This window comes from Sceloporus occidentalis, unplaced genomic scaffold (assembly GCF_023333645.1).
Source record: "Sceloporus occidentalis isolate IW3139 unplaced genomic scaffold, rSceOcc1.0.p SCAF_54, whole genome shotgun sequence".
NCBI lineage: Eukaryota > Metazoa > Chordata > Lepidosauria > Squamata > Phrynosomatidae > Sceloporus > Sceloporus occidentalis.
Window position 1 is genome coordinate 1,248,807 of NW_028317034.1, and position 60,948 is coordinate 1,309,754.

The 60,948-nt window shown below is 39.6% G+C and overlaps 1 protein-coding gene across 1 annotated transcript; it reads left to right on the forward strand.

Moving 5' to 3' along the window:
• Window positions 1–15,312: 15,312 nt before the first annotated feature.
• Window positions 15,313–60,219, forward strand: LOC149288013 (sorting nexin-9-like). Its single transcript, XM_089492154.1, has 18 exons — window positions 15,313–15,483; window positions 27,019–27,105; window positions 33,606–33,680; window positions 35,203–35,313; window positions 43,486–43,642; window positions 44,254–44,395; window positions 45,230–45,314; window positions 47,001–47,126; window positions 48,411–48,528; window positions 53,931–54,061; window positions 54,284–54,387; window positions 55,814–55,917; window positions 57,239–57,316; window positions 57,545–57,621; window positions 58,278–58,367; window positions 59,107–59,221; window positions 59,324–59,415; window positions 60,172–60,219. The coding sequence occupies exons 1-18, from the start codon at window positions 15,313–15,315 to the stop codon at window positions 60,217–60,219; spliced, it is 1,911 nt and encodes a 636-aa protein (XP_089348280.1).
• Window positions 60,220–60,948: the final 729 nt, after the last annotated feature.

The following is a 60,948-nucleotide window of genomic DNA, read 5'->3' on the forward strand; positions in this document are numbered from 1 at the left end:
CTTTTTAGTATTAAATGTTGACTATATCTTCTATCCCATGAATGAAGTGAATGACTAGTTTTTTTTCAACTCAGGAACAGTCCCTAATGCATGCCATCTTGCCATTAGTATATTGAACTCCGGAGGATTACTGTAACAAGTGTGCACACAATCAACATCAACATGCGTTCTCCTTGAAAAGCAACACTATGCAAATTGAAATAGTAAACAAATGTGTTAGTATATTGAACTCCGGAGGATTACTGTAACAAGTGTGCACACAATCAACATCAACATGCGTTCTCCTTGAAAAGCAACACTATGCAAATTGAAATAGTAAACAAATGTGTTTTACCCTAAATAAACTATGGTTTTCAGTGGTCTTGTTGCAACATCTTTAACATTGCCAATAACTGGGCATAGAACGTGATAAAGCATTTCTCATTCCAACTGGGATGTACTGCCATCTGCTGCATAACTCCGGAACTGCACATCTAAAAGTCTATATCAGGCATGTCCAAACTTTTTTCGAAGAGTGCCAGATTTGATGAAGTGAACATGTGCGAGGGCCGACCATTTTGCCTGACATTCTTTGAATCATCAAAATTAAATGCAAATTAACTATTTTATGCAAAGTTTATTGAAAACGGCATACTTTTCATTTTGTGACTTTTATGACAAATCTAAACAGGTGTTAAATCACTCTGCCTTTAATATCAAAAAACCAGATCCATATTTGGGCAACTTATCTGGGGGGCCTTATCAGTCCGGAATGCGGGCCGCAATTGGCCCTCAAGACGGACTTTGGACATGCCTGGTCTATATAAACAGAACTACTTTTTGAATGTCAGCCAACTATAGTAAAAACTTAAATGATATGTTGTGAAGCACTATAAGAGATATAAATGTGTCAGTGTTATTGTAATTCTCAAAACTACTTGAAAATATAGTGACTGCAAAAGTCTCTCTCATTGGTCTAACTTGTATACCATGTCTTCATGGCGGCAGAATAATGCTCTTCCATATGCATGACTGTACATGAGGACAGATTAAGGAGATTTGGGCCCTGGAGCAATTATACAGGGAGGGACCCTTCTCTGGATTCCCTGCCCTGAGCAAACCATTTCCCCTTATTTCTCTTATAGTTTTCTGCCTGTTGCATTTTTCCCTTCTGTTCTATTCTTTCATCCCTCTTTGTCACTTTCTTTTGCCCTATCTCTATTTTGCACTTCAATTGCTGACATATTTTCTTCACTTTTTTTCTATCTGCTTTCCCTTTTTTCTTTTATCTTGCTTGTCTGCCTTTTACATTTGTCATCTTCTTTTCATAATGGCACACACACAAACACACACACACACACACACACATATATATCTATACATATACATACATACATACATACATTTCACACCAAACTTGCACACCACTCATCCAACCATGTCTTTATGTAATGGTTAGGTGTCCCAAAACTTTTGTCCATACAGTGTTTATACATATGCACACACACTCACACACACTCACACACACACACACACACATGTATACAAATACAAATATATATACACACACACTTACACACAGTATTTACTCCAGCCTCCATTTGCTCCTGTATATTTCTTGTGGCATACGGCTCCCTCGCTGAGTACCGAACCGATCGAGTCCCGCAATGTGTGGCGATCATCCTTTTTCACTGACACTGTGCAATATATATATATATTAATATATATATATATTAAAGTGGTTTACAGAGTAACTTTCCTAATGCTAGAGGCAATAAATTTCCACACAATGAATAATTGATTAGTCGTAAATTATGTCAAATGTCCTTACATAAGTCAAATATTGTCTCAAAAATAGTACTTGCAAAAAATACTCTGTCTCCGTGTAGGGAGCTTGTGGTATCAGCTCAGGCTAGTGCCTGAATTTCACCAAACTGTAGTTAACAGCTGATGTACTGCTTGCAATTCGCACTGGGAAAAACAGGAACTTAGGAAAGGTATGGTGCTTCTTTTGTCCTGCATCTCCATATCTTTCCCATTTGTCCTCTGTATTCCCTGATAACATCCACAATCTTGAGGGTTTCGACCCCTGAGACGTTACTGTCAAGGTGAGTGTATGGGAGATGCTGGGCATCCACTCAGATTCTGTTACTGTCCTAGGTGGTGGTTTGGAATGTCTACAAGAAGTAACAGATCTCACTTCTTCCACCAGTGTAACAGGAATCTGGGTGACTAGTTAGACGCACCTGGCCGTCTGTGCCACCTTCCTCGTAGGGAAAGCCAGCTCCAAGATGGGTAGCCTCTCTGGTTTTACCCATCTGTTTGTAAGTATAACTACTCCCTATTTCATTTATCATCCATTTATTTTATGTATTGCACTATTGTGTATTACTTATTGTTGTTTCAGGTTGTTTTGGTGTCCCTGCACTTTTGGTTTTGTTTTCTCAGAATAAAGCTGCTCCTTTTTTTTCTCAAAGAACCGTACCACCAGACACGACACACCAGTCAGGATGCAAGAGAACATTTTATCGGGACTGGGTCTAGTTTACATAACTATTTTAGCAGGGTAAAGGTAGTTGATTTAGACAGGAAACAGGAAGGGATTAACATAATTAAAACATAATAGCAAGGGATTACACAGACAACATCTGCACAAGACTAATCACCTCACGCATTAAACAATAGCAAATACACGTAGGCTAGAAAGGGCCGGCCCTACATATAGATCTATAGAGCAGTCAGTCTGGGAAGCGCCTCCTCTGCGGTGGGCTAACACGCTGACTGCTGGAGAAGCAAAGTTGAGGAGATCATTGATCTCCCTCTAACCAGCAGCACTCCAGAAGTAGGGCTGGTCCTTACATGGATCCCAGCGGGTCCACCCCAAAGTCATTGGCAGATGTGGTAGAGATAAAGACGTAAGTCCCAACATCGGACTTACCTCTTTATCGCATTAATTTTCTGGATTAGGTGGTGTTCAGCGGGTTCACACACCGGCATTGCGTGACCTCACAAGAGCTGTAGTAAGTGCTTGCTGAGGCATCACTGTGAGAGAAGTGTGTGAGTTGCTTGAGTGCATGAATTGTTATGTTTGTGTGTCGGTATGTTAGAGTCTGGGTATGTTAATGTTTGAGTGAGTATGTTAGTGTGCCTGGGGTATGTTAGTGTCTGAGTGGGTATGTTAGTGTCTGAGTGGGTATGTGTCTTTGTCTGGGTATGTATGTGTGTGTGTGTGTCAGTATGTTATTGTATGTGAGCATTTTAATGAACATGTGCTTTTGGGTATGTTAGTGCATGAACATGTTTCTTTGGGTATGTTTGTGCATGTGTAAACATGTATGTTAGTGTGTATCAGGGTATGTTAGTGAAAGTGTGTGTGGGTACGTTAGTGTCTGAGTATTTTAGTTAAAGTGTGTGTCTTGGTATGTTAGTGCGTGAACATAGGTCTTTGGATAGGTTAGCGTGAGTTGCACAATCACTGGTTATTCTATTGGATCTCTCTGCAGCCTTTGACACTGTTGACCACCCCCTCCTCCCACAAACCCTCCATGCTTATGTCATCCAAATCAACAAAAACGAGGGCAATCTCCAAGGAAACCAACAAAAAGAATTACAAAAGTGAGGGAAATTTGTTTGGACTCCTTGTCACATGTAGCTGCCATTGTAAGCCATTTTGGCACCATTACAAGCTGTTTTGGCACTGCTTGATGAGGTAAAGTGGGAGGGACTGGGTGTAGAAGGGTACATATCAATAGCTGTTTGTTAGGAGTAGCCAAAAAAAACGGGGGTGGTCTCATTGTTTGTTATGGCTGTGATTGATGGGTCAAACTACCTGTGGGAGTTTTTCCTTATTTTTTTTCACTCTGGCCAATCAGCATTTACAAGCGGAAGGGGCAAGCATTTGATATATAAGTGTGCTGACACCAGTAGCAGCAGTTATAGACTGATGGGAGTTGGAGTGTGAGACAGTGACAGCTTAGCACAGACTGAGATGCTCATTACTCATATACAATACTGCAAGTTAATTATTAGTTTATTTCAGCACAACCCACTGTTGTAGGGTGGATTGGAGAAGCTGTAGAGACTACTGTAGTGTATTACATGGACTGCAGCAGACATTTTTATTTTTCCCCTGTCCCTGAGTGGAGTTTAGTTGATTAATACAGTTGGCCATTTATATTACTACCCAAACCTGCAATTTGTGGACAAGTCATTTTTTATTATCTTTATATCATATCATCTATTATTCTTCATTGATAAATAAATATTGGTGACAATATAATAATAATAAATAATATCAGGAAAATTCAGTCCTGCTTCACGAGCTACACGGGCCTATCATCTGCCAGTGTCTGTCTGCCCAGGCCCAGTGCTCTACTACTACTACTGCTGCTGCTGCAGCACCTCTTTGACTGTCCTAACTCTGGGGGAACCTTTTTTTTAAATAAAAAAAAATTGGTATAATATTGGGGAAATCCAGTCCTGCTTCACGAGGCTTCATGTGCCTATGCTGTGCCTGTGTCTGCCTGTCAGTACGCTACTACAGCTGTTGTTGCACATCTTTGACCATCGTAATTTAGGGGGAAATTTTTTTCCAAACCGATTTTGCTCACCGTGCACATGTCTAGTGAGAAGTAGCCTCTTGTTTTAGCTGCAAGGAGGTCATTAGTAATTTTGATTGTGAAGCGTCAAGCTTAAGTTAGTCGTTCCAGCAGTTTGAAACTGGATGGTAGTTCTAGGGGATATAGGACTGAGGAAAGGTTTCTTTAGGATTGAAGAAAAGAAGGCATATCTGAATGAGGATGGGAATACACCAAAGAAAAAGGAGAGATTGAAGATATTGGTTAGGGTTGGGGTAAGGATAGAATGGTGGGAAATGTGAAGGTGTGGGGTCAAGGGGACAGGTGGTGAGGTGGGAGGACGGTTAGGAACCACAAACCAGAATGAGCCTATGTGTGCAGTTAAATCACTTTTATTATAAAAACAAACAAAATAACAAAACAATAACATAAGCCAGAAGCATGGTCTAATACAATGCCAGGGGTCATAAGCCAGAACAGGTAGTCATACAAGTCAGGATCAGGATACCAGATGTCACTGTAGTCGGGAACGTAATTAAGATTAGGAACTGGAGAAGGGAAGTCAGCCAGGCCAGGGTCATACACAGAGAAACAGCAGTCTAATGGAGAAGGCACAAAGACTACGCAAGGGCAGAAAGGAACTGAGCCTTAGCAGCTAAACAGCCAAAGCTAGGGGGCTGGCTGATCAACAAGCAACAGTGGAGACAGCTCGTTAGTCATCAGCTGAGGTGTACCTGTACTGAGCAGAGAAGCAAGTAGTAAAGTGAGGGAAGGGTGAGAACCCTGATAACTTGTGACTGGACTAAAGCAGGCAAGGGTGAGTTGGGGGAGGATGTCATCCTTGATGGTATCAATTTTGTTTTTAATGTAGGTGGCAAGCTCCTGGGCTGGAGAGGCTGGAGGGCAAGGGAGATGCTGGGGGACAGAGAAGGAAGTTAAAGGTGGAAAATCGATATTAATAAAATAAAATAGGTTTGTTGAGAGAGATGGAGGGCCAATGTATATGAAGGGAGCATGAGTTTGTAAAGAGTGAAGTCATTAGGTGAATGAGACGTCCTCCACAGGCGCTTGAAGGAGACAGGTCTGTGTGGAATGCCACGCCTGAGGTGGACGATGTTACAGTAGCAACCATATCTAGGGCTGAGGTTAGTGTATGGTTACACTGAGCTGTGGCTGCGTCAGGACAGGAGGAGATACTTGAGAGAAGTGGCTGGAGTGTATCTGTAAGCTGTCGAGTGTTGAGGTCACAGACGTTTCTGTAGGTTTGTGGGTAGAGGAGCAGGGAGAGGCATATCAAGGTTAAATGTTAGCAGCCTGTGGTCAGAGAGACAGAAGAGATAGTTGGAGAAGTGAGATGTAAAACAAAGGTATGAGAATGCTAGGTTGATTTCATGACCGCCACGTGTATGGGGAAGGTAGTCCATTGTGAGAGTCCGAGAGGAGGTGAGCAAAAGTAGTTTGGAATCAGGAGGGGAAGATGGGTCATCAATAGATATATGGAAGTCCCCTAGGATTAATGTAGGGATGGTGGAAGAAAGAAAGTGTATATAGAAAAAGATCTAAAGATAATATTTTTTTATCCACAAAAAAAGTTTTGGCGGGTAGTGTAAATGTGCAACTGTTTTTTACTACTCAGGAACAGGTTGCAAATTTTAAACAATTAAAACAGTCACACTGTGTGTAAGCCCAGCAAAATACATGGTTTTGTCATCATTATTTTTCAAAGAAGAATAATATATCATAAGATAAAAAGATAAAATATATATTGTGTTTACTCAGGAACAGTATATATTTAAGAAAAAACAAACACACTGCGTGCAAGCACAGTCAAATTCCTCAATTTTGTCGTAACTATTTGTTGACAAAAAACTAGAGTTTTGCCTCTTATTAATTTTCAAAGAGAAAAAAATTCCTAAAACAAATGTCTGCTGCAGTTGCTGCGTAGGTGTATAAAACTGATATAAACCACAACTTCTCCAATCTACCCCACATGTAAATGTTCTGCATTAAAATAAACTATTATTAACTTGCAGTAATGGGCATTAATCTCAGCCTCTGCTAAGCCAAATCTAACTTTCTCACTCCAACCCTCACCAGTCTGTAGATCTTACTACTGACAAGCTAAAATGGTGTCAGCACACTTATATATCTAATGCTTGTCCCTTCCCCTTATAAATGCTGATGGGCCAGTGTGAAAAAAAGTAAGGAAAACATCCCACAGGTTGTTAGACCCATCAATCACAGCCATAGCCATCAATGAGACCACTCCTGATTTTTTTAAAATGTTATTTTGGCTACTTCTCCCTATCAGCATACCTGGAGACTCTCTGGGCTTAACCCGGGGATTGCCGGGTGAGCGCTGCTCCTCAGGTTCTCCAGTTCAAGACCCGAATCCTCCGGGTCGCGGGGTCTTGACACGCCCACTCCCCACCCATTTTTCCTTTAAATGGGGGTGTTTCCTCCACAGTCAGCGGGACCGCCCGCTGACGCCAGTGTGCAGTCTTGGCCGCGTCCCGCAAGTGAAGGCTCCAGGTAGCCGGAGCCCAGAAGTTCCCAAGTATGCCTATTAGTCATTGAAATGTACGCTCCTACACACAGTCCTTTCCACTTCATCAAGGAGCGCCAAAACGGTTTGCAATGGCACCAAAGTGTCTTCTTTTAGCAGCGGCTACACGTGGCAAAGGAATGACTAATCTTACTGAAATCCTTCTGCACTTTTTAGATTTTTTTTTCGTACAAACGCACATAACAAGCAATTTTCGTTAAAAGTTTGTCCGAATCCGAATGCACAAGTGTAGTCAACCCAAAGGGTTCATATATGGAGCGTTTAGTGAAATGTCTCCCACAGAAGCAGTTATTGACTGCCTTTAAGCTAGAGGTAGTTTCATGCAAGAATAAAGTCTTATTTAGTTAGGTAAGAGTGTCAGTCATATAATGATCCATAACACATGTGACTGAGAATATTTTCAGTGAACACTCTCTAATCATCCATCTCACTTTAGAAAAATTCCATAGAAATAGCAGTAAAATTACATGGTTCGGGTATAAATGCAGAACCGACTCACCAGCCCCACCAATATTCTAACCCCCAGACCAAAATTCCTGAAAGGGTACGCACATTGGATTTTTTAAGGTGCAAGACTTAAAAAATAAAATAAAAGTATACACAAAATCCACTTTAATTGCGTTATTTATTAAGTAATCATTTGTTTTATATTATTTGTACATACAATATTTATGTATTTATACCCACATTTATTTTTAAATATATTTTTAACTGTATTTAAACTGTTTTATAAAAAAAAAATACATATATAATAAATATATAGATTAATTATTGCTGGCTTTACTGACATTATTGCTTGTTTTTTGACAATGAGATGAGAATTATGCAGGGTCGGCTCAGCCCTCCAAGAGAAACTCACTGGAGTGGGCCCTTCATAGCACATATAGAAAATATCCCGAAACAATAGGCCAAAAAACCTTTGACCTAGGCCTAAGGGGTGCAGATTCTGGACATGAATTCGCAGGAGGAAGGAGAGGATAATCTGCATGTGATCAAGGGTGGTGTTGAGATATTTACACTGATGGAACAGATATTTACATCAACATGGGCAGGAGGACATTGACATGGTGGCATCTGCCACAAAGCTGAGTTGTATCCTAATCAAGGAACTGATCTGCTCCCCCACACAGCTGTATTCAGCATATTGTAAGGAAATGATGTCATGGCAAAAGTACCACGCACACTGTGTCTCTCAATGTTTCAAATGGCCAAGAGACACTTTTTTGTAACCTGGTGTGGACAGAGCTGTAGCTAGGATGCAGGGCGTAGCTTGACCTTGCGATATATTGATGTATAGATTGTGATCTATTCATGTTATTGAGTAATAGCGTCCAAAGGATAATGTATTTTATTTGCATACACTGATTGACAAACACATTTTCTGCTCTTTATTTGTTCATACAGTTAGGACTGTAAATCTCTCTCTGTCTATTGACACATTTGGCAAATCCCAAAACTCAATTTTACTACTGTCCAACTTTTTACCATAACTTTTATTGATCTATATCAATAAAATACAGCTTACTCTCATCAGACTCAAGACGTACACTTTTGACAGATAATAGAAAAGCCCGACCATGAACCCTGAAGAATAAATAATACTTAGGAGGGCCACCATAGGGACATTTCTGATTAAAATAGTCATGCCAAGGAAAAGCTGTCAGCCTCATCAAATGTGAGTATAACCCTGCTTGAACATTGAAGATTCAAAGGGTATAGACTTTACCCAGGTTACACAGTATTACAATGCTAGTCTTTTCACCCAGCGTGGGCAGGTGGTGAATTTTGAATTAATTTTCATTTGTTATATGTTAGCCAGCCAAATATTGGGGTTTACATGTTAGGAGGGAAGCTTGTGAGTTAGGACTTGAGTTGGTTGAGGAAATAGGGGCTACTGTATAGCATGTATTTTCTCCCTATATATCCTATTCAAACTTAATTACCGTACTGTATTGCTATTTTGTTAGTAACCCACAGGGTTAAAGAACTTAAAGAGATTATTACCTTTAGGCTTACTTTAGGCTGTGGCCTTTCCCTTTCACCAAATAATCTTTATCTGTCCAAGTTATGACTTCTACTAGAAGATCAAAATAAAATCCTAACAGATAAGCTATAGGTATAGGTTTTGCAATCTTCTATGGTGGTTGACACCAGAGATCCATAAAGTGTCCATTCAAGGACACCAGTGTCCATGGCAATGTTTATGAAGGTCCATTAAACATCATTAAACTTTCCACCGCAGACCCCAGTAAATGTCCACCATGGACAATGATTTTTTACTGTTTTCATAATTATTTTTTTCTGCACGGTATTAAACAGCAATTGTAATAAATAATAGGCACACATGTATTGGTAAAAGTACAGGAGCGCTGCTGCAGTTCTATGGTGTCTGCTGTATCGGGACCGAAGGGGTTATAGAGTTTCCTGCGCCGCTGACAAGGGCTGGCAATGCCGCGGTGCGTCGCTAGGGGGAGTCAGCGGGATTGCTGTCTGTGTACACAGCATACACACACAGGCTGGGACAGGAAGAGGTGGTGGTGTGTTAGCTTTAGTGTGTGTGTGTGACTCTCGGGAGTAGAAGTGATCAGCAGGGTCACAGCATGGCAGCCAAGGTAAGAGCTCCTGGGGTGTGATCAGTCGGAATCTTGGGTGGGTTGTTGGGGATTCCAGATCTCTTTATATGGTGTAGTTCCTGGGCCAGGAATGGGCCACACAGGGGAAGGAGGGAGAGGGTAGTCTGCGTGGGATCAAGGGGGGTGTGGATATAGTTAGGGAAAGAGCTAGACAGACCCGGTGCTGGTCACAGAAAACGAAAACTAGGTAGAAAAGGCACATCGTTAGGGTTAGGTTTATTCTGAGATGTGTATTTTAAGAAAGGGGAAGTGGCCACTCAAGACAAGTGATGTGTGAGTGATGTTGAGAGGTGGGGTATAAGAAAACAGAGAGAGTGACTTTCTTCATAGTGACAGTCCAAGCACAAATGGGATGTTAAAGGTACTGACTGATCTATGATCAGTAGTGCTGGCTTTGAGTGACAAGCCCAGAGAAGTCTATATAGGGAACACATGCGAGGGTGACAGGGTCTATATGAGACTGTCAGATCCTGAAGGAGCAAATTAGAGAACTAGAAGTTGTATGAGAAGAGGGTAGCCCTGTACCCTGTAAGGAAAATGAATGGGTATAGGGACTTGCAAGTCCCCCCAGTCTCTCCCTCAGCACTCATAGCCTTATTGCACTCTGCATGTACCCCACTAGGGCTATTGGGCTGGTTCTCCAGCAAGCCAGGCCCAGGGTCACACGGCTGTCAGCGAGCACAACAAGTGGGTGGGACTAGCTATAGGGGCAAAGATCACATGAGCTTTTACTTGTACAAAGAAATTGATGTTAGTCATCTGTAATGCCTCAGCTGCAGCAGGAATCTACCTACCAAAATGTGTAGCCATTGTGTCACATTTTAGGATGCCACAAACAGTGGTATAGCAACATTTTTAAGATCGCGTCATCATATAACATTTTTTTATTTTTACTGTACTAAGCAATTTCCTAATATCACAGACATCTGTCACATCTCATGTCACAATATTTCTGATATATGTACTTTTGACACATGAATACACGTCATCTATTAGCCATTGTTTATTCCTGATAAATTCTTTATCGGTGGTTTCAGGAAGAGAGGAATACAAAGCAATATAATTTCAGACGTTAGCTGCTCAGCCTTCCGGCTTGCTCTTATAGGAAACAGTCTCATAATTTACTGAAAAATATCTTCTGGAGCCAGTACTACTGCATGGAAAGAATGTCACAGTTTCCTACTTTGGTCTATGAAACGAGTTTTTATGCAGTATGCTGTGTGTTGTCCTACTTGTGGTGGCAAGTCACCCGCTGAATATGTATGTATTATTTTTTGTTGTTGTTGTTGTTATTATTTTACATCACCTGAAGGGTGTGGTGGTTGAGCTGGAGGTGGATCTCACTGTTCTATTAGGATAATAATGAGGTGGAGTTTTTGGGAGCAGGTAAGGAACAAGCTAAGAAAGGGTTTGGTTTTATCCAGCTACACATGTGACACTTACAAGGACATTTAAAGGTGCAGCTTATTTGTACACAGAGTTTAAACCTATCATCATTTTGATGATTTACTATTCACATACCTGAACTGTAGACAGGTTTTTTTTTTCCTGGACCTATATGACTGCTAAAACCATTATTCATTCTAGAATTTATATAATCAAGAATATGTTATGTTTACAAATTGCAAGATATTATTCAAGTTATTAAAGTATGGAGTAAACTAACTTGTCTAAAAAGTGCTGGCATTCCAAGTGAGGGTTAAAATATATTTAATGTTTTGCCTTGCTGTCCACAATTTTGTTTACATTGAAGTTTATTTTAGAAATACATTAGATTTTTAAAATATCCCGGGAAGACTTTGGCTTTTGTCTCTAAAGTAGAGAGAAACAGAGACCTTGTAGGAAGATGTAAAGGCAGAAAGGCAAGGTCATGGGACACTATACATACATATATGTGTGTATATATATATATATTACAATAAAAGATTGATGGAAATGTTTCCATTATTGGTTAGAGGAGTATGTAAATAGAGAACAGGATGGCTAACGATAAAGGCTAAGAAAACTCCATCCTGCAGAATTGAGGAGAAATGGTGGATATTGGTAAGTGTGAGGGTAGCAAATAGGAAGAGTTTAATTGGGGCAGTGAAAATAGCCAGAGATGTATGTAGACCTAAGATGAGGCAAAGGAATGTCAGTAGATACCGAACTGATACTTTTTCAGGCTCCAAGGCCTGCTCCACGAAGCTCCCTACCTACTGTTCCTCCTGCAGCCTCTGCCGCACGCCACGAGGCCACTCCATCGCGGGGTAGGCCTCATCCCCGGCCTCCAGTTCCTCCTGCCTCTTACTTTTAACATAAATCACTTGTCTTATAAACAATTTTCTTGATAGATGTCTTAGTAAATAGTTTCTCCGTATTTGAATGCTGGGCTTACTAGCTGCCTTTGCTCTGCTCAGACCCTATTCCTTCTGGGATTATCCTACGCTATTTGACTTCCTGGCACCCGACTTTGACATTGTTTACTGAACTTTGTGTCTATCCTGACACGGCTCATGTCCTGTTGTTGTACCTTGCCGGCTGTCCTGATCCTGGTACGCCTCCCGGACTTCTCTTTAGCTTTTGGCCTTTAACCTTTGGACCACAAATACCTTGGCCTCCTACTTCTCCACCACTTCTCCCAGCATGTCCCGACACACTTATATTAATAAGAAAATTTCTGGAACTCTTGTCCGGATAACCTGTGTGAGGAACAGATACGGCTCCCTTAAAACAGAAATGCCCTGTGTTAGGTCAGGCCTAATGTTGTGTAGCAATTTATGCAGCGTAGTAAGTTTAAGGGTACTGAACAGGTTGAACGACTGAGAAGGATGCAGCATGATGTATTCAAAACATAATTTCATTCACAAGAGGAAAACAAAACATTTTAGTGTACGTCATGGAGAACCAGCCAGGCCCTTCTCCAAGGGGAACTGGTATAATCCCTCCATAACATGTTTAGGTCAGAGAGGCAAATTTTATGAAAATAAATTGCGAAATTATTCTAAAAGTCATCAATAGCTCCCATAAGTGCTATTGCCAAAATAAGTCTCCCGACTAAGGTAATTTTCAAGCGTGTATTTTCATGTTAATAGCTGTAGTTTAGTTTCTCAACTTTTACAACCCAGATATGTCTGTAGACTATCATGTCGTGTAATGTTTCTTCCTAGACTCAGCTGTGTGCGCGTAAACATGGCCTGTTGTTGGGACAGCAATACTTTGAAAGAAAGAATCACTGCACAGTGTTTAGTCATTTTTTGTCTTGCCTTTTTTTAATTGTCACATAAACGTTGTGTGATGGAGCGTCTGTTCATCTGCAGTTCACCTGTTGGGCAAGCTAATAGCCCTTGTTTGCACTTTAAACTTATACTGTGCTGAATATTTTGAACTGAAATGTATAATTGATGCTAACCTCTTGGTGTGATGTATTAATTTATTGTATATGCCTGGAAGTTTTTTTTTCCCCACTATCATGTTGGCGCTCCATCCTTTGCTCCTTTTTGTTTGATGAGTGCTCCCAACATAAGCAACAAAAGCAAGTACACCAGTAAAAAAAATTGTAATGACAGAGAGCTGTACTGAATAGCCTTTCCAGGCCATTCTGTGCATATGGACGTTCCTTGCACTCCAAAAAGCATCGTGTTGGGGATTGCGGTAATTGTAGAGGTACAAGATGCCTAAACGTGTACGGCAATGGGAGCTGAGATGGCATCTGTTAAAAAATAGGATGTGCTAGCACAGGAATTAGAGGAGATGAAGGAAACCACATCCCGTGTGGCCAAAATGGCCATATTGGGAAAACAGCCGTATCGATCTTAAAACAATATAATCCCACTTTTACTAAGACTGAGACTGTAAAGTTCATGCACCGTAAAGTTGAAACCTTAGACTCGTGGTCTAGACTAAAACATGTTTGCCTGCAGGGTGCCTGTAGACCCAGATGGTCTGATCAGTTATATAGATGGACTGCTTTGCTACTTGAAGCCACAGACTTAAGATTGTTTGTTGCCTATGAAAGAGGCATGTATGGCTGAAGAATAATAGACACAAGTGAGCAATTTGATCCCAAGACTAAAAGCTACAGAATTTTAAGGGAGTCAACCTTCCTTTGTATAAAGATCCTGTCTTCTGGCATTTTGTAAAGATCAAATGCAGAGCTTGAGGATTTGGATATAGGTGAGGGGTCAATAATGGTCTTATAGTACACAAAGCAAGTACCGTATTTCCCCATGTATAAGACGCTCCCACGTATAAAACGCACCTTAATTACACTTCTATCATGCTCAGGTTCCAGGATGAGTGTGATGTTAGCTGTGCTGGAATCTGGGTATGCCTGGGCATGATAGGAGTGTTATTGCTAAGGAAGCTCACACACACACTCGCTCTCTCTCTCTCCCCTTTGCAGGTTTCAAGTTTGTAGTGTTGCTTGAGTGTAACATAACTTCTAAAATATGTAACAAACCGTGTGTGTTTTTAAGAACATACTTATTAATGTATACATGCATGCTTTGTGTCTAGGTTAACTTTAGACTATTACCTCGACTTTCTAAAGAGGAACTGCTTTGCTTGAGATAAAAATATTAACCGAGTCCAGCAATAAAGTCAATATTTAAAATGTTGACTTTTCTTGACTTCTTGCCTTTATGTAAATGCTCGCACAATTGCCTCATCCCTCAGTGGAGATTGCATTTTGAGTCCTACTGTCAGTCTCAGTAGGAAGATGTTTAGCATATTCCATATACACCTTAATATAGTAAATAAATAGAAAAAAAAGTATGTTTTAAAATAAGTTAAAGGATTTTAGAGGTACATTACAGCCCATTAATGAGTGTTAGTTTAAAATTAATGCTTTTCTTTTAAATTCAAACTCCCTGTATGTTTGTTCTGTCTCCCTGCTCTTTGCCTTTCAGCAGAGTTCAACTGAACACATCTCCTGCTTAGCAGTGCGCACCCGTGACTACACATTGCCAGTCAGCTCTAACGCTGGCTCTCTCTTGAATCACTGGAACAGCGTGACAATTCTCTCACGTAAACAAGAGAACAATAACTGGGAGACTTAAAGAAAAAAATCACATATAGTTATGAATTGTACATTTCTTCTTTAAGACATAATGGAGAACTACCTACAAATTTTGTTATCCTTGGACTAGTAAATAATTAATCTAGATTTCTTGTTTTGCTTGTAAAGGCTTTACATTGCTTGAGAGTTTCTTTTGGGTTAAATGCAAATCAGGCCCAACTGATTAAGCTCAGATTTAGTGAATCTGTTAAAATGTTTCAAAGTGGATTTAAGGTCTAAAGTATCCAATTACCAGTATTGTTCCTTTGGTTGCTATGGTATTAGGATGACTTTGAAATTTTGCACCAAAATTGCAAATTGTACATAACTCCCACCAGCTCCATTTTGCAACTCTTTATATATGTATTATTGTTTTTACCTATACATTTTATGTATACATATATATAATCAAAGGCTAAATGGAGGGGGTTGGAATTACTAAACCACTGAATAACAAAATATCACTTGAAGCCACAGGCTCAGATGAGCTGGGAAATCAAAGTAGAGGACTGCATCGGGATGCGGGTCCCACGGGACCCGTCAAAAACCCTGCGGGCCCGGGCCGTCTTTCGGGTGTTGTGGGAGAGGGAGGTCAGACAATGTACCTGCGGGTCCCAGTTATCCCACATACTCCCGGAAGGCTGCCTTCACGTTGCTCGGACACAGCATCTCTTCTCTTGTTCCGCCCAGGTAAGGGGGTTTGGCGGGATTGGACACATATGCTTGCAGGAGCAGGTGGGATTGGACACATATGTTGCGGGAATGGACACATATGTTGTGAGAGTAGAACACACACACGTTGCGGGAGCGGGCGGTAATGGTCAGAAATTCAGCGGGAGCAAGATTAAAAAAACAGTCCCGCACTCTAAATCAAAGCATTATTCTAAGTGTGCATAAACCAGGGCTCAATTTAAAAACATTTCTTGGTGCCTGGGCTTTGCAGGGTTGCCATCCCTTTTCTTTTCTGCAGGGGCGCTGTCTGGGCAGACCAGCACAGCCACCCCGAGCCTTTGATCACTCCCACGTAGTGATTCTGTAGGCTGAAAACGTGATTGCCGGCAAACCAGCAATTGCTGCCACAGACAGCTTCAGGGAAGGGGGTTGTGTGTTGATTGGGTGCCCACACAAGTGTGGGGACCTGACACAACATCCCCCTGCTGCCTTATCGCTCCATGAAGGCGACAGCGCAGCGTTAACCCCTTCAATGCCGCGATTGCGGCATTTTAGGGGTTAATACCTGTTTTGTACGGGGCTCTGCTGCTGTGGTCCGCAGACCAGCAACAGCAAAAATGAGCCCCCCCAAAAATGAGACTCCTCCCACCAGACGCCGGTCTACTGTCTGTGTCCCAGCTGCCAGAGGGTTCTTCGGTCTCCACATGAGCGACAGTGGAGCGTTAACCCCTTCAATGCCAAAATTGAGTTTGACACATCTGTGGCATTGCAGGGGTTAACATTTGTCCCTCAAAAAAAATATACCCCCCCCCCCCCAAAAAACAGCACTGACCTGAAAGTCCAGGGTGCTTCCAGGTCGAATGCTGTGCGTTTAGTAAATGGGCTGATAATGATCAGATCACTCCTGGCGAACTGTTAGTTTAAAAAAAATCCTGGCTCCTAACTTTTTTAGCTGTAGCCTTGATTCACAACGAATTTGTCAAGCTCTGCATTAGCATGAGTGTGTATGTCAGCATATATGGTGTGTGTGTGGTGTTAGCATGTGTATGCATGAATGTAGAAAATGATTGTGTGTGTTACTGTAAGGTGTTAGTGAGCATAAGATGTTAGTTTTCATGTGTCTGTTACTGTATGGTGTTAAAGGAGGGGTTGACCCTGGGCACCAGGAAAATAAAAACATGATTGGGGAATAAAAAAAAAAGCTGTCCCCTAACTTTTTTGGCTTCTAGATCCAAACCAAACTTATCGACCCCTGGCCCACTTTGTAATAGCTCTGATAGCACTAAAAAGAGGAAGTAATTCACCTCCTTCTCATTGAATAGATTCACACGGACATTGTATATTAGAAAGTTACATTTACGAAGCATCTGTATTCTCTCTTTCTATGCTGTAGCTTTACATAGAAACATGGAAAGGGACGGCAGATAAGAACCACTTGGCTCATCTAGTCTGTCCAACTTTAACTTGTATCCAGGCCTAGACTGGTCTGCTGGCTGAGAGCACTTAATGCTACCTAGTGATAATGCTCGACAGTACCCTGCCTGAGTGTGAATGTAACATGTGGCCGCTGACCTTAAAGTGCCAGGCCCTGCCACAAAGTTTGGAGCCACAATCAAACAGGTAAAGTATTTTATGATTGGATTGAGTGGACAGATTTTCCATGTATAAAACATCCTCATGGGGTTGAGGTGTAGACTGAAGCAACCTTTAGCCCCTCGAATCAAATTTGTTTTCTTATAAAGTACTGCTCGATTATTAGACAAGGTTTTTTCCAGAGCAAATGCTCTGAAAAATACCCCTCGTCTTATAATCAGATCCTCCTGCCTGGTAACCTCAGCTGCTGCCGGCACTTCCATCAGGGCTTCTATCACCGAGTGCCGGCGAAAGCGCGGGCAGCAGTGGAGGTTGTCTACGCACATCGCGCAGACCTTCCCCCAGCTGCCAGAGAGGAGAATTCCCCACAGCGCTGCAGGGAATTCTCTGGCAGTCGGCGAATGTCTGCGTGATGGATGCAGACAACCCCCGCCACTGCTGGCACTTCTGCCATGGCTTCTGTGACGAAGCACCTGCGTCACATGACCTTCTGGTGCTCAGTCATAGAAGCCCTGACGGAACTAACGCCGGCCTCCACCCGCTGCCCCCACTAGACACCAGGGAGTCAGAAGCATTGGTAAGTCATGGGTGGGGGGGATAAGGCTTTTCTGGAGGAAATGCCTTTCAACTCCCTATATGCCACTATGTCCCATTATATACCTCTTAACCCCTCCAGAGTGGCAAATAGGATGTAGGTTAACTTTTTGCCTATGTTACGAGGGACTGTAGATTTCTGTACACAGATTCCTCATGGATGCATATTATCCCCAGTATTTGAGGTGCATGCTTATGCAGCAGTGTCCTAAATGTGGCCAATGTTAGGTTCTGTAGTATATTAAAAAGTATCTGGTTACATTTAAAAAATAATATGCATTATTCTATAGTAACTATAGGCTACCTGGGACCCTAAACTGTGCCTTTAACATCTATTTTACTTACTAGTTATATACGGTATACTAGAATAGTCGGTAAACCAAAAATACATTTTATAAAGTACTTGTTGGATTGTGAAGGGTATGTGGTTCTAAAATAGAACAATAATTTTAATGTTGTAACTTCTAATGCATTCAGATCAACCAGTGTATAAAAGTGAAACAGAATAATCGTGTTTATTACTTTAAATTGTGCCATTTTCAAAATCATTTATATAATGTACCACATTTGTGTTGCTTACATGCTGAGACCCAGACATTGTGACCCAATAATTGTTACTTCCACTGTCTGCAGTTGTATAAGCCCCTACATTCTTGTTCTAGCGTTATTTCAGCATTATCCCATTTGAATTAGAAAAATCTGGAATTATATTTGCTCAGTAGTTTCTTTTCTGTAGTACACAAACTATTGTGTAACTCAGCACATGACTATATCTATGCTCATAAAAAAAATCTGTCTTATGAAATACCTTTTAATAAATTTTTGAAGAAAAACAGCAGGATAGTGCTGTTATCCCTCATTAACCCTTTCAGTAAAGAGCACATATTTTTTTTTCCCATCGAAGGGTTGGGTCAGTATTTTGTAGTTTTGCTATTGTTAGACATAGGCAGAGGATGACTGGCAGCTTTGGGCCCAGGGGCTCCTTACTCACTTGACACTGGCACACACATGTACACACACTTACGCACTCTTGCTAACACACATACACATGCTTACACATACTTCCACTAACATTTACTCATGCTCACTAACACACACTGACACACTCATGCCAACACGCTCCCTCTTACACATACACATTCATGCTAACGCACATACACATCAATTTACCACCCCCTTACCCACTCGCGCTTCTTGCACATTGTGTGAACAGCCAGACTTTTACCATGGGGTCATGTAACCCTGCCTTACATGACCCTTCTGCATTCCTGACTTCCAGTGCTGGTCCAAACTTGTTCACAAAGGGCCAGTTTGACCTTGACCGGTCTGTCCCTGGATTTAGGAGACACATTTATAAACATCTTAATTTCTACATAAGGAAACTTATATTTAAGTTAACCTATTCATAGTTACCTTGTTATCGTTGGAGTCCTTTAAGGACCAATGCTGTTTATTTTTTCTGGACAAAACCATGTTAAGAACTTTTTCTGTCTTCTTTTAAGGAAGATTTCCTTCTCACAAGAAGTACATATTATTTTGTTTTTTCAGGACAGGGCTTTCGTTAGAAACATGTATAGATTGTTACAAATGTTTTGGAGGGCCAGAAAACTACCTACACTATTTTTAGGTTGTGAGTAACAAAGTTTTCTTATATATCCACTAGGAAAGGTTAGGGATGAAAAGGCCTGGGAAACTGGAGCGTGGAATATTTTATTTTACAATAATATATTATAAGTTTATGATATGATATTCAGGCTATGTAACATTGACCTTCATGAAAGATTCCTGAGACTTTATGTAAAGCAAATCCTGGAATACAATCAAATACTGCAATTCTCAAATAAGAGCAATACGCAGGGAAAAAGGTTTCAGTTTCGTTTGGTTGTGGGCGGGCTCCATCTTGTTGGTATACAGAAGTTGATTGTTTCTGTCCTTTCAGTTAGACCTTAATTGAGCTTAAAAGAGCTTAAAAAATTATCTTTAAAACCTAAATTATTCATATTAATGTTCTCCCTTATCACAGTGTAATGTTCACCTATAGTCTGAGTTTGGCTGGTAAATTAGTTCTTGTTTTCTTCCTCTCGCTAAAATGGTGAGACCCACAACCTGTTCTCATATATACTTGAAATGACTTTAACATATAGAGGCCTTGTCCCATTTTTAACAAAACATAAAGTTTTAAAAACAAATTTAGTTTATTATTCACTGAATAAGCTGTACTTTTATCTACACTGCATTCCACGTTCCCAGTGTAACAAAGTGATTTTGAATTTGTAAAACTATTCCACTCAGCTGTTTTCTAAATTTCCAAAAATGTCCTTTTTTCTGGGGGTAGAAGATCTTGAGACACCTACTTTTTAGTTTTTGTTTTTTTTTAAGATTTATTAATGATTTTGTTTTTCAATAGCAAGGATGTCATACACTAACCAGAGTTTCCCACAGAGTAGACAACACGGGGAAACAAGCATCCTAACTTCTAGCTCTATCTGACAGAGGGGTGAAAATGCTGCCTGACAAGCAATCAGACAGCCCGTTCTCCTGTGGATCACACTCACTGCACAAGCGGGCAGGGTGGTGACATTCTCTCTTACTTGTGATACCGATCGCAACCTGCAAACCAACATGATCAAACGTGGCCTTAAATAATAGTCCATTATGTCCATTAATAGTCCATAATATGTCCATTCTTACGGAAACAGTTGAATGCAATCGATGGTGTTTACAGAGCGGAAGTGTGAGTCATGCAGAATTTACTAATCCTTGGCGAAATAAGACTTTTGTAATTTAGTGCACCTCTTGTGGTTTTGGCTATTTTTGGTCAGACATGTATATACATTATATATGGAGTTAAATTCTTTGTTAAAATATTGTCTGATAAACCAGGATGTAGTGAAAGCAAACTCAGAACAGGGGACAATAGATATAATATATAATACAATTCACATGGTTATCCTTGAAAATACACTTACTTTTCTTTTTTTCTGTCTCTACTTAAGATATTGTTTTGTTTTTTTAAAAATCTGCTGTTTTGAACATAGATTGTCGTTCATTGTAAGGTATACGATGACTAAAGTTTAGCTTTAAAAAATCACTGGTACACTTGAAATAAATCTACATGTGATGTTGGCAATTTTTTTTTAGTTTTTAATATATTTGGAATAATGAATTTTCCATCTGTAGAATGTGTGTGCCTTATGCTTACTTCTCTTTCGTCCCTATTATAACAGGATTTACCATTTTATTCATGTGGAGGATTTGTTTTCTACCTCATATAACAAAATAAAAGATGAACAGACTAGCTTAAAGTAAAAGGCAAAATAGACTCCAATATATGTTAAATATAATTTTGGCCACTATAATCTGTGCTGAAATATAGCCTTGATAATTGAGCCCCATAACGCTACAAAACATGTTAGTGTTACTGTACCCTTCGCACTTGCAGATTTCAAAAGAGAAGGCCTTGTGGTAAACCTCATGTCCTCAGTAAGTCCAGCAGTAAACTTCCATTAAAACAGGTTAAAACAGGTAATGTTTCTAAGCAAAGCATCATCGAAAGTAGCAAAAATTGCTGGCCCTTTAAAATTTATTTCAGGTAACAGTTCCTCTGGGGCCATTGCCATTATTTAAAATAGACATGATTACATTGGTAGGTTCCACCAAACATCTAAGTAGTAGTATATATGTTCAGAATTAAGGTTCTTGTGCTGTAATACATAATAAACAAGTTCCCCGTGACCACAAGATGCTGGATCCTGTTGGTTTTGTAGGAAGCCGCATGAGGCATTGCTTATCCCTAGATGGGATATTGCACGGTATCTTACTCTCTGTCTGTGCATTTTATGTTGGGATTTACAATGTTCTTTAGCTAGGTAATAGCTGAAATTGTTGATTACTTGAATAATCATTCTGTTAATCATACAATGACAAAGTAAAGCATTTCCTGTATCCTTTTGTTGACACTGCTTTTAGCATAGGTGCAATTAAAACTACCTACAGCTTGTCCTTTCTTTATATTCAGTGTAGTTATTTTGGAGAGAGATAGTTTATAGTTTCACCTGATAGTATCTGAGGTCAGAGATCAGCATTATTTGAATGATTTATTGTCATGAAGATCTCCGCCTTCTCCTCACCCTCTCCAGGTTGGGAGGCAGACAGAAGATAATAGAGAAAAAGGAAGTTAAGACACATGGGGTTGTTTTTTTTAATAATTTTAATGTGTAAAGATTAATACACAGGTTTCTTTAGTGTATAAAACTGTGACATTTGGGGGGGAGGACTAGCAGATCCACTTTAGGGGTTGTTGTGGATTTTGGTTGTATAACCTGTTCAAAAGAATCGTCTCTGATAATGAGCTAAGGTTTTCTACTGAATCCAAGCAGTTTTTCCTGAGCAGCATTGTAATTTTTAAGAATGTCTGTTGGGATTGCCAGGTATCTGTACACGTGCATGTAAAACTCCTGGCAGTGCATATACGTCAGCACTAAATGCTTTTCCACACTTCCTGAGACGAGCAGTGCTCTGGCCTGCATATTGCTTACTTTGGTAAAATGTCTACAGACATTGAACTATGCACTACGCAAAGCCATTTCTCCCTTCATGCAAGAGCAATTCACCATGTGTAGACATTTTATTTCAATTTTGAGGCTTTGTAAATTGTAGACCATTTTCTTGACAATTTTCTTAATATTCTGTAGCTAGTTAGTGTGATAATTACACAGAAGGGCAATGATTCAATAGCCACTGTGTTCACGATTATACTGGCATCTGCTGGGAAACCTGGTTTGTTTTGGTGACATATATAGTGCTTAATTGATGCCCCTTAACCCCTTCATTCTCCTATAGACGTACCGGGACGTCCAAAAAACGCCTATTAAGAATCCCCTATGGACGTCCCGCCCTTCGTCCAGCCTGGACTCCCCACTGACAGCAGAAGCCAGCATTGCCGGCTTTCTGCTGTCCGATCTCCTGTAACAGCTTCCGGCATGAAAGCCGGTAAGCTGTTACACTATAAACTGTCCGATCGCGCAGTTTCAAACGCGCGATCGGGCATTCCCTTCCGGGTTGCGTCACTGCTGACGTAACCCGGAAGGTCATCGGAGGAGCTCCGATGAGGCACAGAGACGCTGCGATCTCAGTGTCACAGTGCGATCGGTGCAGGGGGATCGGGGGAGGGGAGTGAGAAACCATGTCTCTCACTCACCTCCCGTCCTGAAAGAGAAAAGCTGAAGAAAAAAAAGTGAATTCATTAAAAAAATAATATTAAATAAATCATTAAAATAATAATATAAATAATACGGAAAAAAATTATAATGTGAGCTGCGATGTCATTGTGACATCACTGGTATGTTCAGGAGGTCCCTAAGAGGACCTCTAACCATTTCTGTGTTAAAAAAATATATAAAAAATACAAAAAAAATGTAAAAAAAATTAAAATAAAAAAAATGTTTTTTTTAAGAATATATTAAAAAACCTTACTTCCCAATGCCCTGGCAAAACATCTAGCCAGTATAACCCTCCTGCCCCCGTTCAAAACCCCCAAACCCATTAAGCCATAGGCATAAAAAGTATACAAAATTGTACACCTTATAGTATGCTCCCCCTGGTGCTGGGAAAGTCTGGAAAATCTATATAAATTAGGTATTTCTGAAATCAGGACACCTGAATTGATAAACTTGGAGGGGATTTTCCATCACTTTACCTAATTTTGTGAGGATTCAGGATAGTTTTTTTTTTCTAATCTTCGCTAGTTACTAAATTTCTCATTCTAAATTTTCAGCTAATCATCCAACTATGATATGAAACGAAAGCTCAATCTCTCCTTGAAAAAACAATATATAGTTTACATGGGTACACTATTCACAGGAAAGGAGAATAATCGCTAAACCGACATACCCCAAAAATGGCAAAATTGCTCCGGGCTTTGAGGTACCAAAAACCCCTGGGATTGAAGAGGTTAAGTCATGTTGGTATTGCTTTGTTTTTAAATAATGCTACTTGATAAAATAAATGAAAAGCAAGAAACAGTATTGTATGTGTGTATGTTATTGTACATAATATATGCTGGTCGAGAGAAGGATCATATTTTTATTTTAACGCATAATGTTTTTTATGTACTAGGGATTGATCAATATAAAGTTACTTCCCGCGAATCTACATTAAAGGGACAGTCATTTCATTCATTCAGAGGTTAGTGACACAAACTAAGTTTGCTTCACTGCCCTTGTCCCTCTGTATCCTATGGAGCTTACATGCCATTCAACGTACATGTCCCCTTGCATCAGGGTCCAACACAGTTCCTGTTGCTGATATGAAAGTCTTAGTGTGGGCAAGTGAAGGGCCACATCAGCACCATGCTGGCCGTAGAGGGCTTGGAGAGCAGCGGTTTCACATAAATGCATCTAGGTAAAGAAATGGGACAGGTTTCTGACAGTTCTTGTATGGCCAGAATATGAACATTAAAACAGAAAAACAAAGGTTACTCACACAGTGCAGTTTCTGAGCTGCACTAAGATGGGCACTAAGTACCAAAATATATTATGAGCGGAAATGTTTCAAGTGGATCATTGTTGAAGACACTAAATTTCTAAATTTCACACATCAGAGATGGAAACAACCATCCCAAAACTGATATCAAAGTCTGGTTGAGTGTATGGTTCTGGTAAGAGAGGAGTGCCAGCTTTCTGGTAGACAACATGGTGGTCTGTTTGGTATTTAAGGTAGTTGCAGGAGGCGTGTAATACCATTAATATAACAGATGCTATGTTGTGTTTCTTTCTTTTTCTTCTTGTAATATTAATTATCACGATTAATATACTTTTTTAATAAAAAGAAAACATGAGTGATTAAGTGTACAGATAAATGTGCAGTTTTAACTGTTTTCCTAGATTAATACACAGCCACTAAAATTCAATTAAAGTTGATTGTAATGTAAAAACAAGGTTTTAATGCTGATTAAAGAGATTTTCTTTTTACAGACTCTTACTAGGAATTTGTATCTAGGCTGATTAACAATGTAGATTATAAAATGTTGTTTGTACACATTAAATTAAGATAAGCATGAGAACATTTTCTGCATTTCATTTGCATCACATGAACTTTTCTTTTGAAAGGACATGACATGGTGCCAAACCATTACCCCAAATGAGTGGGGTATTAGTGGGGTATAACTTTTTTATAATAAATGTTTATTATAATGTTTCTGATAGTATAGTAACATCTTTGCTTTAACGCAGTACTGAGCTACACTGGTCCCGTAATGCAGCATGTTTCGGTTTTGAGCTCAAATGGCATAACTCCCAGCTAGGTTTACATGGTCATCATACACAGTAAAGGGATGCACAAAGATTTCGGGGATGGAATCAGGAATTTTTGGATGTAACAAGAGCCAGAGACAAACTTGACATAATTCACAGAATAAAATGTATATATTTACCAGCAACACATTAATTGTACTGTACGACACTTGGTGTATCCATATTACCATGGATGCTGCATATTGCCATCCATTATGCAGATTATGATTTTAGCCACAACTGCCAGAAGAATTGTTCAGGAAACAAAGAAAAAACCTACAGGTAACCTCAGGAGAAATACAGGCTTCTCTGGTAAAAAGACAGTGTGGTTGTTTCAAGGATCACAATATGATGATACTTGAACAAAAATGAGCTTCATGGTCGAGTTGCCAGAAAGAAGCCTTTACTGCTACAATGCCACAAAAAAGCCCTGTTACAATATGCAGGACAACACCTTGACATGCCTCACAGCTTCTGCCACACTGCAATTTTGAGTGACGAGACCAAAATAGAGCTTTATGGTCATTCAATTGCAAAACAAACTGAAATCTTTGAGGGGGAAAAAACACCTATGCAACCAGGTTATTGTGAGTTGGGTTTTTTTTCCCCTCAAAGATTTCAGTTTGTTTTGCAATTGAATTGTTCACATTAAAGGTGGAAAAAGTTCTGCCATGATTTATCTTTGTCTCATTCTTTAACATCAAAAGAACCTGGAATTTTAACAGGGGTGTGTAGACTTTTTATATCCACTGTATGTTTGGAGAGGGGTCAACAAGGCGTATAGCGAAAAGATTACCATCACCAGTTTGAAGCATGGTGGTAGCTCACTGATGTTTTGGGAATGTGTGAATCTTGGAAATGGGAATCTAAAGGAAATGGGAATCTTGAGAAAATTCATGACAAGATGAATGCAGCATGTTATAAGAAAATACTGGAAGACAATTTGCATTCTTCCGCAGAAAAGCTGCGTTTGGGACGCTTTTGGACTTTCCAGCATGACAATGACCCTAAGCACAAGGCCAAGTTGACCCTCCAGAGGTGACAGCAGAAAAAGGTGAAGGTTCTAGAGGGGCCAGCACAGTCTCCTGACCATAATATCATTGAGTCACTCTGGTGAGATCTCAAATATGTGGTTCATGCAAGCCGACCAAAAAGTTTACATGACCTAGATGCATTTTGCCATGATGAATGGGCAGCTATACCACCTGGCAAGAATTTGGGCTCATAGACAACTAGTACATTAGACTGCATGCTGTCATTGATGCTAAAGGGGCAATACACAGTATTAAGAACTAAGGGTATGCAGACTTTTCTTTGTTGCCATGTCTTGTTTTATGATTGTGCCATTCTGTTTAGAACTTAGAGAAATCAGTTTTGCCAGCTCACTCATGTTTTCTTTAAAAAAAGTACATAACTAACCAATTCTTCAAGGGTATGCAAACTTTTGAGGACAGCTCTTCCGCTCCCTTGCTCTCCTCACACGCTGCTTCCATCTGAGTGCTGGGAAATTACATCATACAGCTCAGACCCAGCATTCTGGAAATGAGACAGCATGGTATGCCCGGTCTGGGGGGTTGTCAGCGGTGTTGGCGTTAAGAGCTCCTTTGCCAAACCCTAGGAGCAAGGAAGCAATTTCTTGTTGCCATGCTTATTCTATTAAGTCTTTTTAAATGTGAGATACTGACTGTGTAATTAGAATTTTGAAGAGTGTAACTTGTGTTGTATTGTTTATTTTCTTTATTTTCTTTGTTATTTACAAACTAAAAACTATATAGCATTTTTTACTTTATCTTCAAAATATGGTTAGTTTTTACTTAGTCTTTTGCAAGATTTCACAAGAATAAAGCATTTCAATATTAATATAGGTTTACCAAGACTTTAGTTTAAAAGGAAGGTAAATTATTTAGCTTACACTGTTTTGTATGTTACTACATATGATACAGTGAGAAGTTTTCAAGTACGTGGACTGCTTTGATGGTGTGGGTTAATTGTTTTGAGTCAAGCTTTTTCAACATGGCTGATGTTAATAATTCATTGTGTGCCTAACGTGCTTTTATCTCTTTCTTACTTTTAGGCTAGAGTTTTGTATGATTTTGTTGCTGAACCAGGAAATAATGAGCTGACAGTCAAAGAAGGGGACATTTTAACAATAACCAACAAGGTGGGCAAATGGCTATAGGAACAGGCCTTGTTGATTTATATGCATGCTAATATATATAATCTCTTTATGCCTATGGAAAAGTTTACTCGACAGGGCAGAAAACCAATATGTTCCTTTGAATGGAATGCAAGACGTTTAGGGTTATGAGACGGAAGAGATAAGGGAAGTGAAGTAGGTTTCTTTAGGAAGAGTGAAAACAGAGTAGTAGGAATGTACATCAATTTATAGCCCGAGAAGTGACACTTAGAATGAGACTTCCACCAACTACATCCAGCAGTGCAGGAACAACTTAAAAAGTGGGCAGGTTATTGTCAAGTGCCAGGGTATATATATGGGCAATATTAGATATATTTAAATACTTATGTGTTGTTAGGCCTCATGCCCTGTTTCCAGTTCACCTATTCTGCAAAAGGGAATGTAAACATTTTTGGTGAAAAAAAATAATTAAGATAAGTAAATTGCAATCCAGGTAAATCAGCCAATTAAAAAGTTCATCATAAGTGACTTACTGGCATGTGTATATATATATAAAAAAAAAAAAAGGCTAAATTTCTACATAAAGCACAATGGTAGCTTGTAAATAAACCTGTGTAATACACTATATGGACAACAGTATTGGGACACACTTATTATTGAATTCAGGTGTTCAACCAATTGCCACAGGTGTATAAAATCAAGCACCCAGCCATGCAGTCTGCATTTACAAACATTTGTGAAAAAAATGGGCCGTTCTGAAGAGCTCAGTAAATTCAAGTGTAGTACTGGGAATGGATTCTACCTTTGCAATAAGTCAGTTCATGAAACTTCATTCCTGCTAGATATTCCTCAGTCAACTGTAAGTGGTATTATTGGAAAATTGAAGCATTAAGAAGCGGCAGCAGCAACTCGGCTACAAAGCAGTAGACCGCGTAAAGTCACAGAGGCGCATGTGCGTAAAAGTCACCAACGCTCCGCTGATTCCATAGGTGAAGAGTTCCCAACATCCACTGGCGCAAAAACTGTGCAGCAGGAGCTTTATGGAATGGTTTCCATGGCTGGGCAGCTGAATGCAAGCCTCACATCACCAAGTAGAATGCCAAGCGTCGGATCCAGTGGTGTATAGCACTCCTCCGCTGGACTTTGGAGCAGTGTAAACTTGTCATGTGGAGTGACGAATCACGCTTCTCTGTTTGGCAGTCTGATGGGAGAGTCTGGGTTTGACAGATGCCAGGAGAACATTACCTGCCTGACTGCATTGTGCCAACTGTAAAGTTTGGTAGATGAGGGATAATATTATGGGGCTGGTTTTCTGGGGTAAGACCCCTTACTTCCAATGAAGGGAAATCTTAATGCTTCGGCATTAATCAAGGTCCATAAAGACATGGTTGGATGAACTTGACTAGCCCGCAGTAACAGAGTATTATGAGCCAGGCCTTCTCGTCCATCATCAGGGCCTGACCTCGCAAATGCTCTACTAGATGAATGGGCAGAAATTCCCACAGACAGTGGCATCTCCAGCTTTCATATTTGGGGGGGCACATGGGGGGACAGGGACCAAAGTAGGGGGGGTAATTATAAAACGCTACATATACACACACACTCTCTCTCTCTCAATGCGTTAGACATGCATTTTTAACTACATAATATGTAGACTTAAGACTTTGATTAAAATATAATTTCCAAATAACAGCTGAAATGGCAGTTAGTTTTCATTATTTAATAATAGCCCTTGCTGCCAATATATATTATTAGACCCTGCTGCCAATATATAATATAAGACCCTGCTGCCAATATATGTATAACAATTAGATCCTACTGCCAATATATATTAATAATAGCCCCTGCTGCTGATATATATTATTAGCCCCTGCTGACAATATACCGTATCGGCTCGGATATAGGCCGCACGCGAATATAGGCCGCACCCTAAAAGTTAGGTGCTTTTTTAAAGAAAAAAGTTTCTGCCCCCCCCAAGATATGCTGCCACTCGGTCCCGAAGATGTGCCCCCCCAAGATATGCTGCCACTCTATCCCCCTCCGAGATATGCTGCCACTCTATCCCCCTCCGAGATATGCTGCCACTCTACCCCCCCAAGATATGCTGCCACTCTACCCCCCCCGAGATATGCTGCCACTCTACCCCCCCGAGATATGCTGCCACTCTACCCCCGAGATATGCTGCCACTCTATCCCCCCCGAGATATGCTGCCACTCTACCCCCCCGAGATATGCTGCCACTCTACCCCCCTCGAGATATGCTGCCACTCTACCTCCCCCCCGAGATATGCTGCCACTCTGTCCCCAAGATGTCCCCCCCACCAGATTTACCGGTGCAGACTCAACGGGGGCTGACGGGGGACATCTACGCATAACACGTATTCAACTTCCGGTGCCGGCACTTCCGCTGTGGGAAGTACCGGCAAGGAAGATTGTTCGTGCAGACGTTCACCGGCAGCGGCGATACGAGCATAAACAACCTCCGCTGCCGGCACGTCTGCAAGATGTGCTTTAAAATCTCCCTTGCCGAGACCCCCCCAGTGGGAATTCCTGGCAAGGGAGATTGTTAAAGCACATCGTGCAGACGTGCCGGCAGCGGAGGCTGTTTACACGCATCGCCGCAGCCGGTGAACGTCTGCGCGATGCGCTTAGACAATCTCCCGTGCGGGCACTCCCCCCGTGGGAAGTGCTGGCAGGGGAGGCTGTCTGAGCGTATCCGAGAGTAGGATACGGGTCCCCTGCACCGCTGCGGGGATCTGTATCCTAACCCCACTGCCTGCCCGGCGCTAGACTCCGAATATAGGCCGCACATAAAGACTTAAAGTGGGGGGGAAAGTGCGACCTATATTCGGGCCAATACATATTAGACCCCGCTGCCAATATACATTAATACCCCCTGCTGCCAATATATTTTATATTGAAAAAAATTGGACCCCAGGAAAGCATTTCCTTGGGCCCCGCTCCACGCTCCCTAGCATGCAATCACTCCCTCCGCTACCACACACACACAAAAAAATATTTTCCACACTGACCGTAGATTAGGGTGTCGCATCTGCTACACTTGAGGCACTCACCGCAGAAGTTATTCTGCCCGGAAAACCACTGAAGAGAGAGGGGCCCTCAACAGCGATAATCCAGGATTTAGATGATCCCAACAGTGAGGAAGCCTCTGTGTAGGTTTGCACTGAGTACTTTGCAAGGTGAAACAGCAATATGCTGTATACCAGCGGATCAGAACAGAAGGGGTTAATTCCAGAAGAATGGTCAGGGCAGCCAGGTCGGTAACGAAGCAGGTAGTCAGACAAGCCGAGGTTCAAAACACGAGGAGGTAGTCAGATAAACCGGGTCGGTACACAGGAATCACGGGCAGAGGTATAGAATCGTAAGGCAAAGAGTAGTCAGGAAATGCAAGGGTCAAAAACACTGATAAATTCACAGCAATTCACAGGAACACGAGAATAGACCACAACAGGGTGCCTGAGAGTAGCACAGACTGGCTTTTAAATCTGGCACAACTCTCAAGCCCCACCTCCAACTGACGTCATGGCCGTGCCTCCAGCCGTCCATCAATTCCCCGGGACCTGCCTCGCCGCACAGCAGTGCCCCTTGAGGAGTGATGACCGGAGGGGAGGTAAGTGTAACTCCCTGAGAACTCCTGAGCCAACTTGCAATCCTTCTCCAGTACCGGCGGTCAAGGGATAGACTGCCGGCGGGAACAACCGGCACCTCGTGTATCCGTGCCCGCAGCCCCCGGAAACCGGGGTTATAGTATCGGGTCTCCGCGAGCTGCGGACGGACCTCCGTCCGCCAGCGACGGGACCCGCGGCGGTGACATAGGGGAAGACTGAGAGTCAGTGCAGTCTACTCTCTTTCTGACCCTACCGTGACATTGAGAGGTCCTCTCCCCCGTAATCATCCCAAGAGTCCCTTTGTCCCCTTGTTCACTAGACCACACCTCTTTTACTTACTCCCTGTAATTCAGGTATAGATCAAATAACACATAAAACGTGAATAAAACATGAAAACTCTATTAGCAGGTATACATAAATAATGTATGGACAAATAGCATTGCAGTTATATATGATCAACAGAACAAGCAAACCCAGCATTGCAGGTATAGATCAACTGGAAATCACATGCCAACTGAGCACTGAGGGTATAGATCAAATATACAACACATGGAAACAGTAATGCAGGTATTGATCAACTGAATAAGACATACAAACCCTGTATTTGCAGGTATACATAAATAATGAATGGAAGCATAGCATAGCAGATATGGACCAACAGAATAACACACAAACCCAGCAGGTATAGATCAGTTGGAATTCACATTAAAAAAAACCCTCAACATTAAAGGTATATTAAAACCCCCTAAATCATAGGCGTAAATCATCAGGTTGCACACCCCAAAGCCAGCCCTGCCATCCACATTGCCAACATAGAACCTGACCAGCAACCAAATTGCACGCATAGGATTTGCCATCTTTGTCCCCAAACAGCCCGCCCTGTGCCATCTTTACTCCATAAACACGCTACCTGTGCCATCTTTGTCCCATAAACACCCTGCTTTTGGCTTTGCACAAATCTATTATATATCTATGATACCCACAAACACTTTTACAGTCACTCACTTTCACTAATTCACATACATTATTTACTCATATTCATTAATGCATTCTCACAAATTCATTAATTATTTCACTCATTCACACAATTCATCCACACATTAATTCATCCTCTCACTCACTTTTCACTCTTTATTTCAATATAGTTTAATTTAGTATATAGTAGTACCCTCCTTTCTCACTATCTACCCCATCTCCCCTTCTCACTTTCTACCCTCTCTCTCCCCCTTCTCACTATCTACCCTCTCCCCCTTCTCACCATCTACCCTCTCACTCTCCCCCTCTTCTCACTATCTACCCTCTCACTCTCCCCCCTTCTCACTATGTACCCTCTCCCGCTTTGTAGTTCACTTACCTTGTAGAAGTCCTGCGGTGGGAGCGCCTCTGTCTCCCTGCTCTGCTGTGGTGCAGGTCATATTCTGGCGCTCAGCATGAAATGCCAAGTCACTGAAGGCAGAGGCCTCGCGGAGGAGAGGAAGGGGCGCCGATCGGTTGCTGAAAACTTATTCGTGAGCGACGAATAGGCACCCTTCTCTCTCCTCTGTGTCTATTAGTGCTTCCTCACGTTGGCTGGACAAAAAAAGATGGTGTTTCAATTGCGGGGGCACACGGAGGGGCACAGCATGTTGTAGTGGTCGGCCTTGGCCTCCTCTGGTCCCCCCGTGCCGACACCACTGCCCACAGAAACACTCCAAGATCTTGTGTAGGGCCTTCCCAGAAGAGTGGAATCTGTTATAGCTGCAAAGGAGGGGGGTTAGAAACTATGTATAAATGTCTATATATTAAGAATACAATGTAATAAAAGTCCCTGTTGGTGTAATGGTCAGGTGTCTCAATACTTTTGTCCATATAGTGTAATTGTGAAATACTACGTTAGTGGATTAGTACTGTCTGAAGAGTCGACCTTTCCTCTATTTGCAGTATTTACTGAAAAGCAGCTTCCATTCCACAAATATGTCCATTTCTTAATAATGCCCACTGCTCTACTTTGTCTGAAAGTGCAGTCACCTACCATAGTAAAATACACATGCTTTCTCACAAACAAAAATTAGGGAAATGGGGCATAGTATCAGACAAGACTTCTAACTCGCCAAAACGTATAAATTCATTAAAAGGGGTTAAAAAAAAAATTACACCTGATATGTATCATATGTAAAATTTATTTTATTCAATTAAATTAGCCGTTTTTATAAAAATAAATGAGTTACTGAATTATGCACTTTTGAGTTGCACTTATGTGTTATGTTATGGGCTCTATAACACAGGGTCTTGAAATATGGAATGTTTAATGTTATAAGTGAACGTTTTATTATGGGCCCTATAACACAGGTTCTTGAAGTATGACATGTTCAAGGTTTTAAGTGACTTATTCGTGATTTCTGTCTCTCTTTCAGCAGTTTATGCAACCCTTAGTTACACACACGTATCACAAAGCTCAAATGTCAAGTACTAGAAATATTATAATGTGACTCAAGTACTTTCACCGACACTGGGTGTGTCCCTTGTTAGTTTTATTGTAAAGACTTCCCTCAAAACTACCTGTCCTGACCTTTTATCAGAGTATACATGTCATGTGTTTCCTCTGATTGAATATGTTTAGTCACCATTAGGTCATATACCTGTTATCTAATTTTAGATTATGTGACATCATTTATACACTCATAGAGATTGCTGCTGCTCAAGTCACAAGGTTGCAAGTTGAACATTCATTGATGTTTTGTACATGCGTACCAGCCAAGATGAACATACTGATGAGCAAGACAGGGTTTAGGGTACAATCAGTTAATTTGACTAGATGTCTCTTTTAATGCTTTAATTTTGGCAGTAGCTTTGGTATTGAAGGAGATTTTCAACTCTTCAAAATTGTAATTGTGATATTACCGTTTTCTCTTGCAGGATGTAGGTGGCGGATGGATAGAGGCAAAGAACCTTCAAGGTGAAAGAGGGCTTGTCCCTGTAGATTATATTGAGGTGAGAGAACAGAGTAACGGTTTAAGATAAAAGCTAGAAACAGACGGGAACCATTCAGACTATCTAATCTGCCTTTTGTCTTGTTCGAAAAACCGCAAACCTTTTTTGTTCCTTGATCTTGTGTTTTATTAAGAATAGCCCTACGACTATCCTGTGTATGTTTAATTTCCCACACTGTATTAATCTCTACCAGTTCTGATGGGAGGATGTTCCACTTATCTGCCAAACTTCCTTACATTGAATCTAAGCCTCTAGGTTTAGATTATGACCTCTTGTCCTAACATCTCTCTTCCTTTGACATATACTTCCCTCTTGTACTTTGCAGTCTACACGTTTGTTACGTCACCTCTGTGTTTTCTGTCCTTCAAGCTGTACATCAGTCTTTCCTGATAACATTATGGGAATTATGGCCTTTTGTGTTTAGTATTTGAAGACTTTTAGAAATATTTCCTTTTCTTACAGTAAATCAGTATTTGAAATTAATGACAGAAAACTTAAAATTAGTCACAGAAAATTATCTGTCTAAATTGTATACTCAATGATGTATTTTCTTTCTAAAAATCACTGAATAATCAAGCATTAACAATGGAAAGTTGAGTCATTGGAAAATAAGCTATAAAATGATGCACATTAACAAACAAAAAATAATTTCTATTTGTCTCCCTCGCAGTAGTCCATGTTACAGCACAGGGAAACTGTTATACTTCTTGCATGTTGTGTGGATAAATGCATTGCATTAAGGGTCGGAGAAAAAGCTTTATTAAATATTTACCGTATAAAGCAACAAGTATCTTCAAGAAATGATATTCTGTATAAAAAGTGTTTCTGGTACAAAGTTTGAAAAGTGGTCTTATTCATAGACACCTTTGGTATGTTCTTGCTGATTGGACCATACCATTAGCATACCTGGAGCTCTCACTCTTATGAGCAGAGGCTCTGCATAGAAGCAAGGGCTAGCCCCAGAGAGCCTTTAGTGGGAAAGAATATGGTGTACAGTTAGCAGAACATGGGCAGGAAGATGATGTGATTATATGAAACCCCCAATATGTTATGTATTACATTTTAATGTATAATGGAATGTGGTTTTGTGGAAGAGACTAAAAAATAACTGAAACTTAACAAAAAGATGCCTAGACATGTTTATTGCATGTCTGCCTCTCTAGGCTTGATCCTACTACTTATTCCTGTGGCCGCGCTCTACAACTCTAAGCGCTGGCATATGACGTTATATCCCGGTACGCTACATGTGTGATGCGGAGTAAGGTCGCTGTGGAGACTGTTCTGGTTACGAGGGAGATTGCTGATCTCCCCAAACATCCCATGGCGAAGTGGCCCTGGGGAAACCGGTCTGCATTTTGCGGCACAGGGGCTACCTCCCCCTAGACCTGCTGGCCTAGGCCTACTCAGCCTAGGTGAGAATGCACCACTGAAGACGTCAATGGATTTGATGGTTTTGTAAAAAAACAAATTCTGGCATTGGTCTGAAAATAAATTGAAATAATCTCCTGTTTTTCATAAACAGTTTACATCTGATGGAGCCTCTGGAAATACAGCTGCAGATCTAGCTTTTTTTGACTCGCTCTCTTCAATAACATCTAACAATGCAAATGCCATAACCAACAACAGTGAACCGGTACGTGAAAGTCACTTTTATCTTGTGGTCTGTAGGAATTGTACTCATAGTTCATGCTTAAGTTTTGATAATTGTACTTTGTGCATGTGTCTATATAAACTTGTCTGCTTTAAAAGTATAAGAATACAATACACTGATAATTTTCCCTTTTTGATGAATTGATACGTGCGTTTGCTTTTTTTTTTTGGAGAAATTTAATAAATACTGTGGACCCCTGTGTGCAGATCACAGAAACTCTACTTTAACTACACTACTGTTTAAAAGTTTGGAGTCACTTATCTGTTTTCACGGAAAACAAGGACATTTCTAGCTGTGCTAACATAAAGGATTTTCTAATGACCTCTAATGCCTCTTAAACTTCGATTAGCTAACACAACATACCATTGGAACACACAGTTATGGTTGCTGATAAAGGGCCTCTGTACGCCTGTGAAGATATTGCATTAAAAGTCACCCGTTTCCAGCTACAAATATCATGAACAATGGCTACACTGTATTTCTAATTCATTTCATGTTATTTTAATGGACAAAATTTGCCTTTCTTTCAAAAACAAGGAGCCCGAGCAGTAGTGTTTATCATTAAAGCATATCTACATTATTTCAGGTAACATGCTTCACTGATGCAGGTTTACATCAGTCTTTTCCACTTTTTTAGTATGAAGAGTTAAACGTCATTTAGTAGGTTTGGGGGCCATCAAAAGACTTTTCCCCTTATTTTCTACTTAATTTTTATAACCTGCCAAAATGTGAGTTTCCTAATGAGTTGTGTTTTCAACAAAGCAGCATGTAATGGAAAAAGTAACGAAGCATAGGTTCTGACGTTTTAGCATAATGTTATTGATCCTGCCGTTTTACAGGCTTGTCAAACCATTGAGCAGTCAACTGTGATTGTGTATTTAATCTCTGAAAACCAAATGTGCAGATTTCACAGCCATTACAGCAAGCCCTGTACACAATAGCTACTACAGGTACTTTCCTGTAGTAGGCAATATATGTGAACAAATCTCACAGGGAATCCATGAAATGTTAAGTAACTAGACATAATATACATTACTTTTTCTAATTCTAATGCTTTACTGTTGTTAACCTCTAAATCACTAGTGAGACTAGCAGAAACTAGACTTGGTCTGCCTACTACACTCCTAATATATAAAATCAAATACCATTTAAAGGTGCAGTCTCTTTCTCAAAACAGCTTGACCAATGACAAAAGCATATTAAGGTACTTGGTAGGTAATATGCGTTTTTATACCAGCAAAACAAAATGAGAAACGCCTACTGAAGATGCTGTAGCTCCAGAGTTCTGACATGCCACCCCTCCATGATTCTGGACATTTTTGGCTGCTAGAAGCAAAGGAAGGCCATTGTGTGGATGAACTTTGGGGATCTCATTAGACCCACCTTGACATCTCACTTAAGCTGGCTGGCGGTGAATATTTGTGCATGAGTACAGCTGAACAGGAGATACTTATTATGGAATGTATTTTATGGAAGGCAAATAACTGATTGGTGGGGAAACTCAGCAATCCTTCTATGCCTTTGCATGCCAAAATGGAAAAAGAAGACAGTTATCATATATTAAGGTGCATATGATGGTGGAGTGTGTCACTAAGGAGAACTTAAATGATTTATAATAATTGATTGTCTCTCTTAATTATAGCTTCTGTCCAAGCTACACCCAGGAGTGATTTATTTATCTGTGGTGCTGCCCTAGGCCCGACCTAAGGCAGTACCCCCAGTCACCTTAGCATCCGCAGTCAGCTTCTCAAGTACAATAAATACAATTTAATGGAGTCTATGGAGACTTTGCTGAGCTGGGACATCCTCCATAGCTGAAATAGAGCTGTTGGGGAAATCAATGATCTGTCATGTAAATGGCTAAATGTGCGGCAGGACATCAGGCTGCTTGATAAACCAAGGGTCATACCCAGGGGCCTGCCCCCCCATGCTTGCCACCGTAGCCGTTGGCCTAGGTTGGGATACATCACTGATGCCCAGAGTACTGTTCTGTTGAATGATATCCTGTCTTACTGACATTTTGTTTTACTTTTCTGAATTGTATCGAACTTCTGCTTTAGTTACTTCCTCACCACTTCCTACTTAAGTATTCTGAAAAGTTAATCTCAGTGCCTATTCCTGTTCTACCTCTGAAACTTCCTTTCCTGGCACTCGCATTTTTTTTGCATTCCATTATTATCTTTATTTTTGCTGACAGCAGGCCCGGACTGGGACAAAAAATAGGCCCGGGCATTTAAGCCTGAGCAGCCCATATTTATTTATTTATTTATTGTTAAAGCCCACCCTTCATGTACCATCTTTGCATTTAATCATTCACACAAATCATTAACACATTCATTAATGCAGTCTCACAAATCATTCAAGCAATTCATCCACACATGAATTCATTAATTGTCATACGCATTCACACAATTCATCCACACATTTATTCATTCATTCTCATACGCATTCACACTACCCCCTCTCATCATCTTATCTGCCCCTTCTCACTATGTTCCCCCTTTTCACTATGTAACCCCCTTCCCCACTTCTCAATATGTACCGCCTCTATCTATCCCCTCTCCCCCTTTCTCACTACCTAACCCCCCTCTGCCCCTTCTCACTGCAGCCCTTTCCCTCACCCTATTTACCTTGTTGCCAGAGCAAGCAGCAACTGCGACCGCGCCTGTGGCAGGGCAGGATTGACTTAGGGGCTGATGGAGCTGCAGCTCCAGGCTCCTACCTTAAAATAGGCCCAGTCAGAACCGGACTGACTGGGCCTATATGGCCGCATTAAGGCAGAGCCCCTTAAGCCCGCCGCAACTGCAACCGGGTCCGCCACTCTAAGGCAGAGCCGGCCTTAGGTGTTCTGGCGCCCTGTGCGGACTACTCCTCTGGTGCCCCCCCATCCCAAAAAAAGAAAGGAATAAAAACTTGTAACAAAACTCCCCTTTCTCACTATCTATCCCCCTGTATCACTATCTACCACCTCTGCCTCTTCTCACTGTTATCATTATATACTGAGGCAGACATTGACGGTGGTACAGCATAATACTTATCACTATATACTGAGGCAGAAATTGATGGTGGTACAGCATAACACCTACCACTATATACTGCGGCAGACAATGACGGTGGTACAGCATAACACCTATCACTATATACTGAGGCACACATTGACAGTGGTACAGTGTAATCCCTATCACTATACATTGAGCCAGACATTGACAATAGTGCAGCATAACCCCAATCACTATATACTACGCCAAACATTGTTGTGGTGTAGGCCTACCACTTCATTGTCTGGCTTAGTAGTAGGGATGCACCGAAACTAATTCTGGACTGAAACCGAAAATGCAGCATTTACCTGTCCGAAACCGAATATGACCTCCCCACACCATAAAAAAAACCCTTTTATTTAAAGTAAGTAACACACCAAAATAGGACAAAACAATTAAAAAACAATATTATATGTATATATATATATGATTGTTAACAGCAATCACATTCCTATCATGCCCAGGCATACCCAGATTCCAGGATGTACTCGCAGACTTGGCATGATAGGAGTATGATTGCCCTATCTACCCCTTCTCACTCCCTTCTCCCCTATCTACCCCCTTTCCCCCGTCTCACGCCCTTCTCCCTATCTACCCCCTCCTAACTATCTACCCTCTCCCTCTTTGAAGTTCACTTACCTTTCAGGAGTCCTGCGGTGAGGGTGCAAGGCCTCTGCCTCCCAGCTCTGCCACTGTATGGAACAGTAAAGAGTGATGGGAGTTATGATGTACTTTTAGAGCATAATTAGATCATGAAAAAGACATTGGAAATGGTACAGCATAACACCCATCACTCTCACACACTTACCAATCCACACATATATACCAATCCACACCTATATACCAATCCACACCTATATACCAATCCACACCTATATACCAATCCACACGTATATACCAATCCACACGTATATACCAATCCACACGTATATACCAATCCACACGTATATACCAATCCACACGTATATACCAATCCACACACATATACCAATCCACACACATATACCAATCCACACACATATACCAATCCACACACATATACCAATCCACACACATATACCAATCCACACACATATATACCAATCCACACACATATATACCAATCCACACATATATATACCAATCCACACATATATACCAATCCCCACATATATACTAATCCACTCTCACTGAATATTTTCCTACCTTTCCTCTTTTCTCCTTACAGCTCCTTTTCCTCCTCTTCGCTCCTCTTCTTCAGTTCTTCTGTCTTCTTCCGGGTCAGAGGGCACGGACAGCGGTGGGCGCGGCTTCAGTGTTGTGCGCCGGGATCTAATAACAAACCCCGGCGCACAGCAGCTGTTGCCGCGCGGATCACAAGGGAGCTAAAGACCTCCGGCTCCCTTGAGTGATTTTAAGCCGGGTTGAACCCGGCTTAAAATCACTCAAGGGAACCGGAGGTCTGTTAAAGACCTCCGATACCGCTCCCTTGCGAGCCTGCTCCTCCAGCGGCGGACATTACTGTCCGTCTCTGGAGGGGTGCCGGGTGCCGCAAGTTGGCACCCCCTGATGAGCGGCACCCGGTGCGGACCGCCCCCTAGAGTGTGACGCCCTGTGCGGTCGCACACCCCAAAGGCCGGTCCTGCTCTAAGGGGCCGGGAAGCCCCCACCAGGGCCGGCCTTAGGGGTTTGCGGCCGCACAGGGTTTAAATTAAAACATCGGGGGTTTTTTTCAACTTTATTTAACATCCTCCATGTTAAATAAAGTTAAAAAAACTTTATTTAACATGGAGGATGTTAAATAAAGTTAAAAAAACCCCGATGTTTTAATTTAAACCCTGTGCGGCCGCAGACCCGTAAGGCCGGCCTTGGTGGGGACTTCCCGGCCCCTTAGAGTGGCGGACCCGGTCGCAGTTGCGGCGGGCTTAAGGGGCAGGTGCCCCTTATGCCCTGCATTAATGCGGCCGTAGGTAGGGTAGGGGCCTGGAGCTGCAGCTCCATCAGCCCCTAAGTCAATGCGGCCCTGCCGTGGCCCGGCCCACCGGGCAAACGCCCGGTGTGCCCGATGGCCAGTCCGGGCCTGGCTGACAGTATCCAAATATGCCTTTCCTCCTTTGTTTCTTGCATCTTCAATTGCAGTCTATCTTGCTTTCATTCTCTTTCAAAATTTCTGTTGTTACTACCATGAAGCACTTCTAATCACTCCTGCTTCTACAGTACACTGAACCAAATACATAACCTGTCCTAGAGCTTGTTAGGTGATCTTACCTGGTTTATTCCTTCTTATATTAAATATAAACTGTGTTAAAGAAAAACTGTGCATTTTCTCTCAGAGCCACATACAGCTCTCCTGCAAAGAATACAGCACTGCAAACATTGTTTTTTTTCCCACTACAAAAGGTCGGCAAAGCACTTGTTTTTGGATTATGTAAACCGTGATCATCTGAATATTTTATATCTGTTTAGTACAAAGTTCTGGAAGCACCCTCTGAATCTGGATTTTAGATCAATACAAGCTATTAATACACAAATGTTTCTTGCATTTGAGAGACACTTAATAATGAATTATTTATTTTATTTATGCTGATGGATTGGTGCACCCCCATTTTTTCCTGTAAATAAAATATACAGTATCTCACAAAAGTGAGTACACCCCTCACATTTGTGTAAATATTTTATTATATCTTTTCATGTGACAACACTGAATGTAAAGTAATGAGTGTAAATCCTGTATAACGGTGTACATTTGCTGTCCCCTCAAAATAACTCAACACACAGGCAGTAATGTCTAAACCATGGCAACAAAAGTGAGTACACCCCTAAGTGGAAGTGTCCAAATTGGGCCCAAAGTTTCAATATTGTGTGGCCACCAATATTTTCCAGCACTGCCTTTACCCTCTTGGGCATGGAGTTCACCAGAGCTTCACAGTCCTTTTCCACTCCTCCATGACGACATCACGGAGCTGGTGGATGTTAGAGACCTTGCCCTCCCCCACCTTCAGTTTGAGGATGTCCCACAGATCCTCAATAGGGTTTAGGTTTTAGTCGGCAGTACTCATGCAGGCCCAGACCATGACACTCCCACCACCATGCTTGACTGTAGGCAAGACACACTTGTCTTTGTACTCCTCACCTGGTTGCCGCCACACACGCTTGACAGCATCTGAACCAAATACGTTTATCTTGGTCTCATCGGATCACAGGACATGGTTCCAGTTATCCATGTCCTTAGTCTGCTTGTCTTCAGCAAACTGTTTGTGGGCTTTCTTGTGCATCATCTTTAGAAGAGGCTTCCTTCTGGGACAACAGCCATGCAGACCAATTTGATGCAGTGTACGGCGTATGGTCTGAGCACTGACAGGCTGACCCCCCCACCCCTTCAACCCCTGGACCAATGCTGGCAGCACTCATACGTCTATTTCCCAAAGGCAACCTCTTGATATGACGCGGAGCACGCGCACTCAACTACTTTGGTCGATCATGGCGAGGCCTCTTCTGAGTGGAACCTGTCCTGTGAAAACACTGTATGGTCTTGCCCACTGTGATGCAGCTCAGTTTCAGGGTCTTGGCAATCTTCTTATAGCCTAGGCCATCTTTATGTAGAGCAACAATTCTTTTTTTCAGATCCTCAGAGAGTTCTTTGCCATGTTGGACTTTTAGTGACCAGTATGAGAGAGTGTGAGAGCGATACCACCAAATTCAACACACCTGCTCCCCATTCACACACTAACGAGTCACATGACACTGGGGAGGGGAGATGGCTAATTGGGCCCAGTTTAGACATTTCCACTTATGGGGTGTATTCACTTGTTTTGCCAAGGTTTAGACATTAATGGCTGTGTGTTGAGTTATATTTGAGGGGACAGAAAATTTACACTGTTCTACAGGCTGTACACTCACTACTTTGTAGCAGAGTGTCATTTCTTCAGTGAAAAGATGAAAATATATAATAAAATATTTACAAAAATGTGAGGGTGTTCTCACTTTTGTGAGATACTGTACATATATACACTTTACATATGTTGTGTGTGTGCGTATCTGTATATACATATAGATAGATATATGTGTTGGAGTACCTTACTGGGGTTTGCCTGATAATACTGTCAAGGAACTCCCCTTTTCGTAGTAAATAGACTCCTTGGTTCTTGTCAAATGCCGCAACTTGAGAGTTCTGGAGTAGTCTGCCATCCTGTGGTAAGACAACCTTTCACAGCAAAATTGGTGTCCTTTTCTGAATCTTACTCATTGAAAGCTTTTTACTAGAAATTTGCCTTTAGGGATTTTGTCCTTGATGCGTCAAAGTGCAGCTTTTTCAATAAGTCTCTTGTGTGAGTGTGTAATGTGGAAAGTAGAAAATTTTACTTTTTAATGTAATGTATATTTATTATATAATCGAATGTATTATCATTACTGTTAAATACTGATTCAAGTTGCAAAAAAAGTGTAAACATGTCAATTCGTAAAGGTATGTTTGACACAGAAGCACAGAAAATGTTAAAATATATTTCCATTTTCTTTTCATTTCTATAAAAGCGGAATGCATACAAAAATTATTTAGAACTTCTTTGTTGAGAGAATGTAGAATATTTTGGAACTGGAATGTATCCACAATGTAAATATTATATGTTTTTATCCTTAAAGGAATGGCAATGTAATGCAGCCCGGTGGAAAAAAATTTGCTTTGAATTCAAACCTATTATTTTGGTTATGTTGAGTCTTAGAGTCATTTGTGGACACTGAATGGGATCTTTACTAAGTGGTTAGTTACTGAGAGATTCCTCTCGTTTTGTGATCTGCATTGAAATATGTTGAGGGAATCTAGAAGGCAAAATTACCATGTTTATAAGTGGATCACAGTATTATGCAATCTGATGATTATAGGACAAGGAAGATTAAATTATAGTAGCCAAAGCTATGTTTTGGCATATGCTTTTTGGTGATTTATTGTTTTGCGTGGTGTTGGCCTGATCATAGTTTTAGGTGTTTCTCTTTGATATTCTTCTATCATTCCTTCCTGCTTTGGTGCCCTGCTTTTTTCCAATGTGTGATGCGTACTGGCGTACCACGGAGTTCCATATGCAATATAAACTTCGATAAATAAACCACCTGAGACTGATCAACTATTTTCTTGATTCAGGCAAACAATGCAAATGATCCATGGTCAAGCTGGAATGCACCCAAACCTCCCACGACAGAAAGTGCAAGCGACCCTTGGGGTACAAGTCAAAAAAATGCCACATCGAATAATTGGGAGTCCTCTACATTTGGACACCCACAGGCCTACCAAGGACCAGGTGAGACCCAGAAGACTGTTCAAATGACTTTATTATGGTTAATTTGAGGGAGGCACTGTCTTTTGAAGAATAAACACTGTAAACTTTTATGTAAAATACATTGTCTCCCTTTTTTGGGACACTGTAAAAAGAACGGTAAGTGGGGGAGGTGTTACATAGAGCTACAAAATAATCTCAAAGTAAAATTGAATTCATTATCTACATGGATATTAAACACAAGGTTGTATGATTGCTTCTTACATCTTAAACTTCTGTAAACAATTTCTATACAAAAGTTATTATTTATAATGTACCAGATAAATGCTTTAGCCAGGAGAAAACAAAATCTAACTTTTTTTCATGAAAACATCTCATTAATATATTTAAATTTTTTTGTAGTCTTGCACAAGTAAGAGAGACTGGTTTATCTAAAATTGATTTGTTTCAGTAACTACATTTAACATTTTATATATACAAATAAAGAGTGAATAGGGTTTGTGCTTCCTATCACTTTTTCTGCACCTTATATATTTATATGAAACATTATGGGCCATGAACATATGCACGTATGACTATAAATTTACATGTAAATTCTAATCTAATAATTATTCTGGATGGTTTTTTTTTCCCAGCTGTGGATGAAGATGACTGGGATGATGACTGGGATGACCAAAAGTCCTCTCCTCCAGGTTACCTTGGTGAGGGACATGAGGCAGGGGGAGGAGCTCAGCGTGGACCTGGGAGACAAACATCCATGAAGATACCCCTCAACAAGTAACAACATCTCTGTACTTATTTGCTATGTTGTTTAGGAGTTCAACCACTGCTGCCCAAATAGAGACCTACTGGCCACATGCGGACACATGCTGTGATTTTATAAGGACGTCATACTGCTAAATCCTATAGGAATTTGTTACATTACTATTTTACATGAAAAACTGTGATCTAAGTAATATAACAATACGTGGGCACAGCTATAACACAAATAGAAGTTCTGAAGGCAGGTTTACTGTGATAAGAAAATGATTCATAACAAAAAAGGGTAACTGTCCCTGACAGCCCCACTAAAGAAGAATGCATGTCACAGTACTCGAGTACAAGTACTGTAATATGCAATTTACCAAAAAGAAAAATAGTTTCCAGAGGTAGAAGCTGCAGCTGCCCTAGTCCTCCAAGATCCAAGGATTCTTGCCACTGTGGCAGCAAAACACTTAGTTTGAAGTCAATGGCATCTCTTTGCAGACCCTTATACACAAGGGTCCGAATAGCATTCACCAAGCCAGTGCTGGAGCTAGATAGCAGTAAATATATCACATGTATGGAAGATAGCTGTGGGAAGGGAGAGGGGTAAATACATATGGAGGGATTCTGCATAATCCCCCATGCATTTGCAAAAGGGGTATCTCTCAGCTATCATACATATTAATGTGTATGTAGTGGCTGGAGTGTCTCTTTAAGTTAATGCGTAGCCCATCAAAAAAGGTTTGTTAGTGGTTACTTTTGTTATAGTTTGATAACTCTTTTCGTATATAATATATAATCGCAAATAATATGATTTTTATTACAGAAGTATCTGTTTATTACTTTAAATGTTTATTTTCCCTATAGATTTCCAGGATTTGCAAAATCCGGGGTTGATCAATATCTCATGGCGAAACAGCTAGGAAAATCCAAAGAGAAAATTCCAATAATTGTAAGTTGTTTGTTTTTTCCCAGAGTTCTTTTCTCATGTTTCTTTGGAAATAGTTTCTTGCACCTTTAGTTGTTATGTTACTATACTCATATCATATACTCATATCTGAGGCAGGAACCATGGCTCAGGATGAAGCTCTTGACCTGTCAATAATAAAATGTACATTGGTCATCTTTGGCATCAATAGAAGCATATGAATTTATACAACACCATTATTATTTTTCAATGAAATTCCACGTGGTCTAGTTGGATCAGTGTTCTTAAACCCACTTATTCCTTAGAATCGTATTGGGATAGGGTAGGCAGTCTTTCAGGGATAGGTGGCAACAGGCTTTGTGCTTCTTAATCTCATAAAGACACTTTGGTTTTAAGTTTAATGTAATGTTAGTTACATTAGAAGTCTTATTTCATCCTGTTCTTCCAACATAAAGTGAGCTTGTGTCTCTGTGGGGAGTATCACAAGCTTGACTGTTGGGGTCCCTGGTTTAGTACAAAGCCCAACCAAGTGGCCCAGTAATAAAGTGTCCCAAATAACATCAAGCAAAATAAATATACATTTCTACCAATATGGACATGTCTGAGACATACACGCAATGGTACTTTTTGATTCCTTACCTATGGTTACATGGGCTTACTCATTTGTCTGAGCATGTTGTTTAGCTATGTCTTTAGAGCACACTACAGACATGATTTGGCAGATTGTATTCTCAGTGGGCAATGTCCATCTGTGTCCTACACATGATGCAAAATGGATTCAGTCATGTTCAAAACCTTCTTGTTTGCTCTGGGGAAATTATATGGCATCACAGTTAGCACATACATAATGCAAACTGTTTAGGCCATGGCCAAAATGAGATAGAAATCAAAGAATCTTAACGGGTAATTGCACTCCCTGGTGTGTTCTGTCTTTTATGTTAAGTAACATATGCACAAAAGGTACATAATACATTTTCCTTTACCTTTTGGGATGTCTAGAGAAGTATGGCACTTCTCTAGAATGAAAACTCACGTATATCTCCGTGTAATTTCTATCAAACTCATTGTCGTTATATTATATGTTTTATAAAAAAAAATCTTAACTTCCTAAGCACCCACGCAATGCCATTATTCTGTCAAACTGATAATTGCAAGTCAGACAAGAGACTTCGCTTTAACACTCAATTACTTCAAGTCTCCTTTATATAACACTAGGTAAAATAATTGTTTTTGTGCTTATAAAAACAGACCAAAAAAAATATTAAAAACCCCATCTAAAAAAAATTAAGGGACGGTCTAATTTCCTTGTCACCCCTACTATAGAAGAATGCCTGTTAAAGGACTCTGTGTGTACTTTATTATGCATTCTTTCAAAACCGGGGGGGAAAAAAGCACTTCTGACACAGAAGTTTCAGTCCTGCTGTAAAAGCTGCCCTCTTCCTCCGTGATCCATGATGTTTGTTGCCAACAACAGGCTTCTTAAATCTATCAATCAGTGTCAGAAAGGAGCAAACCACATTTCCATCAGGGCATTTAGATGACAGATGTGAAAAAGGACAAAAACGCAGAATCCCCCCCATGCATTGGCTAAATGCATTAAAGTGCATATGATCGGTGGAGTGCCTGTTTAAGATGCAAAAATCTTGTCTGTTCTACACTGTTCACTTGCCACTTGATAATGCCATAATACATTTCCATTATGGATCGCAGATTGGAGATTATGGCCCGATGTGGGTTTACCCAACCAATACCTTTGACTGCATTGTAGCCGATCCTCGTAAAGGCACCAAAATGTATGGGCTGAAAAGCTATATTGAGTACCAGCTAACAACAACAGTAAGTAAAATGAACATTCTACAGCAATGGCATTATGTAAATAATATATACTACCTGTAATGGTCCACATATACAATGCCAACTTGTGTTTCCTCTGAATCACCAGTCATTTAGTTTACTCTTGTCATCTGTTGCCTGTGAACACCTCTACAGATTTTGTCATCATTACGTTTGTTAATTAAAGCCACCTATAGCCTGTTTTTTTTTTAATTAACTAGCATCATTGTTTTGGAGGTAGCTACTTTGAAATAAGGAATCTTTATCCCCTCCTCATTATCCTATTGTTCACTCATAGCCTATGGCGGTTATTATTCTGTATTGACCTAGTGGTTCAGTCTCCTTTCTACATATTTTATTTTCAATTTTGATTGCCCAAATAAATATTTTAAGCTTTCCGTATTCAGTACTGAACAGTAACTTTGTACAAGTTATTCAAGTAAGCACAATATGGATACCTTATATGTTAAGCAGTCATTTTTAAAATAATTGAAGCCTTTGTGTCCTAATGTGTTCATAATGACTTTTTAGTTAGATATTCAGTACAGAGTGGTCAAGTATGTAACGTAATGGTGAAAGTATTACTAACACACATTACACCTCACCTTTCATCCTAGCTCTCTTGTTAACTCTCGGCAAACTCAGTTAGTGAGGCCTCTGGTGAGTTACTACGCCATGGAGCCATACCTGTCAAAACCCTGATATGAAACAATTTGTGTCATTTTATCTCCCAGGCCTTTCCTTTTTTTATCGTATGTCCCTCTTCCTTCATTGCCATTTTCTTTATAAACCTTTTGCCATTTCTCTCTTTTCAGAAGCCTTTTCCTGAGTACCCAGTCAGCCATTTCCTCCCATTAGCACCCCTCTTCAGTTATCACTCGGAGTGTTTTCTATTTCCTAGCTTCGTTACCCTACCGTGATTGTAAAAATCATGCTACTTTTTCCATAATCATTTGACTGGTCCTTCATTTGGTCATTATGTGTTTTCTAGTGTGCTTACCTGTGTTTAAGAACTACTAGAGGGTTGTGTACTCTAGCTCAAGGATGGACGTGTCCAAGGATCCAGGCAGTTAGTTAGCTAGTGACTAACCGTTTGTTGTTTTACATTGTTCCACATGTATGTATCCCAGTTGATTCCTAAATGCTATATTACCATGCATGGGTCTTGCAATGAAGCACAAGAAGTAAGAATTTAAAAAAAAATCCAATAGTGTCCCCATCCAGCTCTTCTCTTATATCCTTATTTAGCCTTATTTATCTTACCATATTTTCCTTTCTGTTTTCCAGAACACAAACCGTTCAGTAAATCACCGGTACAAACATTTTGACTGGCTGTATGAGCGTCTACTAGTGAAATTTGGGTTAGCCATACCCATCCCCTCTCTTCCAGACAAGCAAGTTACAGGTAATTAAATACAATTTTAATGCGTATATTTATTTCAGCATATATACGTATGCAGTGGTCAAAAACCATATTATATGTATTCAGTCTGTTTCCATAAATAGCAGGAAAAAAACAATAAGCTTGTTTAGTATTATAAATGATCACAGGTGAAGTGCTTAAACAAACGTAATAAGTGTTGCTGGTTTAGTATAATGTTTAGAATTTTCCATACAAGTTTATACATGGAAAACGTCATCATTGGTTGTAGATACATACCATCCATAAACATTATGATTTAGCAAATCTTAAACACTCATTTCATGTAAAATGCATATTGGATTTGCATAGACACCAATGCATTTTACTGCATGTAAATCAGTGCGTGCCTTCTTTGTTTTTTTAGTGTTAGTGAGACTCATGGAAATGCACTGCAGACCGGTACAACACCAGTGCCGGAAGCATGCTTGGTTTGCTTCATGGTAGGAGAAAAATGAGACATTGGTCTTATTTTGTAACTTAAGTAACTAAAGTACGCCTAAATATATTGCATATCTTTTGAAAAGGAACAGTCTTAGGTCTCTCGTTCCTTCCCTTTTGTCCTTCCTTTCTAGCAGCTCAGAATTCTTGCTGGTTATGAATCTATCACATTGTTCTACAGCCTCAAAGTCTTATAGAAACTCTAACTCAAACTGTCTCTTAGCCCTTAAAAGGTTATAAAATGCATTGGAATCCATGCAAAATGGACCCTAATATGCATAAAAAAAAGTTGGTTGACTAGATTGCCCATCAGAGCTGGTCTGTGAATAACTATTGTGCATTAATAGCAAATATCTGCTATTACTATTTTATTTTCTTGCATACTGTTATGTGCCTTAACAGAGGGACTCCGGTGCCAGATCAGGGCTGTTGTTTAATTCTCAAACGCATGCATTTTCAAGAAAGCAATCAATCATACAGTACAGTATATTCAAGTTAACATTTAAATTAGATTGGTAATGTGACTTTTCATCCCATCACAACCATCAAGTTAAGTTAGAGTCTCCACGGTAGGGCTGCAACTAACGATTATTTTCATAAATGATTAGTTGGGCAATTATGCTTTCGATTAATTGGATTAAAAAAAAGTATTTTTTCCATTTATTTAAAATAATTTAATGAGGGGACCAGGGAAGTTAATGATGGGAACTGAGGAGCGGATCAGATCGAAGGGTGGGAGGGAGTTTATTTAAACTGATGTAAAAGAGGGTGGTAGTTTGATAAATTTTTTCTGTGGTTCTTGTGCTCATAAGCCCCAGATAGAGCGGAAAGGCTGTTTAGGAAGTGTAGTTTCTGCGCTGTTTAGTGACCCTTAATGCAGCATGTGTGTGGGTGTATCTGTGTGTTTTCTACCCACTCACTGCCTGGCACTGAACCCTTTCTTCCTTTCGTGTTAATGCCAGATGTGTCCAACAGGAAGAGTGTTACATGCAGATGTGATTACTTCATCACTTATAATATAATAAATTATAAAATTAGTTTTTCAAACATGGCTTCTCCATTTTGGTTTGATTTTTGTTGGAAAAAAACATAGTATTCAAAGAGGGTGTACTTTCTTTTTCACACGACTGAATATGTAAAAATAGGCTCATATTTCTAGCACGTGTACTGGAGTAAAAAAGTTTTATAGTATGTGTATTGTATTTATTTGCAAAAAAAATGTAAGCAAATAAAAAAAGCGTAAAAAGAAAGTACAAAAAAACAAAAGAAAGTACAAAAAAACAGAAGCATAGGCCCATTGGGCCACTGTTTTGTGATGCCCCCTCGGGCCAGTGACTGCCAGTCCTCTCCTACATATTACGGTAGGTCACATTAGTTATTGTTAGGTAGGCCATTGATTCTACATGTTTACTTTTTTCGCAAATATCAAGCAGTAACTATACATGAAAGCGTGTCCATCATTCATTATCACTAATGAATATTTTAAACGTTTCTCGATAAATAATTCACAGCACAATTGGCATATAACGCATATCTGAAATATTTATTTTATAATTAGGCCTCCTTTCATCTTGAGTTGACCTGTGTGATCTAATTTACAGTTATGAACTGTTTTAACCAGTCTTGCACCTAGTAATATAGGAATGCCTATATAGTAAGTGTCAATGCACTGTAAGGTACACTCCAGCTATCTTATGCACTTTAATGCATATGATAGCTGTGTGGTCTCTTTAAATTTTCACTTTGTTAGTTTCCACATCCCCCAGCAAAATAAATACCATGCAGGAAGTCTATTCTGCAAAACAATTTTGTTCAGACCCATATGCGCATGTGTGGTAAGGCCTCATATTGAGTACTTTCCTGTCCCTGATTGGCTGTTTTGCTTTAATTTTAATTTGTGTTATCGTTTTGGAAGAATCCACATTAAAGTACTCACAGATAACATGAATAAGCATTCTCCTATGGTGGGTGGGTGTTTTACGGACACTAAACTGTCCCTTTCACTACATGCGCTCATATACAGCATTAGGGGTGGCCTTGAAAGTACTAAGCATATGTTACCTGTATATAGTGAAAACTTTTTTGGTTGATTTTTATCTTTCCACTGTTTTCAAGTTCATCTTAGGCAAAGTAGTGCATATTTTCTTGAGATAACTAAACAAGCAAAAGTCAGCACATACAGTTATACTGAAATAGGGAAACAATCCCACCTAGTGGTAACTGCTCATAACTGCAGGTTTTCAAAGTCACAGCAATCCCACCTAGTGGTAACTGCGTGTAACTGCAGGTTTTCAAAATCACAGCAATCCCACCTAGTGGTAACTGCTTGTAACTGCAGGTTTTCAAAGTCACAGCAAAAATATTTTACTTTGAACATTATAGTATAGTGATGTGTTCAGTATAGCGCTGTAATGTAGTTAAAAAGTTGAACAAAATAGATTTTAGAACATTCTTTTCCAACAAACATCATCTCTATCTGCAGACCTGGAGGGTGCTACTGTAGGCAGTAAGGATACTTTGGGTGACTTTCCCTGCTGAAACACCACATTAAGCTGACAGTTTATGGCAGTGTTATGTCTAACGATGTCCTTCCTTTGTAGAGATTCATGAGTCATAGAGTCCCTCAGGGTGACATTGATTGTCCTCCACCAGGCAGTATGTTTGTCTAGTAGACTGTACTAAGATGACAGAACTAGAATGAGTGAAAATGACTGTTGGTATTGTTATACAGAAACACTGGACCTTGTATTGAAACTATAAATGTATACTGTAATCAGGACACTTGCAGACCATGAAATACATAAAGTGTCTGTTAATAAACACTTGGCTCCTATAGTTTGCCCCTTTTGAAGTAGTAATACTAAAGTTGTTTCTATTGACTACCACATAAAGGTATGTACTGTAACATATTGAGAAAGCAACTTGGAAAATATTTCTCAAATAGGTGAGAAAGACACAGACACAGAAACCAACCTTAAAAGTATTTTTGACCTGGGATCTATTGTACGTCCAGATTCTTGGATAAAAAATAACTTTTGCATTTGCATATTTTCTGATTTTCTGTCATGGAGTTTGTTTGTTTTGCTCTACTGGTCTAGGGGAATAAGCTAACTAAATGTCCTTGCATGTGATATACTTATCACCAGTCAGCTCCACAGCTGACTCGATAAATGCTGCGGGCAAACAATGGGAGGGTGTTTAAGCAGCCAGTTGGTGGCAGGTATCATCAGACCACAGAGGAGGAGGGCTGATGCAGAGCTGCAGCTTCTACCTGTGTTGAAGAATGAAGAATGCCTATTAAAGTATTTGCAGAGTAGTTTAAAATGCATTTTTTTTCTAGTGGGACAGTAAACTCTCTCTTAATCAACGAACACTTAAATTTTTTTGTGATGTGGCCCTTCTGCAGAATTCCCATATGCATTTGCCCCAGGTACTTGTCATGCATGTTTGGCAGAGCACATCTCCCAATCAGTTCCAGTGCTGGCTCAACGAATACAATGGAGGGGGACACCCCCATACCCATGCGCTCCTAATGCTGCGTGAGACATTGATTGTTTAGGGAGCTCCTGAAATATGTGTACTACATATAGTGGTATAAGTGGTATTTATATGTAAGGCATGTATGTTTTTGTTTCCGAAGACTTTTTACAATTATTTTAAGAAGTCAAAAATGATTTATGTTGCTGGAAGTGTGTCCTTCAAATAAGCCCCTGGTGGCTACTTATGTGACCATGTATAGAAGAAACCCAAAGAGAAATACCAGCATGTTAATCGTTTACTGGAACGACTAATGTTTACAGGATCCTGTTTATTAGGTTCTTTCTCCATGAAGTGCAGCTGTTTCGTGTTTTTCACGTAGTAATCGGACTACAGATGCATGTTTCTTTTCACAATCCTTGTTAATGCCGTGTGCATAGATGTAAACATTGTTAGTGTGTTTATGTGGCTGTCCTTTGTGATACAAATTCATCTTTCTGAAGGTAAAATGAGGAAAATGTGAATAAACAGGCTCTGATACTATGCCTTTATATTTTGATGTTCTCTGGACATGAATGTACAGAAAGTAAAGGGAATCTGTGTACATTGTACAGACAGGCAGCCTTTTTAACGGTGGAGAAATAAACAGATTAATTAGATTTTTGTTATATAATTTAGCAGTGTAGTATATTTCATTATAATTAAACCATAGTATATTTACAGTGGAGCTGTCACCTTCACAGGTTTTACCGTAACCAAATTTGTTTATGAAAACTGCCTATAGCTTGTGCTTATTGTTTGTCAACCAGTGTAATTATTTTTGAGATAGTGGGCAAAGCCGGTTGCCGACAGTACAGGTGCCTGTAGTGTTAATAACGTGGTCAGCTCTTTACTGTTGGATCCTCAATGCCCACACCTGTACTGTTGGTGAACGCCGCTGCCCACAGGGACATTCAGTTTTCTAAGAGTGTGCAAAGCTTACCTGTAACAAAAAGTTTGCTTAATAATTTTCTTAAGAGTTAAAAAAATATACTTAATTGGCACTTTAAGCATGTATTCCAATTCATATGAATCAGGTTTTTGAACTATATATATATATATTATATATAATGTGTGTGTGTGTGTGTGTATATATATATATATATATATATATATATATGTATATCCATGTTCATACAGTGCTAGGATACTTCTTCCAATGCCTATATGGCAACCATAATCACTAAGTGCCACATAGGTGGTTATGATTATTTTAGTTGCTGGTCATAATCAATTACTGCAGTATTTAACTTTGTGTAGTGTCTCTGAATATAGACTGATTAACGGTTAACCCATTTACGTACAGTATATATTGTGTGTGTGTGTGTGCAAACATATAGTCATTTACCCTAGAGAGATCTTTTGTGCATTTTGTTAGTTGTGTGTATACTCTGTATTCTAAAAGACGTGTCCTTTCCCTTCCATTGTAGGGCGCTTTGAAGAAGAGTTCATAAAAATGCGAATGGAAAGGCTACAGGGATGGATGACACGAATGTGTCGTCATCCGGTTGTTTCAGAGAGCGATGTTTTCCAGCAGTTCCTTAATTTTCGAGATGAGAAGGTAAAAAACTTGAACCAAAGAATAATATCTAGTGATACATTTTGTATAATAATTGTATAGTCTATTTCCATTGAGCCTTTGGATTCTGTGTGTAGCCTCCAGACACCCCCCCCACTTTTTGGAGCTGGATTTTATTATTTATTGGTTTTTATCAATTTTTTATTTGAAACATGAGTTTTCTCTTTGTTTATACTGTTCTCTTTTCTGTCTCAACTTTTGTAGGAATGGAAAACCGGAAAGAGGAAAGCAGAGAAAGATGAGACAGTTGGCTGTATGATTTTTTCTGCAATTGAACCGGAAGCTCCAGACCTTGACCTAATAGAAGTGTAATATGTTATTTTTTTTTCATTACCACATATATTTATGTTACTTACTGAAGCTTTAAGCAGAGACTAGCAGGACATAATGGCCCAGAAAGGTCTACTACAAAGGTTGTGTTTTAATTAAAATACCTTGAAATAGCTGGTATAAACTTTAGAGACTCAGTTATTTATTTTTACCTGTGAATTTTACCATTTCAAGAAATAGTTCCCAAACCACAAACTATAAAAAAATCCTCCCAACATATTTGTTCTATTCTCTAGAAAAATGATGAGGTGCCATTGTAAGACTGACCTGATTGTCTTTCTTTATATCCTCCTAATCTACTATATTTTTTAAGCTTTTTTTTTTTTTTACTATTGGTACTTTGTGCTTCTAAGACTTCAGATATTGTGCATGCTACTTCTATTTGTGCTTTCTCCCTAAAAAATAATAATCCAATATCTTTAATTAATTCATCTTGAAAATGATCATATACTATAGACTGATTATCATCTTCTAGACCTTTTGTGGAACATAACAGGAGCAGAGTATGCAGCCCTTATTAGCACTATATTTTTATGGGTTTTTTTATAAATAACAAAATTAGGTTTTCTCTGGTTATGAATGGAGGTCTTTTCTTAAAACATAAAAATCTGTTTTTAAGTGACTTAGATTTTTATGTTTTAAGAAAACACCATAACTATTTTTAAGTGACTATGTTATGGTATGTTGGTATGCGTCATTTGAGGATTGTCAGCCATTTTCTATGTTCTGTAAAATTGCCAGTTCCTTGGGTATTACTGGAAGCTTTATGTAGGCCAGAGCTGGTGTGTTGTCCAAAATAGGCCATTTTTAAATCCTTCACAAAGCTCCATTGACTATCCTAACAAAAGACCTTAAAGTGAAGCTTTTATTTTCCTGACTAACTAAATCTGACCAGCTGTAGGATACTTCAACTGACACACTGTTTCTTCCTAATATGTTTTCCCCATACTAATTAACTTCTTCAATACATTATCTGTAGCAGCCCAGTAGTTTTTGTAATAACCCCCCCCCAAAAAAAAAACCAAAAAAACATCTGGTAAAATAAATAATTTTTGCATCAGTTTATCTCCTAATATATCAGTCACACAAACTGGCTGAGACAGTGAAAATTATGTGTTTTGGTTCATAGCACACAATATCAACAATATGTATTCACCATATTTTATTAGTTTGTATTCTTCTACATTTTAGCATTTTTTCCATGCAGGCTGATTTTTTTTTTTCGTGCTTCTAAATTTCTGTCTCAATCCATAGTTATATCATGGAGTATAGTAAGAAAAACCTTTGTGTATTATGAAAACTGATGAGCTTGTGTTGCCTGGTCTCTGTTTCTCACTGTGTATGTTGAATGGCAGATAGCAAAATGCTGTGATTTAATGAATGGCATGTACTTGAATTATGCAGGGAGCAAAAATGCGAGGCAGTCGGTAAATTTACCAGAGCGATGGATGAAGGTGTAAAAGATTTGCTCACCGTGGGTCAGGAGCACTGGAAACGATGCACAGGACGTAAGTGTTTCGTGAGAATGCTAAGGCTACAACCACCATGCCTGTCAAAAACATGTTTTCTTGTGCAAAAACTTGTTTAAGGCTAGTTATTATTCCATTTTCCTAGAAAGTTTGTTTGCTCGGCAGTTGGGTTATTATATATCCTCATGCACTTATTGCATAGGCATCTTTACTCCTTGCAACAGGAGTTGAGTGATGAACCAAGCAATGCCCGTGCAACATACCAGGGCTACAGATTATAGGGAGGAAAAGCATTATAGAAAATGGTAGCAGTGGATCCTTAAGTATTTAAGTGAAAAGCTTAATCACTTTGTTAAGGATAACAGTGTTAATCCATTGGTAAATTGTATTGCAGTTTGTGGCAATACCTTTTTATAGTATTGTTTTTAACACAAGATTTAACACAAGTATTAACCGTCCTGCAAGAAAGCGTCCACCGTAATAATATTTGGGAGCCTGATTCTCTTGAAAGCTCACGCTAAAGACTAAAGCTAAATGTAAATATAATTCCAATTAAAAAAAAAACTCTTCGGCCTCTATTTTGACAAATAACCTTGCATGAAAATTCTGCTACAGTAATAATTAGAAATTGACTCACTTCCCAAGGGGTTTATATTTTAATATCCGTATCCCTTTTAATTAATTCTTTGATTGAAAGGTTCCAGCTTGTTTCTTGGCTGCTGGGTTGCTGTGATAGAGGCAAAACTGTTAACCTCTTTATCCACAACTAATCCTTTTGCATTTAATCAATTATTTTTTAAGCATGGGTAAATTGTTGTAATTATTCTGTTTAGTATGCAATCATTTTACTAAGAAGCTGCTATTAAGCAAAAAAAAAAAAAAGTTTCCAGTGTTAACTGTATATTTGATAAACAGAAATCTACCATTATTTATATTTCTACAAACCCAGTCCAGAGAACTGTTTATTAAGGGTTTTTTTTAGCAGATGGGTAGAAAGTGGGGAAAAAGGATGCCCAAAGACAAGAAATTCCGTTCCAATTTACTTTTGAATCTCAAGCCACAGGTTAACCCACCATTGTAGGCCCAGTTAGTGGATTTCAATGTGTTTTCCCACCCACATTTTGTCCCATGCATTTTTATTCATACCCACCAGCTGTCTGATACATGAAATATATTTTTAGGGTATCACTGATTCAGTATTTTAAAGGCTGCCCTAAAACTCCAGTGGCAGATATTCTTAAAATCCAACTTGTTCGAAGATTGTCACTTACTGATTGTTTATGTTGTGTAGATGATACCCTGCTCTTTGCACACGAGAAGAAGGGCTAACAAGTTGATTTTTTTAATTTTATTTCAAAAGCATTACCCAAGGAATATCAGAAGATTGGGAAGGCATTACAGAACTTGTCACAAGTTTTCAGCACCAGTGGTTATCAAGGTATTTTTGTGTGTCTCTGAGATCCCTCTTACACGTTAATGTGTCTGCGTACGACTGTGGAAAGACATTGAACGAAAATGATATCTCTCTTACAATGACTTTTGGAAGAAATGGTCTCATAGTACTAGCTTAAATGTGATGTAAAGCCTAAAGTTCTAATGCTAAAAATATCCTGAAAAGTTATTTTTAAATGTCAACTAGCCATCACGAGTTTGCTGTTTTCTACAGGTGAAACAGATCTGAACAGTGCAATCACAGAAGCAGGGAAAACATATGAAGCTATAGCGACTCTAGTAGAAGAACAGGTAAAGAAATGCATGGAATGGCATAGAAACAAAAGTCTCAGTGGCAGCAAATTGCTTGAAGTGGTTATAAGAAACCAGACTGAAAGATCGCATCAATATAAAATATATAATGGATGCTGGATATGCCAGACGGATCTGTCAATTTCTCATGTCTTTTACAGTGTAAAAAACTAAAACTTTGTATGTGTATAAGTGTGCTGGAAGCTATCCTCATGGAATCTGGACAACAGGATTATGATTGCTCTTCTATGTTAAACTCACACACTCACACAAAAACATCCTCACTCATTATACCTAACACCTCACTCATATGACACCTTTACTTTGCCTAGAACTCTTCTCGATAACTGCTCTCAGATTATGCAAACAGACGCGATATTAGAGAGGGGTCCTACTACGTGACCTAGCGAATTCTTGCTTTCGCAAGTGGGCCGGTCCAATTGGAATTCTGTACTAACCAGCCTACGTTTAAAGTCACTTAACTCTTCAGTACGACCCGTTCTACTGCCAATGTTTGTCTATGGATTTCCACAGAAAATGACTATATAAGATAGTTATGTACTGACGCCTATATATATTGTTGTTTTAATATGTGTGCCTGCATAGTAAAGCTGAATAACTTATCTCCACTGATAGATATTCTTTCTTTTTATCAGCCAAAGAAAGATCTCCATTTTCTTATGGAAACTAATCATGAATACAAGGGCTTCTTAAGTTGCTTTCCAGACATTATTTCTGCTCACAAGGTAACATATTTGTTGGCATTTTATACCTTAATATAGGTGTGTGTGTATGTCCATATGTGTGTATATGTGTGTGTATATATATATATATATATATATATGTATATATATATGTGTGTGTGTGTTACCTATTATGCTATTTACTTTGTATATCTAACAATTATTGACAGAGGCTTTAAAGTGTTCAGCTGCTGTTATAAAAAGGAATTAAAATCCAAATCCGGTTGTCATCAAGACAAAATAAAGAGAACTTACTCCAAAAGCTAAAGGTCAAGAAAGTACTTGTTCATATCAAAAATCAAGGGTTAGAAAAATAATTACAAATGCATTAAAACTAATAATTGTGTTTAAGCCATTTTCTTGGGGATTTGTGCAAGTATGCATTATTCACACCAAGTCAAGTCAAACATTAATTTTTTTTCTTGACACATTGCTTGCACAAATGGCAGTGTGCATATGGTAGTAAATTAATAGAAAAAATACAATTTAAAATAGTTGTTCCTATATTTGAAGTTTGAGTAACTGAACTTCTATATAATTAAAGCATATATGCTTTGACACAAATTTCGTAAATACTCAGGGAGCTAATTCAGAGATAGTTAACAAGTTAACCAATTCTATTAGAGATTTCCTAGAAAACAGGTATTGTTTTCCCACTATGCTCGAACAGAATCTGTTGGCTGACCGTTACGATGTATTTTCAAAGCAATGCCTTCACCCTGATTGTTTTCTCCGCGAACAGGGAGCAATTGAGAAAGTGAAAGAAAGTGACAAGCTCGTGGCTACAAGTAAAATCACACAACAGGATAAGTTAAATATGATTAAACGAGTGAGCACTATGTCGTTTGCACTTCAAGGTAAGAATTTCCCTTATTGAGCAGACACTTCTCATTCCAAAACAGTATACAAAACCCAGCCTTCCGTGTTCTTCTGGTGATATTTTCTTTATATCCCCACAGCCGAAATGAATCACTTTCACTCCAATCGGATTTACGATTACAATAGCGTAATCCGCCTATACCTTGAGCAGCAGGTCCAGTTTTATGAAGCGGTAAGTTCTCCCCTTAAAAACAACTAGTCTGTTAACATTACTAAGTAGCTTAAACCTTCATCATTTCTTCATCTGCTCTTATCGGTTTTTATAAGCATACGGAGTGGCAACATATTTACATTTTTTTTGTGTTTTTTAATTGAAAAAAATCTCTAAATCGTTTTAGGCTAATAATAATTTTAATAATTAAAAATCCATGCTCACTGGTTTATTTGGTATTGTTGATCAGATATATTTTATGTATATCATATTCTACAATACTGTACATTATTTTACCACTCCTAAATAACTTACAGAAAACTAACCATCAAAGAAATGTCTGTCCTATACATATACCTCTAGTGCTGTCCCAGGCCTTACCTACCATATGCTCCCTCCTCACGCCACCTTCCTCTGTTGAACACGGGCATATGAAATCCTATCCTGGTGCTCCACCTTTTAAGGAGGCCTAGTAACGGGCAGATATGAACTATGGAGACAGTACTGACTTGGCACAGTACTCTAACCGGCCCGTAAATCAGTGGCACCAAAGAGGCTGATCAGGGTCCCTGTTATACCTGCTGTCCTGGACCTGCCTAGTTGGCCTAGGCAAGAATACGACATTGTGTCTATGTAGATGAGTGTACATGGTAGATTTTAACTATGTTTAAGGCAAAAGTGTTCACGGATTGCACTGAACATGTCTACTGGTTGAACATGTTTCTTTTAGGTTCAGTTTTAACATATGCCCTTTCATTTGCTCGCTTGCATTTCTAGATTGCTGAAAAGTTGAAGGAGGCCCTCAGCCGATTTCCTGTCATGTAACAAGATTACTCAGCACGGACCTGAAAAGTAACTTGGAAGTGCCTATTTCCGATTGGTGGACATCTTTAAGCCATCAGGACTCTGCACCCAGGAGTGAAAACCTGGATTTGCACTGCTGCATTTATAATGCATCTTTACTCAAATTAGGATGTTTGGTTAAAATAGTTACCTGTCCTTCGATGATGGGATTTTCCAGTGCACTTACATGTTATGGCTTATGAAGTACCTGTACAAATGAACTTGCATAAATTTAATGCCTTTTTTGCTTCCTGTTCAGTGCCAGAGTTTATGAATATGCTACAGACGAAGGGAAACTCAGAAGATCACCACACTGACGTTCACCTTGTTGTGATCTTTTGTCTGTAAATGGCTGATGTGCCTATTCATAAGGTTACATCAACACTGTGCTTTGCAATTCTCATATCATATTCACATTAATTCAAGATATTGCTAACAATAAAACATGTATCATATAAATATGTGTGTGTGTATGTATGTATATATATATATATATATATATATATACACACATACATACATACATACATGCATTATCAATGTCTGGTTGCACACCATGAAAAGTTTTCATAAGAACGTTATAGTTACCCAGCTTTTTTACAATTACAATTTTTTCTTTCCCGCTGTCAACTTTAATTATTCTTGGTGGTGCCACTCAGGAAAAAGCAAAAACAGTTTCTTTTTATAATAAACATCAGAAACTGAGCTGTT

What these genes read in the sequence shown, in the direction of transcription:
- LOC149288013 (XM_089492154.1), top strand. Translation starts at nt 15,313, where the DNA reads ATGCGGGTCCCACGGGACCCGTCAAAAACCCTGCGGGCCCGGGCCGTC. An exon ending in AAGAGAAAATTCCAATAATT is followed by an intron (nt 45,315 to 47,000) that starts GTAAGTTGTTTG and finishes TATGGATCGCAG; the next exon opens with ATTGGAGATTATGGCCCGAT. An exon ending in CAGCACCAGTGGTTATCAAG is followed by an intron (nt 57,317 to 57,544) that starts GTATTTTTGTGT and finishes TGTTTTCTACAG; the next exon opens with GTGAAACAGATCTGAACAGT.